The 65,204-nt window shown below is 44.1% G+C and overlaps 1 protein-coding gene across 2 annotated transcripts; it reads right to left on the bottom strand.

The window, feature by feature from the left end:
- Window positions 1-28,274: 28,274 nt before the first annotated feature.
- On the bottom strand, window positions 28,275-46,952 carry LOC126994446 (uncharacterized). 2 transcript variants are annotated; one of them, XM_050853764.1, is made up of 5 exons: window positions 46,419-46,952; window positions 45,673-45,836; window positions 44,434-44,661; window positions 38,299-38,466; window positions 28,275-28,337 (listed from the first exon to the last, which is right to left on the bottom strand). In XM_050853764.1, exons 3-5 carry the CDS (start codon window positions 44,606-44,608, stop codon window positions 28,327-28,329), a joined length of 354 nt encoding a protein of 117 aa, XP_050709721.1. In that variant the 5' UTR covers window positions 44,609-44,661; window positions 45,673-45,836; window positions 46,419-46,952; the 3' UTR covers window positions 28,275-28,326. The 2 variants fall into 2 exon arrangements, 1 of the variants encoding a protein (XP_050709721.1); XR_007749127.1 differs by lacking the exon at window positions 28,275-28,337 and adding an exon at window positions 38,810-38,921 and having other exon boundaries at window positions 38,136-38,466; window positions 46,419-46,948.
- Between the last annotated feature and the right edge of the window lie 18,252 nt (window positions 46,953-65,204).

The raw sequence follows: 65,204 nt of genomic DNA, 5'->3' as shown, positions 1-65,204 counted from the left end.
CTTGTCTTTATCTTCCTGTTTTCTCCGTATGGGATCAGAGAAAGAAGAAAACGTGATGACATGCTTTAGTTTCAGTCAGAAGGTTCAGTTCTCTCATTTTTTCGTATTTTCTTATTTTCTTTCTTATTTTATTTGTTTCTTATTTTTATTTATTTTTTCTTATTTTTTTCCTATTTTATTTTTCTTATTTTATTTTCTCTTATTTTTTTCTTATTTTATCTTATTTTATTTTATTTTATTTTATTATTATTTTTTTTTATTTATCTTATCTTATTTATTTGATTTCTTATTTTCTTTTCTTATTTTACGTTATTTTATTTTCCTCCATTCGTGTTTTAACTTTGCCTTCATTCTCCTCTTCTATCTCCATCTTCCTGTCTTCGTTTTTTAGTTTGGGTTCAAGGAAAGAAAACTTGGCATGCATCCATTTCAATCAGAAGGGTCACTATATTGTTTTTTTTATCCCCTTTCAAACACACCCTTCCCCTAGAAAACTCATTACTACCTCATCGTGTTTCTAATTAACCCTCCTAAGTAAAGACAAAACAATACCCTTTCCTCCCTCCTCCTCTCCCTCTTACCTCTCCCACCACACACACACTCATGTCAACAGGTGCAATTTACAATGTCTTTTTTCCCGTAAGTATAAAACAAACTACCCCCTTCATACATTCCTTTTTATCCCTTTGTTTTGTTATCAACCCCCAAAGCAGAAAGAAAACAATGCCATTTCCCCTTCTCGAATCACATTAAAGCTTGCAATGTAAACGCTCGTAGCCTACGTAACAAATTTGAAGACTTAGAAGTCCTCGCAGCTACAAATCATTATCACATCATCGGAGTCACAGAATCTTGGATAGACACTTCAAATAGAGATTTCATTGCGGAATATAGATTACCGGGTTATACCATCTTAGTCATGAAAGAGAGAACAGACAGGGTGGAGGCGTTATCTTTTATATCCACAACTCTCTCCATCCAGTATCCGTGAAAACAGATGTTATAACCAATGTAGACACGGTCTTCATTGAAATTAAAATAAATCTCGTAAAATAGTAATTGGACTTATCTACAGACCGCCAAGGCAGACTCTTGATATCGACCACGCATTAAGTGAATTATTATTAGAAACAAGTAGCAGTTGCGAGGCAGTAATTGTTGGGGACTTTAACTTGCCAGTGAAAAGATGGGGTGAACCGTTGAACTGTCATACAGGGCTCGACCTGTACACAAATTTACTAGAAAGTGATTTGCATCAACACGTTCAAGAACCGACTCAGGAAAATAATATACTTGACCTTATCTTTTCAACGACAGCTGATCTGGTTAACGAAGTAAATGTTGGTCCAATTTTAGCTCTATCGATCACCGAACAGTCACATTCAGCATCAATATGAAAGAAAGTAAAGTAACTCCTAGTAAAGAAAAGGTGCCTGATTATCAGAGAGCGAATTTCGTAAGACTCGATCAATTCTAAATAATTCTGACTGGACTGAAATCACGGCGGAAACAGATATTGATAAATCTTGGGGGGCCTTCACCACAATATTGAACAATGCCATAAGCATATGCGTACCCTATCGTAACAGACGTTCAGCTTCTAAGAAGAAACCCAAATGGTGGAATAACGAAATTCAAATTAGCCTATCTCTTAAAAAATGCGTATACAGTAGTTACATATCAACTCAGAGCGAGGCTGACAAACTAGAGTTGGACAGAATTCGCCGCGAAACCAAGAAATTAATAAAACGAAGCAAGAAAAATCTTGAAGAATATATAGCGGAAACAAGTAAATCTAATCCTAAAGAATTTTTCAGCTATGTAAATAATAAAAAGTCACTCACTTGTGGTATCGGACCGCTTGCTAATGAAAATGGTAACCACACGAACGATGAAAATGAAATGGCTACAATCCTAAATAACTTTTTCGCATCCGTATTTACCGACGAAGATTGTTTATCACCTCAACCGCCGGAGGTTAGAAGGACCGAAAAGATGTTAAGTGGCGTGCTCATCGTAGAAAGTGACATTTTACGCACAATTGAAAAGATTAAAGTAAGCAAAGCTCCTGGTCCAGACAAAATTACCCCTAGGGTCTTAAAAGAAATCAAACATCAAATTTGTAAACCGCTCTCCATCATATTCAATAAATCTTTAACAGCTGGAAAAGTTCCGTCGGATTGGAAACTTGCAAATGTCACACCAATTTTCAAAAAGGGGGACATGTCTCATCCAGGAAACTATCGACCAATTAGCCTGACATCTATTGTTTGTAAGTTAATGGAGACTATCATTCGCGACAATATGGTGAAATTCTTCGAAGAAAATAAGATAATAAATAATTCGCAACATGGCTTCCGTAGTAAACTTTCGTGTTTGACTAACTTACTTGATTTTTTTCACTATATTTTTGAGGTGTTCGATGAAAGCAGATCAGTAGATATCATATATCTGGATTTTCAAAAGGCATTTGATAAGGTCCCCCACCAACGATTGCTCAGCAAACTACTGGCGCACGGTATCTCGGGTAACATTCACAATTGGCTTGCGGACTGGCTCTCTGAGCGGAAACAGAGAGTAGTTCTAAACGGTGTTACATCTAACTGGCTCGATGTCAAAAGCGGCGTACCTCAAGGATTAGTGCTTGGCCCCATGCTCTTCTTAATTTATGTTAATGATATCGATGATGGGCTCACTTGCAAAGTATCAAAATTTGCTGATGACACAGAAATTGCTAGTAAAGTAACTGCGACACTCGACGAAGAAGCTTTACAATCAGATATAGATCGACTTGCACGTTGGGCCAATCAATGGCAAATGAAATTTAACGTTGACAAATGTAAAGTGTTGCACATCGGAAAAAATAACAATCGCGTTCGGTACGTAATGAATGGCAAACAACTTTCTGCAGTAAGTAAAGAAAAGGATCTTGGAAGCACTATATCAAGCGATTTAAAGCCCGGTCAGCATTGTTCAGAGGTAGTTAAAACTGCAAACAAATTGGTTGGCCTCATCGGACGAGTCTTTAATAATAAATCGGAAAAAGTAATATTAAAACTGTATAATTCGTTGGTTCGACCCCGTCTAGAGTACTGTGTACAATTTTGGTCTCCCTACTACAGAAAAGACATAGAAAAGTTGGAACGGGTCCAACGAAGAGTAACAAAGATGATTCCTAGGTTGAGAAATTTGTCATATGATCAAAGGCTTAAAGAAGTAAATTTATTCAGCCTATCAAAACGAAGAATGCGAGGCGATCTAATAGAAGTGTTTAAAATGTTCAAAGGATTCAGTGATATTAATGCGGAAGATTACTTTACAATTGATCGATCAAATAGAACAAGAAGAAATCACAATTTGAAGATAAGTGGTAATAGATTCTCGTCGCACGAAGCTAAACACTTCTTCTTCAATCGAGTTGTTAATGTTTGGAACTCTCTACCTTGTGATGTCGTGTTCAGTGTGGTGTGTTTGAGGAAGGGGAGAAAGGGAGGGGAAGGATGAATGAAAGGCAGGGGGAGGTAGTGTCGTCAATATGTAAATTAAGGTGGATGGGGAAAGGGTAGAGGGGTTAGCTTGAATTCTTTATTATTATTATTATTATTATTATTATTATTATTATTATTATTATTATTATTATTATTATTATTATTATTATTATTATTATTATTATTATTATTATTATTATTATTATTATTATTATTATTATTATTATTATTATTATTATTATTATTATTATTATTATTATTATTATTATTATTATTACTTTTATTATTGTTATCATTTTAGGTTTTCTTAGTGGATGTTAAAGTTAAAAATAATAAGATGCAGATTTTATTTCTATAGAAAGATTGGGTTGTGATTATTGTTATTTTATCGTTATTATAATATTGTTGACTTTTAAGTATTTTCTATTCCTGTTTTATTCTTTTTGTGTATGAATCTATCATAGAAAAGACTTGCTTGAAGAAAAATGATCGAGAAAATTTTAACATAATCATTTTCTTTATTTCCATTATTATTTACATCATTATTTTATGTTTCTGTGTGTCATGAGGGCGTGGGAAAACTGTTGACCCACGCCTCGCCAGGTGGTCATCAGTGAGTTACCTGGGACTTGTTTCTCTTGAGCTTCTGTAGCACCTTCCTTATCTTATCGTGTGTTACTTCTATGTTGTTTAAGCTCGGTGCCTCCCTCAGTGCAGCTGGTGGTGAGTCTCCTTCAGGTTCTTGGTAAAGACTCTGGCAAACTGTTCTGAGGGTACATCTGCCTTCTCCTTGTCCATTGTCACCTTCTCCGTATTATTTGCATCTTTGTATAAATCACTAATACGAGACTTGGTCCTTGTGGTTGACATTACGTACTCCCAGAACACTTTGGGATTCTCTGTCACTTGTTTTGCCACTTCTTTCTCATTAATTTTCACTAGGGATGTATCGGTATCGGTGATATCGGCACATTTTAAGAGTATTGATATCGGCTGGTTTTCTACCGATGCCGTTACCGATACTTGAAGGAGCTTTGTACGTCGCATGTCACTCGTTGGAAATAATTTTGTTCAACAGAAATTGGATTTTATAATTTGTTGAAAAAATATTAGAAAAAGTGTAATTATCATGAGACTACATAGTTTGGAGTTTCCGCGATTTAATTTTCATCACTTTAAACGATAAGATTTATATTACTTTGAATACAAGTACAGTACCCTCTCGAGTTTCGCGCTTGCTTCATTCCGAAGGTATGGCGAGGATCGCGAAACTCGAGGTATTGAAATACATGAAAAAGCGCTTATTGGTTCTGGCCCGTGGAAAAAAATTACTTTTTTTCGATGACTCCCTTGTTATCATAATTTTTTTCGACTTTACTTTCTTGTTATCTCAAAATACGTACCTTGGTAATAGGCAGAAAATGGGAAGTGAGAACAGGTCGTTTTGATGCCGCAGTTGAAGGCGGCTGCCTTACAATTGGCTGGCAGTTCTGAATATATGCTTGTGATCCACGTGGTGTCGTCTGCTTATGTAAAGGTGGTTGCTCGCGGTTATCCATGGTACAGTTGGACTAACCTATAGCTTCTAGTAGTTTTCTGTGTGTTATGGTATAATCTGCTAACTCCTGTTATATATCGTCAAGTCACTAACATCATGATTGACTTTTCAATACTTATTGAACGTAAACTGCTGCCGCAATCGCAAAATAGCTCGCAGAGAGGTTCAACTTGCTTACTGCTTCCATATTTCCCTCACCGCTCACAAATACCACAAGCGGACAAAAAAGAACAAATCCAGGCATATTAACACTTTTAATGCTGTGTATTCCCACAGTGCGCATGCGTGGTGGACAACAGAATGACTAATTTCAGCGGGAGATATTTCTCGCAACACCAGCCAGTGTATAGTGGACCTTCTTCTTCTTTTGACCTGTCATACTTTGTATCGCTTTTTAGGTCCTCTTTTGCCACACTTTTATACTTCACAACATGCACTTAGGGCCGCTTTCACCGTCATTTTGTTTGAATTGATCGTTATCAGTCGCGGGGATCGCCGCTCTAGTATTTCAAAGTGAAACTGGCCGATGGGTAGTGATGTGATGGTGTCGGAGGTATTGCCTTTACAAAGGCACCTCGTGGTGGCTGCGGGGTTAGCCTCGCCCCGCACCTTGCCATACACTCTCAACACCTGTCGCTTTCTCTGCAGCCACCACTACCCCCATAGACCAATTTCACGTGGAGAACTATAGCGTCGATCGCCGCCATTGGTAACGATCAAAACAAACAGTGACTGTGAAAGCGGCCCTTATTTACTTCACAGTGCGCACTTATACACTTGACCCTGAACTTAAGTGTTTTTATGTCCTTTTCTTTCCCTGATTTTGGTTTTTATGCCCTTTTGCTATTTTCCACTGTTGGTCCCTCTACAAGCAGATGAGGATGCTACATTTCAGGTGTTATGTTGCTGCGACAGATGCACTGAGGACATTCCTTAACATTAACTTTTAATATTGGAATTATGCCATCCAGAGACAGATGACTTATGGAGAGGACATACTCAACAATTACGCAGTGAAGCCAAAATTATTTCATTCTTACATACGTGAAAAAAAACATTGGCTGTCCCTCCGTTGGTCCCCTGGGTAGCATGGAAAACCTAATAAGTGACCCAAAGAGACGCCCCAGATGCTAGGTGCTACTTCTGTCTCAGTGTATACCAACCCTTCGGGTCGTCTCCAGTCTCCACATCAACCTTAAGACGTGCGGCTCCTTTCATCAGATACAGTTTTCAGTTAACGATGTTGCCAGTGTTCTAGGGAATCTCAATCCCCACTCAGCGATACAAAATATTCTTATTATCAGTCAACTCTGGAAAAAGTCCTTAATTGTGCCGATCTTAAGAAAGGGAAAGAAGCGACTCTCTAAACTATAGACCAATAAGTCTTACATCTGTCAGCTGTAAAGCCCTAGATAAAATTATTGTAATTAGACCGCAAGGTTATCTAGAATCCAATTCCGTACTCAGTGATTCCCAGTTTGGTTTCTGTCCAGGGAGGTCTGTGGAGGACCAGTTATTACTTATAATAATGTTACAAATTGGATAGACAAGGGCAACATGATGGACTTAATTCTCTTTACTTTTCAAAACCTTTTGATACAGTAAATCACCAGATATTGCTCATCAAATTATGTGGGATCGGTGTTGATGGCTCAGTCCTCTCAACGATCAAAACATTTTGGACAAACATAACTATGGAAGTAGTTGTGGGCAGACAGCATAGTTCCCTGTTCCCTGTGGCAAGTGGAGGACCCCAAGGTTCTGTTTTAGGTACTGTTGTCTGTTATGTTTCTTATATATATATATATATATATATATATATATATATATATATATATATATATATATATATATATATATATATATATATATATATATATATATATATATATATATATATATATATATATATATATATATATATATATATATATATATATATATATATATATATATATATATATATATATATATATATATATAAATTACATCGCCTCTACTCTACTATCAAACGTCAAATTATTTGTTGATGATTTAAAATTATACTTATTGATAAGACCCAGTAATCCATCCTCAGTATTACAGGACATAAGTGTAGTACAAAGAGACATAGATACTCTAATTGCAGTTGCTGAATCGTGGGATCTGGGAATCAGTGCTGACAAAACTAAGATTATGTCTTTTGGTACAAATCTCCGACTTTTTTTTTTTTACAAGAAAGGAGACAGCTTAAGGGTACAATAAAAGGAAACAATGATAAAAAAAAAAGCCCGATACTCGCTTCTTCCAAAAATAAAACAAAGAGGTGGTCTAAAGTTAGGTCAATTTCAGGGTGTCCAGATACCCTTCTCCTGAAAGAGTTCAAGTCGTAGGCAGGAGGAAATACAGATGAAGGAAGATTGTTCCAGAGTTTACCAGCATGAGGGATGAAAGAGTGAAGATGCTGATTAACTCTTGCATAAGGGGTTTGGACAGTATAGGGATGAGCATGAGTAGAAAATTGCGTGCAGCGGGGCCGCGGGAGGGGGGGAGGCATGCAGTTAGCAGGTTCAGAAGAGCAGTCATCGTGGAAATATCGATAGAAGATAGAAAGAGAGGCAACATTGCGGCGGAAATTAAGAGGTAGAAGACTATCAGTAAGAGGAGGAGAGCTGATGAGACGAAGAGCCTTAGACTCCACTCTGTCCAAGAGAGCAGTGTGAGTGGAGCCCCCCCACACGTGAGATGCACACTCCATGCGAGGGTGGACAAGCCCCCTGTATATGGATAGCAACTGTGCGGGGGAGAAGAACTGGCGGAGACGATACAGAACGCCCAACCTCAAGGAAGCTGATTTAGTGAGAGAGGAGATGTGAAGTTTCCAGTTAAGATTTTGAATTAAGGATAGACCGAGGATGTTTAGTGTTGAAGATGATGACAGCTGAGTGTTGTCGAAGAATAGGGGATAGGTGTTTGGAAGATTGTGTCGAGTTGATAGGTGGAGAAATTGGGTTTTTGAGGCATTGAAGGACACAAGGTTCCTTCTGCCCCAATCGGAAATGATAGTAAGGTCTGAGGTTAAGCTTTCTGCAGCCTCTAGCCAGGAGTTATGTAATTCCTGTTGAGAGGGTCTTCTGTTGAAAGAAGTTGAATAATGCAGAGTGGAATCATCAGCGTAATCTAATCTGTACATGATCTAGGCCTATTTTCAGTCAAAGGAAAACTTATTAGTTTCAGTTCAGAAGCCGTTGAATTAGGTATTACCATAGACCCAACATTTAGGTTCCATAATCATATTCGATCAATAGTTAGCAAGGCTGCAGGACTGTCTAACAACCTGCTGAAATCTACCTTGTGTCGGTCGGCAGGTTTTATAACTAAGTTTCTCACCACTCACATACGCCCCCTGGAGTGTGGATCATCAGTTTGGAGCACAGGCTATGTCGCTGACTTGTCACTCCTGGAATCTGTTCAACGAAGGTGGACTAAACAAATCTCGGGTCTTGACGATGTCTCTTACGAACAGCGGCTGAAGTTTCTTGATCTCTTTTCAGTCAAGGGAAGACTCTTGCGTGCTGATCTTATTACATGCTGGAAGATTTTTAATGGTGTGTCTGCTATATCTCTTTCTGATGCATGTATTTACTATGGCTCTAACATGGGTACAAGAGGACACTGTTGCAAGATATTTGTTCCCCAAAGCTCCTGTGAAGCCAGACGTAGATTCTTTTATGTCCGTGTGTTTCACTTTGGAATGCCCTTCCTACTCGTTTGGCAGAAGAACCCAACCTTGGTGCTTTAACAGTGGACTCCAGGATTTCCTGGGTGCTGCTGCTCTGTTTGACTACTGTTAATTGGTTGCCAATCTTGTCATCTTATTGCTTTGTACTTAGGATCATAGCAAACTTTCCAGTCTTTTCTTTGTTCATAAACAATGTTTCTGGCAGTGGTTTATAAAGACTGGTGTGCTAGCCATATGGGGCACCCCCAGTGGGAGCCCAACCAGGCAAGAACTCCTCTCAACCAAAATTGGCTGGGGGCCACTTGGTCTGGTGTTGAGTTTGTTGGTGCCCGGCCATTCCCAGTGTGGCCGGGCACTGGCGGCTCACCTGGCACTGCCCTCAGGAAAGTGTTGAGGCTTCCTTTGAACTTGTCCACTGGGCATTTCTTTACGTTTAATCTCCCTGGGCAGTGCATTGAAAATTTTGGGTCCATCATGTCCCTGGACCCTTTGTTCACCAGCAGTATTTCTTTAACAAACACATATTTACCTCAAGAAGTGTTATCAAAGTCACACTGCCCGTAATATTTGGCCCATGCTACACGTGTGTGGTAACAGTGCCTTATAAGGCTTGCTGAATAAACCACTATAGTCCATTGACTCTAACTTGAGCCCTGTGGCTTGGGCCAGAAACCTTCATTCTTTACAGATCTAGTGATGACCTGCGCATGGCGATCTGTCTCACTGTTAGTCTGTACGTTATCTATTTATAGATTATATAATATATACTCATAATACGACTGCATGGTGTCATGAATGGCTTGGGATTAGAGGGAAAGACAACGACTGAGTTGCGCCCAAGGGCTCAAGTTAAAATCGATAGACTATAGTGTTAATCTCTGCTTGAAATTATCATCAATTTACTCTGTTTTGAGGTATACATGTCAAAATATCAACATCAACGGCACAACACAAAGATCTGTCAGTCACACAGGAACAAGACTCAAACCTTGATGAACATGGAGGCAACAGAGAAATGAAGAGGAGGAGGAAGAAAAGAGGCAGGAGGAGGAGGAGGAGAGTTTAACCCAGGGCTGTGGAGTCAGCCCCTGCCCCTCCCCTCTACTGCATTTGTTTTTTGGGGGTGCTTCCTGTGGCGCCAGTAGACTTGCTTGACCATTTTTGACAGCAACAGCAGCACAAGCCACAACAGCCCTTGCTTTGGCAAATGGCACCATGTGGATACAAAGCCACTGGTTTGTTTATCTTCTGGATATGAGCAACTGACCTTGGTCGTTTGTGACGTACACCAAGAAAAGTTGGTGTTGCCGGTTGCGTCTTCCACCAGGGCGGTTGGAGGAAAAAGGTCAAGTGTGATTCCAGCTTGAGACCTTATTCCCATTGTTTTCTGCTCTGAGCACTCTCGTCTTGCGGCGAACAGTGGGAACCCACACTCACGTCTTCCACTCATACAAACTTGATGCTTGTACGCCAAGTCACTGCTCATACACCAAGGCATTTTAGTGATTTTCTTTTGCTCGTAAATTGAAACGCTTGTAAACTAAGGCACTTGTAAATCGAGGTATTACTGTATATAAAAAATCTTTCAAACAAGTAATTTGTGACGGACAAGAAAAACATCACCACAAAGAACCTCATCAAGCACACAGGTGTCTTTCACTGTGATACTGCGCACTTGTAAAATAATACCAATTTCTGTAGTCATGAATAATCACTGCACCCTTCACTGCACATAGAGGCCTTGTTGGAGGCTGTGTCTTATGCCTGTGCAGTAAAAGCATAACTGTCAAACTAACAGGAACACTGGTGCCTCCTTTCTGCAGGTTCTCTTGGTAAGCATAATTGCCAAACTAACAGGAACACTTTCAAACTCTCAAACTTTCCGCAGGTTCTCCTGGCCACCACCGGCAGGGACGTTGCCATGTAGCTGTGGTCAAGGAGGCCCAGGTCGTGCCGAAACTAGGTGCAGCTGTGCCTGGAGGGTTGCCATGATGGCACCACCTTTCACCGTGTCGTGCTGGGCTTCATCCACCCGACAGGAACGGACAGCAGCGGAGAAGCCGTCAAGGGGAAGCCCTTCAAGGTGAGGCCGCAGGTTTAGCTCTGTAGTCACTGTGCACTAAATCAAATGTAGTTTACAAATTCAATACGTAATCAGTTTAACAACCTGCCATGTTGCATCTCTTTCTATCTTCTACCGATGTTTTCATGCTGACTGCTCTTCTGAACTTGCTAGCTTCATGCCTCCCCCCTCCCGTGGCCCCGCAGCACTCAACTTTCTGCTCTTGCTCATCCCAATTCTATCCAAATTCCTTCTGAAAGAGTTCACCAGCACTTCATTCTTTCATCCATTCCGCTGGTAAAGTCTAGAACAGCCTTAAGTCCTTGGCCTGTCCTTCCCCCTGCCTACGACTTGAACTCCTTCACAGGGAGAGTGTGGTGACACCTCTCCATGTGAATTTGACCTGTCTTCTGGCCTCTGGTTCTGTTTTCTATTGTTGGAGCAGCGTCTGGCAGGCTTTTTTATTGCTGTTTTGTTTTTCCCCTTGAGCTGCCTCCCTCCCTCCCTGGCTGTAAGGAACAACCCGGTACACATTGTTGCATCTCAGCCACAGTGCATGTTGAGTGCCGTGACAGCTTAATGGGCCTTCAGGGACATGTTGGATTCGTCAATAATAAATTATGATAAATGGCCTGTGAGACTAAATTCATGTTAGTAGACAAATGCCTTAGTGCTACAGTGCTGTGTGGGTTTACTCCTCCCTGCCTTATAATGCCACTATAAGCAGATGCATAACACAGTGAGCCCTCAACACACTACTCTGACCCTCAGGAAGAGTTCCACACACAGCTGTGGCTCGGCCTGCTGGCAATGGCCCCAGCGACAATCGTTCTTTTTGGCGCTGGGCCAGACTCGTCACCTGCAGGCAAAACACACACACACACCGTCACGGCCAACACTCTCCACACGCCTGGAGGAGGGAGGCATTGGTAGCTACCATCCATTCTTGTTGGCTTTGCGCATGGTTATTTTCTGCCAGGTAGCCGAGGCCGGCAGCCGCTCAGGCCCGACCTCTTCACCTGTAGCTGTTATAAAGCTTCATTAGTCCGTCTGTACCGTCTCCGCCAGTTCTTCTCCCCCGCACAGTTGCTATCCATTTACAGGGGCCTTGTCCGCCCTCGTATGGAGTATGCATCTCATGTGTGGGGGGGCTCCACTCACACAGCTCTCCTTGACAGAGTGGAGTTAAAGTCTCTTCGTCTCATCAGCTCTCCTCCTCATACTGATAGTCTTTTACCTCTCAAATTCCGCTGCCATGTTGCCTCTCTTTCTATCTTCTATCGCTATTTTCATGCTGACTGCTCTTCTGAACTTGCTAACTGCATGCCTCCCCCCCTCCCGCGGCCCCGCTGCACACGACTTTCTACTCATGCTCATCCCTATACTGTCCAAACCCCTTATGCAAGGGTCAACCAGCATCTTCACTCCTTCATCCCTCACGCTGGTAAACTCTGGAACAATCTTCCTTCATCTGTATTTCCTCTTGCCTACGACTTGAACTCTTTCAAGAGGAGGGTATCAGGACACCTCTCCTCCCGAAATTGACCTCTCGTTTTGGACACTCCTTTGACCTCTGTTCGGGAGCAGTGAGTAGCGGGCTTTTTTTTTATTTACGCCCATGAACTGTCTTCCTAGCTTTTTGGTATCGGTACATCCCTAATAGAAAGTCTATTAATAAGGAAGCATATATGAATTTTCTGAGTCAAGATCTTCAGGTTTTGGTAGGTTAAGTTTAGGGTATTTTCAAACCCATGACAGCCAGCACCCTATGGTATAAATCAGCAAAAAGTGGCCTCACTTTGTTGTATAGAAAGTCTCATTAGTAAGGAAGTGTATATGAAATGGCTCACAACTCTTTTCTTCCACAGGTGAGGTGCCGGCCAGCAGCGGACAGTGACAGCGCCAGGAGTTCAGGAACCAAGACCTTACCAGCAGCAGCAAAGGCAGGATGACCCAGGACTCACTTTCCCCAGGACCAAGCATAGTAGTAGTAGTAGTAGTAGTAGTAGTTAGTAGTAGTAGTGGTAGTAGGTGGAGTAGTGTGCATGATTCCTACCATCAAAACTTCATCCTCTCTTCACATTTTCCTTCCCTTCATGTTTTCCCTTGTGTCTCCTCTCTGTCATCATCCTCCGGCCCTTCCTCCGCCCTTCATGTCTTCCCTTGTGTCCTCTCTGTCATCATCCTCCTTCATGTCTTCCCTTGTGTCTCCTCTCTGTCATCATCCTCCTGCCCTTCATCCTCCTTCATGTCTTCCCTTGTGTCTTCTCTCTGTCATCATCCTCCCTTCATGTCTTCCCTTGTGTCTCCTCTCTGTCATCATCCTCCTTCATGTCTTCCCTTGTGTCTCCTCTCTGTCATCATCCTCCTTCATGTCTTCCCTTGTCTCCTCTCTGTCATCATCCTCCTGCCCTTCATCCTCCCTTCATGTCTTCCCTTGTGTCTCCTCTCTGTCATCATCCTCCCTTCATGTCTTCCCTTGTGTCTCCTCTCTGTCATCATCCTCCTGCCCTTCATCCTCCCTTCATGTCTACCCTTGTCTCCTCTCTGTCATCATCCTCCTTCATGTCTTCCCTTGTGTCCTCTCTGTCATCATCCTCCTTCATGTCTTCCCTTGTGTCCTCTCTGTCATCATCCTCCTGCCCTTCATCCTCCCTTCATGTCTTCCCTTGTGTGTCCTCTCTGTCATCATCCTCCCTTCATGTCTTCCCTTGTGTCTCCTCTCTGTCATCATCCTACCTTCATGTCTTCCCTTGTGTCTCCTCTCTGTCATCATCCTCCTGCCCTTCATCCTCCCTTCATGTCTTCCCTTGTGTCTCCTCTCTGTCATCATCCTCCTTACCTTCATCCTCCATTCATGTCTTCCCTTGTGTGTCCTCTCTGTCATCATCCTCCTGCCCTTCATCCTCCCTTCATGTCTTCCCTTGTGTGTCCTCTCTGTCATCATCCTCCTGCCCTTCATGTCTTCCCTTGTGTCTCCTCTCTGTCATCATCCTCCCTTCATGTCTTCCCTTGTGTGTCCTCTCTGTCATCATCCTCCCTTCATGTCTTCCCTTGTGTCTCCTCTCTGTCATCATCCTCCCTTCATGTCTTCCCTTGTGTCTCCTCTCTGTCATCATCCTCCCTACATGAATACCCTTGTGTCCTCTCTGTCATCATCCTCCCTTCATGTCTTCCCTTGTGTCTCCTCTCTGTCATCATCCTCCTGCCCTTCATCCTCCCTTCATGTCTTCCCTTGTGTCTCCTCTCTGTCATCATCCTCCCTTCATGTCTTCCCTTGTGTCTCCTCTCTGTCATCATCCTCCCTTCATGTCTTCCCTTGTGTGTCCTCTCTGTCATCATCCTCCCTTCATGTCTTCCCTTGTGTCTCCTCTCTGTCATCATCCTCCTGCCCTTCATCCTCCCTTCATGTCTTCCCTTGTGTCTCCTCTCTGTCATCATCCTCCCTTCATGTCTTCCCTTGTGTCTCCTCTCTGTCATCATCCTCCTGCCCTTCATCCTCCCTTCATGTCTCCTCTCTGTCATCAGCATCCTTCTCTTCATCCTTTCTTTATATTTTCTTCTCTCCTTTGATCATGTTTTTCCTTCTCTCTAATATTCTTCCCTCTTGTCTCCTCTTTGTTATATAATTTCCTCTTCCTTTTATACTGTTTTTTTCCCAAATTCCTCCTTTCTAATATTTATCTTTTTTTCTCTCCTCCTCCTCTTCCCTTTCTACCCTTCCCTCTTTCTTCTTACTGTTCATTTCCCATTTCTCCTCTTCCTGTCAAATATTCTTCCATCACTTTCCTCCTCCTTCCTCTATTTCTCTTCCTTCTCTCTTTCCCATCTTAGTTTCCTTTCTTCTTCCTCCTCTATACATTAGATGTTGAAGGAAACTTTAATTTATGCATTTCATCTCTCTCTCTCTCTCTCTCTCTCTCTCTCTCTCTCTCTCTCTCTCTCTCTCTCTCTCTCTCTCTCTCTCTCTCTCTCTCTCTCTCTCTCTCTCTCTCTCTCTCTCTCTCTCTCTCTCTCTCTCTCTCTCTCTCTCTCTCTCTCTCTCTCTCTCTCTCAATATCTCTCTCTCTCTCTCTCTCTCTCTCTCTCTCTCTCTCTCTCTCTCTCTCTCTCTCTCTCTCTCTCTCTCTCTCTCTCTCTCTCTCTCTCTCTCTCTCTCTCTCTCTCTCTCTCTCAGGGGAAGATTTAAACAGTTATCTTTTGATTTCATTTATTTATTAACATATTTCTTGATACACTTTATTGTTCTTCTGATCAAAGTCCAGGGGTATGCTCTCTCCCTCACACACACACACACACTAACAGGGAGCATATGCCAAGGGTGGTGTCCTTCAGAGAGGAGAGAGTAAGGGGAAGGGGTCTTATGTATGTGTCTAGGGTGCATGTGTCTGTGGGGTTTGTAAACATACTGTGGGGGACATCCTGTGAGCTGTGGTGAGAGAGAGAGAGAGAGAGAGATAAACAGTCAATTTTCAAACCACTAAGCATATGGAACCCACATGTATGCAATATCAACAGCTTACTACTAAAGTGCAACCATTTAGCGAGTCCATTGGGGCGTTGGTTCATCAAGGGTCCTTTCCTCCCCTCTGCTCTGCCACACAGTCCCACCACCTAGGTTTTCCTCTCATGTGTTGCCTGTAGCGGACACATGAGAGGAAGGGACAGGTGCTGGGACTGGGTGGCAGAGAAAGACAGACAGGAAGCCAACGCCTCAACAGACTCGCTAAAATAATGGTTTCACTAACACTACTACAATTATTACTGCTATTTCTGCTGCTACTACTACTACTACTACTAATACTCTACTACTACTACTACTACTACTACTACTACAATTATTACTGCTATTTCTGCTACTACTACTACTACTACAATTATTACTGCTATTTTTGCTGCTGCTGCTACTACTACTACAACTACTACTACTACAATTATTACTGCTATTTCTGCTACTACTACTACTACTACAATTATTACTGCTATTTCTGCTACTACTACTATTACTTCTACTACTACTATATTACTGCTATTTCTGCTGCTGCTGCTATCACTACCACTTCAACTGCTACTTCTACTACTATGGTCACATATAAATAAATTGCCTCTCTTTCTATCTTCTGTCGATATACTCACGCTGACTGCTCTTCTGAACTTGCTAACTGCATGCCTCCCCCCCTCCTGCGGCCTCATCTCACACGACTTTCTAATCAAGCTCATCCCTATACTGTCCAAACCCCTTATGCAAGAGTCAACCAGCACCTTCACTCTTTCATCCCTCACGCTGGTAAACTCTGGAACAATCTTCCTTCATCTGAATTTCCTTCTGCCTACGATATGAACTCTTTCAAGAGGAGGGTATCGGGACACCTCTCCTCCCGAAATTGACCTCTCTTTTTGGCAGCTCCTATGTACTCCATTCAAGAGCAGTAAGTAGTGGGCTTTTTTTTCATTATTTTTTTTATGCCCTTTAACTGTCTCCTTTGCTGTAAAAAACAAAATAATAATAATAATTCATCTCTTCTCAGGTACACAAAAATACATCTGGCTCTGTAAGTAAAAATAAAAGTTATTTCTAATAATTTACTGTGATTTTTAGAACCTTTGCTTCTTGTGAAGAATTTCTATCAGGAAATGTTGAAGGCCATGAGGAGGAAAGAGAAGAATGAGGCAGAATGTGCAAGTGTGATGGAAGGGAGATCATGTTGCCCTCCCTGAAAGATGTAAAGCATTGTACTCGGTCACCAGCCACACACACACACACATGCAGGACTCTCCCAGATACAACCCTTACTTATTATGATGTGTTCTGACCCCTGTGCTGATCTAGACATCCACCCAGACACACACACACAAAAGACTGCAAAGGGGAGAATGCAGAAATATCGTAGTGGTGTATGTCCCTCCTAAAAACAATTCATTGACAGAAGAATTGTACAAGAAGAAGCTGGAAGATACATTGGATTGCTGGAGGAGAAAGATAAGATTCTGATAATGGGAGATTTTAATTGTAAGGAAGTGTCATGGGAAAACTGGTCAACGGAGGGAGTGAAGCTTCATGGGGGAATAAGGTTTTGGAATTGGTTATAGATAACGTCCTCACACAGTGGGTAGAAGAAAATATGAGATGCAGAGGAGACGAGCCATCTAAATTGGCCTTGATAATCACCAGGGAGCTGGATATCATAGAGGTGATGAACTATAAGAGCCCTATAGGGAAGAGCGATCACGTACTTATCAGTACATATTACGAGGAGGTAAAATAAACAGGAATGAGGACTGCAGGAAAGAATGGTTTAACTTTAATAAGGCAAATTTTTAACAACTTGGGAAACATTTTGAGGAAGCACAATGGGATACTTTTTTTGAGGCTGAAAATGTGGAGGAAAAATGGGCTATCTTTCTACGGATTTACAACGAAGGAGTGGAAAAGTGGGTACCAAGGATGAAAGAAGGCCAGACATCAAGAGAAGAGTGGTACAATAGAAAGTGTGTTGACGCCAAGCAGGATAAGGAGAAGGCATGGAACAAATGGAGAAAAAATAGGAGGATGGATCTATGGAATGAGTACAAGAGGAAGAGGAGTGCTTATGTCAAAGTAAGAAGAAAAGAAAAAAAGAATTTTGAGAAAAAATATTGTAGACCAGCCAAAACTGCTTTATGAGTTCATAAATGGAAAGTTGATAAAATAGAGATGAGATTCAGAAAGTTAAAGTTAGTGGTGAAACTTTTGATAGTATAAGTGAAATAGTAGAAGTGATGAATAATTGTTTGCAAACAGTGTTCACAAAGGAGAGTGAGTTTGAAGGTGTAGATGCAGTGCCGGGGAATAGAGTGCATGGGTCTGGAGAGAATACAAACATCAGCAGATGAAGTTATAAAATTATTGGAAGAATTGGATGCGAGGAAATCAGCAGGACCGGATGGTATATCAAATTGGGTGCTAAAAGAGTGTAACCAGCAAATAGCTGAAAAGTTGAGCAACTTGATTAATGTTTCACAAGCACAAGGGAAGGTACCGAGAGACTGGAAGAGGGCTAACATCGTCCCAATACATAAAGGAGGAAGTAAGGAAGACCCGTTGAACTATAGGCCAGTGTCATTAACAAGTGTAGTAGCAAAGATGTGTGTGAAAATTATAAAAAAACAGATGGGTGGAGTATTTAGAAGAAAACAGTACATTAACAAATAGCCAATTTGGATTCAGAGGAGAACGGTCTTGTGTAACTAATCTGATCAGCTTCTATTCAAGAGTAATTGATATAATACAGGAAAGGGACGGTTGGGCAGATTGTGTGTATCTGGACTTAAAGAAGGCATGTGATAAAGTACCACACAAGCGATTAATATGGAAACTTAATCATGTTGGAGGTGTGGGTGGTTCAATATTGGATTGGATTGTGGACTTTTTGACGAAGAGAGAAATGAGAACAGTAATTAGGAATAATAAATCAAGCTGGATGGAAGTGACCAGTGGAGTCCCCCAAGGATCGGTGTTGGCTCCGATTATGTTTGTAATATATATTAATGACATAACAGAAGGGGCGACAAGCTATATGAATATGTTTGCTGATGATGCTAAAATAATGAAGAAGACTGTGTAGCCCTGAGCCAAGATCTTGATATAATAAGCGAATGGTCATGCAAATGGGAAATGACATTCAATACAGAGAAGTGTAGCGTAATGGAGTTTGGTAAGAGCAGTAGATGAATATCGGGGAACTACTCTCTGAGTAATGAAAGAATCATGAAAAAAAACTGAAGAAAAGATTTGGGAGTGATCATAACAGACAAGTTATCCTTTGGAAAACTTATATAACTTTTAACTGTTGAAACATACAATCCTCTTAGAAACATAAAAGCAGCATTAATATATTTAGATGAAGAAATGGTAAAGAAACTAATAACATCGATGATACGTCCAAGACTGGAATATGCAGCATTAGTGTGGTCACCTATGTTGAAGACAGAAATTAGAAAGTTGGAAAGAGTACAAAGAGCAGCGACTAAATTACCGGAAACTCTGAGAGAACATACCTATGAAGAAAGACTGGAGAAATTGGGACTAACAAAACTAGAGAGAAGAAGAGAGAGGGACCTAATAGCATTGTACAGGATACAAGAGGATTGGAGAAATTGGACAGGGAAGACCTAGTGGTACGTGACAGAAGTGTGACAAGAGGCAGTGATAAGAAATGACAAGAAATACAGTTTTCCATACAGAAGTATAACAACATGGAACGGACTGACAAGGAGACTGTGTGTGCAAAAACGATTCATGAATTTAAAGCCAAACTGGATAATAAGCATTATGGAGATGGGACAGCACGAGCCTAGTACGGTATTTCACAACTAGGTAAATACACACACACACACACACACACACACACACACACACACACACACACACACACACACACACACACACACACACACACACACACACACACACACACACATGCAAGACACTTGGTCTGCTGCTTGATCTAGAGTACCCGCTGCAAAGAGGCCTGGAGGACAACACTGAAGTCTTCTCCCCTGTACAAGCAGCATGACTGGTGAAGCTTTTCTCACCAACCAAACTACTAATGGTGTCTCTCTTCTCCAAGGAGTCGTGGTAACTACATTTTCACCTTTCAGCTCACCCCTGCAGGAAGGTTTGCATAGATATGACACTTTCTCTTGAGCGTTCCCCTTGGCTGCTGAAGTGTTTTCAAAATCACACAAAGAAGTAAAGAGAGCACCTTGCTGGGATCCTGCTGAACCTGATCTCCATTCTGGCCAGCAGCAGTATTTTGTAGCCAGTTTTATGTAAAATGTCTCCTGGTGACTGTAGTGCTGCTTCCTGCCTGTGTGCATGCCTCACTGTTAAACATACCTCTTGGGAGATGGTGCAGGCTGCTCTCCTCACCCACAATATGAGGCACGGGTGAATACTCTTGTGGTCTCCAGCGAGCAAAACTTGCATCATCTACCAAGGTCTTTTCTGGTGAGTCTCCCGAGTTTGGCCGCCAAGAAACACCTCCTTCGTCCAGGGGTGAAGACCTGAGGCTTAAGGGTTCTGCTTCACCTGCTGTCTTGGCCCCAGCAGCCACTTCCCTCCTGGCTTGTGGTGGCTTGACATCCTCACACCTGCAACAATCCTCATCATCATCATCACCCCAAGCTTCACCCCCTGCCCAAGTGTTGCCTCTCACCGGCAGTCACTAACAAGGACTGGACCTTACAAAAGAGTCTGTTGGAGAAAATCCTGAGCTGACTTTGCTTTTTAGAGAATGCAAGAGGATTTTCAATATCAGTTTTGATTAAAAATATGCATCTTTAACCCCTTGACTGCAAATTTCCTACCAGAAGACCTCACCAAGCTACAGGAATGGAACAAAAAGTGGCTGCTACAATAATGAAAAAAAAATGGCAACAGGAATGGAACAAAAAGTAGCTGCTACAATAATGAAGAAAAATATAAAGTCCTGCACCTTGGGAGGGAATATCCAGCACACCAATACCACATGGGAAACACTCCACTATCCACCACAGAGCCAGAGAAAGACCTGGTAGTACATGTTTTCATGGTACCAATGAAACCAAATACATGCCCATCGCAGCGGACGGGTTAAAGATGCTTTATACCATAAGTTTTCCCAAGGATAATTTCCAAAAAAGCTCAAGGCTTCTCACCTGGACATTGAAGTGTTCCTCAGGATGCTCTCGGGCGACGGTGGCCTGCTGCTGTGCAGCCTTCATGGAGAGACTCATCGTCACTGCTGAGGGCGCTGTCCTGCTGCCCCGCGCTGACCTCTGTGAGTCTGCTCCCAGGCAGGCAACAACCTTGGAAACATTTATAAAGAATAAGAAGAGGCGACACTGGCCACACTTATAACTACCATGTCTGTTTTGTTTATATTCCCTGCCTGTTCCTTGTCAGTAATCTGTCAGCTGCAACACTTACCAGCATCTTGGTCCACCTGGGCACTCTGAGCCTGTGTCCGCACCACTGCACAGCCTTCAGACACCAGTACCAGCACAAGATCTTGTGTCAGCCAGTCTTTGGGTGTCTCAGGGAGGCCGCTTGCCTTCAGCCGGGGCACCAGGCCGCCCAGCACTCCCAGGAAGGCTCACGGCCAGCCTGCCGCTCACACAGCCTGAGAGTGAGGAAATAATCAGAATAAAAAAAAAATAACATGGAAACAAATACCTCACATACACAGTTTCTTACTAACTAAGAGTGAATGTTCATATTCTTGTCAAAACATTCAATCATTATACCTTAGGAACACTTTGGGGTTATCCAGATGATGCACAATGATACAACTAAATATTTACTGCAATATCAGAGTGAAACATCAACCAACATGAATCAATTAGGAGGTTATCAACGGAACATGACAATGACTCCATGCGCACCCTCATGGTTGAGGCCGACCGACTCAAACTCCACCTTGGCTGATTTCCCACTAATTGACCCAACAAGGCTTGCAGTGGCCGGGCCCAGCGCTGGATGGGCTCTGCAGAAGAAAGTTGAAAAACAGTGTTTGTAGAAAGAAGAAAAAAGATGCTGCAACAACCACAAGCTTCACCTCTTTGTGTCCATCAGTATACTGGAGACAAGAATGGAAACTAATTCAGTCTTGCTAAATAACTGTTGAGCAAGCCCTTCAGTTCGGCAAAGAATTGTAAAAAGAAAAAATACACTCCCAAACCCCAGTGCTTGGTCTGCTTGAGGATCCTGATCACTGTACTGCTGAACAACAACCAAACATGACTTTTCATTCCTCTCACACATGACAAATTTCACATTAGGGTTACACAGTATTAATGCACATCCCATGCAAGAAAATGGCATTACATTACTATGTTTAACCCTTGACTGTGGATTTCCTACCAGAAGACCTCACCAAGCTACAGGAGTGGAACAAAGTGTCTGCTATAATTCAATGAAGAAAAATGTAAAGTCCTGCACCTTGGGAGAGGATATCCAGCACACCAATACCACATGGGAAACACTCCACTATCCACCACAGAGGCAGAGAAAGACCTGGGAGTGTATGTTACCAGGTTACCAGCGAAGGACAAATCCCTGACAATCGCAGCGGACAGGTTAACCATCAACAGTCCACTACAGGATTATGGCCTTTCCTAGGATGCTCTAACTCTCCTGTCCTGTTAGTATACTCCTCCCTGTTCAGGCTAATGCAGGCTAATTCCATTTTTCCGCCTAGTTCTCTGTCTGGCGTTAGTGTGCTCCATCCTGCCCCGGCAAATGTTCTAATTCCACCTCCACCTGGTTCTCTGTTTGGTGTTAGTGTGCTCCATCCTGCCCCGGTAAAGGTTATAATTCCACTTCTCCACCTGGTTCTCTGTCTGGTGTTAGTCTACTCAATCCTGCCCCAACAAAGGTTCTAATTCCACCTCTCCACCTGCTGGTGAAGAGGTGGATTAGATCCTTTGTTGGGGCAGGATCACACTAACTCCAGACAGAGAACTCAAATGAAGTGAGATAAAAACTGCCGGCAGAACACACTAACACCAGACAGAGAACCAGGAAACAGTGAATTATAAACTGCTGGGGCAGGATGAAACACCTGCTGACAGAAGAACCAGGTGAAACAGTAGAATTAGAACCCTTTGTTGGGGCACGATGGAGCACACTAACACCAGACAGAGAACCAGGTGGAGAGGTAGAGTGCAGGCGAGATTGAGGAGGCGGGGTATAAGGACACCACTGCCTACAGTAACTTTCGGTAATGTACAATCAACTCGAAATAAAATAGATGAATTAGCAGCAAACTGTGAATATATAAGGAACTACCGAGAGAGTAGCTTCATAGCATTAACCGAAACCTGGCTTGAAGACAAGGATGTTGACGAAACAGTAAATATTGATGGTTTCTTGATAGTCAGGGGAGACATGAAGGACGTGGTGAAACAGAAGGGAGGAGGGGCGGCGGTGTACATAAATGAGAGATGGTGTACTCAGGTTAACATAAAGGAACATTTTTGTTGTGACGACCTGGAATATTTAGTAATATCATGTAGACCTTTTACCTACCACGTGAATTTAATAATGTGACGATTATAACTGTATACATCCCGACTGATGCCACTGAGGCAATAGCGAGTAAGTTATCACTAAATTGTGTTAGAAAATACGAAAATGAAAATCCTGAAGGAATTATGAAAGTGTTGGGGGATTTTAACCACTGTAATTTCCAACCATATGTACCTTTGTATCAGCAAACTGTAACTTGCCCCACTAGAGATAATAATATTTAAGATAAAATGTATTGTAATGTAAGGAACGGTTATCGTTCTTATCAAAAGCCTAAATTAGGTAAATCTGGCCACAATATGGTGTTTTGGCTCCCACATGTAAGCAAACTCTGAAATGTAAACTGTGCAAGAAAATTAAGGTGCAGGATTGGAATAATGAGCACATGGTGAGTCTTCAAGGCTGTTTTGATTGTACAGACTGGGATGTGTTGTATAGTGAGTCCAACTCTATTAGTGCAAATGTAGATGTTTTAAATTCATATATTGTACAGACTGGGATGTGTTGTATGATGAGTCCAACTCTATTAGTGCAAATGTAGATGTTTTAAATTCATATATTGTACAGACTGGGATGTGTTGTATGATGAGTCCAACTCTATTAGTGCAAATGTAGATGTTTTAAATTCATATATTGTACAGACTGGGATGTGTTGTATAATAAGTCCAACTCTATTAATGTAAATGTAGATGTTTTAAATTCATAAATTAACTTTTGTACCAACATGATTGTTCCAACTAAGGAAATTAGCATTTATCCAAATAACAAACCCTGGATAAATTCTGATATCAAAGCGTTATTGATTGAAAAGAAGAGAACTTTTATAAATGGTGACTGCATGCAAAGTAAAGTGATACAAAGCCAATTAAATAGGAAAATACTAGATGCTAAACAGTCAAATAAAGTTAAAATTGAAAACTTATTTAAGTCAAATAAGTCAAAAGATGCTTGGACAGGGGTAAACTACTGAGTGGCTCTAAAAAGAAAAGGTCATTAAAAGACCCACCAAACATGTAAATGATTTGAACTCCTTTTATGCAAGGTTTGATGTGCACCATTTTAATACTGAATGTGAAAATATTTTGTCAATGGTTAGGGGCATCAATGTAGAACGAATAATAATAACTCGTGATGATACGATGAACTCCATGAAACGTATACAATGTGGAAAAGCAAGTGGACCCGATAAAATTGGTTCTAAACTACTAAAATCCTGTGCCGAGCAACTTGCTGATCCACTGTGTAAACTTTTCCAAGCTTCACTTGATCAGAGTACAGTACCGGATGTGTGGAAAATGTCAGAGATTATTCCAGTACCCAAAACAACCACCCAAGGGAGTTTAATGATCTTCGACCCGTAGCCTTAACATCAATTATAATGAAATGTTTGGAGCACATTGTGAAGAGGTACATTTGTTCAAGCGTAGATCCCTTGAAAGATATTTTGCAATTTGCTTATTGTCAAGGTATGAGTGTTCAGGATGCTGGGTTAACCTTACTTCACCAAACTTACGAACATTTAGAAATCCGAAATTCACAGGTTAGAATTATATTTATAGATTTTAGCAGCGCTTTCATTACAATTCAGCCACATATTTTACTTAACAAATTACCAGAGATGAATATCAACAGTAATCTAATACTGTGGATCTATAGTTATCTTTTGCAAAGACCTCAATACACCAAATATTTTTTTTTTTTTTTTTTTTTTGTCGCGGCCTATTTCGCCGGTTGGCTTCTTCCAGTGGGGCCTGATGGTCAGCCAAGGCTTCTTCCAGTGGGGCCTGATGGTCAGCCCAGCCCGTTCTGGCGCAGGCGAGTGTTGATAGTGGCGCCATCTTGTGTTGGCCCATGCCTTTGGAACTCATCTTTCAGCCTCTCTTTGGAGAGGTTATCTAGAGCCCAGGTTGATGGGTGGTCTTCAGGCCAGCATGTGGGTAGTCTTAGGCCACTCGGCAGTGACTGAAAAACCTCAACTGTGCGGCACACTAACACCAGACAAGAGAACCAGGTGGAGAGGTGGAATTATAACCTTTGTTGGGGCAGGATGGAGCACACTAACACCAGACAAGAGAACCAGGTGGAGAGGTGGAATTATAACCTTTGTTGGGGCAGGATGGAGCACACTAACACCAGACAAGAGAACCAGGTGGAGAGGTGGAATTATAACCTTTGTTGGGGCAGGATGGAGCACACTAACACCAGACAAGAGAACCAGGTGGAGAGGTGGAATTATAACCTTTGTTGGGGCAGGATGGAGCACACTAACACCAGACAAGAGAACCAGGTGGAAGATGCTTGGACAGACCTTTATTTTGCAGTGGACTATTCATATCAGAAGACAATTTTTCTTTATACTCTTATCATCACGGCCATGGGTGGTGTGGTGCCAGGGTGTGTGTGGATGGCCATGGGTGGTGTGGTGCCAGGGTGTGTGTGGATGGCCATGGGTGGTGTGGTGCCAGGGTGGTGTGGATGACAGGGAAGATAGGGGCAGTAAGGTGTGCATGGGTGTGTGTGGATGGCCATGGGTGGTGTGGTGCCAGGGTGGTGTGGATGACAGGGAAGATAGGGGCAGTAAGGTGTGCATGGGTGTGTGTGGATGTGCCAGTGAATGGTAAGGGAAGGAAAGGCAGGAGTGTGCTGGCCACGCACCATGGAGTCCCCAACTAGGCGAGTCTCGAACTCATCCTCCATGGTGTCTGCCAGCACCTGGAACCTATTGAAGGTAGTGGGGGTCAGTAAATCCTTGGTTGCCTGCTTCAGTTTGGCTCCATTCCTTACAGGTTGGAACCCGACATCCTGTGAAGCAGGAAGAGAAGCGTTAAGTGGGGCAGGCTGGAAGTTGTCCTGTGGGGCAGGCTGGGAGTTAGCCTGTGAAGCAGGCTGGGGGTTAGCCTGTGAGGCAGGCTGGGGGTCAGCCTGTGAGGCAGGCTGGCGGTTGTCCTGTGAGGCAGGCTGGGGGTTAGCCTGTGAGGCAGGCTGGGGGTTAGCCTGTGAGGCAGGCTGGGGGTTAGCCTGTAAGGCAAGCTGGGGGTTAGCCTGTGAGGCAGGCTGGGGGTTAGCCTGTGAGGCAGGCTGGGAGTTAGCCTGTGAGGCAGGCTGGGAGTCAACCTGTGAGGCAGGTAACACGTCCTCCCGTGAAGCAGGAGGGTCGTCTGGAGAGGGCACAGTCTCGGTGGAGGGCCTCTCCACCATCGATGGTGGAGTCACTGCCACATTACTTAAAACAAATTCAGTCACAGCCTTCTGAAGTTGTAATCTTTGAACGCAGAGGCGGCAAGTTCTACTCAGCTGGAAGTACTGAGCTGCAAATCGTCCGGGACAGACGTCACACTTACGGAGGTTCGAAGGCATTGTTAGAAATTTAAGCGAGTTAACAGTTAGGGCAAATATTAAAAGCGCTTTCGAAATAACTTAAAGTGTGACCATAAATTGAATTGGATAAAAATTGTGCATGGAAATTAGATACTGATGTGTTAGATGCCTCCAACACTGGGAGTTCGCTCCCACTGGGTCTTGAAAATGCCTCAAAGACCAATCGCTTGTCCTGAGCCTCAGTCACGAGAGAGACTTTCACAACCCGGCACTTTTCAGCAATTGTCCTTGAAGTTTTGTCCCATAGAATGGGGCCGGTGTAGTCACACAGAGCAGAGCTGGCAAAGAAAGAAAAGGAATCAGCAATTCGTTCCCACTTTCCGAAACGTCTAACCCAACTCTGCGACCCTTTCGAGGCCTGGCCAGTGGCACCTGTCACCAGGTGTTCTCCACCAACTCTAGAGAGTATCAGACGCCCTTCCTGAGAGACAAAAAAGCTGAAATATTCCTTGAGTATAAGAAAAACCCTCAGAAACTCCACCTAGAAGCCGGGAGGTACAATCTCAAATGACCCACGGAAGACATCTCTTTCAGGAGAAAACAAGAACCAGCTGTTATGCAGAATAGGGATGGGAGTACCGTCGATAGAAGGGAGGGACGGGGAGCTCACACCGACAACTGGTTCCCAGGGAGGCTTTTTAGTGAAGAGGTCGCCACACTCCTCTACACCGCAGGCCTAAATAATTAGGCACGGTCCAGCTGACTAGGACCCTGGAACTCCAGCCATTGTCTCATAAAGAGATCCTCTGCCTGCAATCCAATCCACCACTGCTGCTGCCCAGAGGCTTCACCGTGACACTGGCACGGGAGACAGATCAGGTATTACACCTTGTCCAAGGGTGACCTGAGACTATGCAGGGCAGGGACGTCTAGTTCCTTGAGGTGAAAACACTTCACCCGCATACCCGGACCTTGAGGGACTGACTGACTGGTTCTTGTTGGTATAAGGACAGGGAGATCAGGGATGAGGGAGGGACAAAAGACGGGAACTGAATCCCGCAACATCCCTGACCCACACTTACTACACCACCAAAACAACGAGGGGAGTAAAGCCAAACCTTGAGGTATGCCTGGAGCACATTGATGGCCTTGTTAACCTTGGTGTGGAGTGTTTGGTGGGCCAACTCGTGGTAGAGGTGGATGGCCAAGGTGGAAAGGGCCAGCGATCTTGTCCGCCACCACCGTCACACTTTCCACTATTCAGCAGCATGTTGACCAAGTGATCCTGTGAATGCAGGTGAAAAAGGTGAATAGAGTCATGCTGTCCAGCTTTGTAATGCAAGAGTTAGCCTGCATCTTCACTCCCTGGCAGCATGTTGACCAAGTAATTATGAGTGAGGGTGAAAAATAGGAACAGAATCATGCTGTCCAGCTTTGTAACGCAAGAGTTAGCCTGCATCTTCACTCCCTGGCAGCAAGTTGACCAAGTAATCATATGTGAGGATAAAAAGGGGGAGTAGAGTCAAGCTGCCCAACTTTGTAATGCAAGAGTTAGCTGCATCTTCATTCCCTGGCATCACATTGAAGAAGTTATCATGTGAGAGTAGAATCATGCTGTCCACCTTAATAAACACATGTAGGTGCCTCCCTCTGTTTCCTGTGTAGGGGAGGTGCAGGCAATCAGGAGTACACAGCAGGAGGGGCTGCAAACACACACAATGCCTCTGTCCCTCCCCACCATGACATTACAGTAGTTTAAGGGACACACAGAGGAGGCTGAATCAAAACTATACCAGACATTATTATTATTATTATTATTATTATTATTATTATTATTATTATAGATCAATAAAAGGGGCATCAAGGGGAAGTAAAAACTGGTATAGACACAATCAAAGTCCCCATAATGAGCAGACACGAATATGAAAAATAAGAAATAGTTCTCAAAGACACTCAAGTGAAGAGGATAAGAAGAAAGGGACAGAAACAAACACTAACACCTCTACTCTCCTCACCTTCACGTCAGAGCAGTTCATGAGGTGAGGTCAGGGCTGAGGGCTGCAGCACGGGCAGGGGCAGGAGAGTGACCACAGCGGCAGCAGGGACCCAGGCAGACCCAAGGCTTCCATCTTAGGTGATTGCTGAGAAGGGGAGGAAGGAAGGTGCTGGAAAGTGTTATGAGGGGGAGTGCTGCCAGCCTCAACAGCACTAAAGGGTGTGGCTGCTGAGAAGGGAGGAAGGAAGGTGCTGGGAGGTGTTATGAGGGGAGTGCTGCCAGCCTCAACAGCACTAAAGGGTGTGGCTGCTGAGAAGGGAGGAAGGAAGGTGCTGGGAGGTGTTATGAGGGGAGTGCTGCCAGCCTCAACAGCACTAAAGGGTGTGGCTGCTGAGAAGGGGAAGGAAGGTGCTGGGAGGTGTTATGAGGGAGTGCTGCCAGCCTCAACAGCACTAAAGGGTGTGGCTGCTGAGAAGGGAAGGAAGGAAGGTGCTGGGAGGTGTTATGAGGGGGTGCTGCCAGCCTCAACAGCACTAAAGGTGTGGCTGCTGAGAAGGGAAGGAAGGAAGGTGCTGGGAGGTGTTATGAGGGGAGTGCTGCCAGCCTCAACAGCACTAAAGGGTGTGGCTGCTGAGAAGGAAGGAAGGAAGGTGCTGGGAGGTGTTATGAGGGGAGTGCTGCCAGCCTCAACAGCACTAAAGGGTGTGGCTGCTGAGAAGGGAAGGAAGGAAGGTGCTGGGAGGTGTTATGAGGAGTGCTAACATAAGAAGAACATAAGAACATAGGGAGACTGCAAGAGGCCGAGTGGCCTACACAGGGCAGCTCCCCCCCACTACTCACGATGGGTGAGGTGTAGTTTCAGCGGTTACAGGTAGGGGCTTTATCCTCGTTTACTTTCGGTACGGGCGTACGCTCCAGTACCCTGTCTCCTTACTGCACCCACACCTCACTGCCACCTGTCAGCCTCGTCCATGTAGCTATCCAGTCTACTCTAAAACAAGCTATCGTCCTTGCACTAACTATGTGATTGCTGAGTCTATTCCATTCCCCACCACCCTATTACTAAACCAATGCTTGATAATTCATTCATTCATTCATTTAATCGACGCCTGCTCCTAGGAGCTCCCACCAGGGGATGGCCACGGCAGAAGAGCTTCCATCTTCCTCTATCCAGACACTCCCTCCTTGCCTGCTCAAAGTTTCTCAAGGATCTTTCCCCCCTCTCCCTAATGTACTCTTGCACCCTATCCCTCCATTTCACTGGAGGTCGTCCTCAACATTCCCTCCTTCTATCTCGCTCACATACACCCTTCTGGTCATCTTACTCTCCTCCATTCACTCCATGTGGCCAAACCACTTTAAAGTCTGTCCTTCACTCCTTCCACCACTCCACACTTCTTCCCTTCACCCCTGTGACACATTCCAAAATGCTCGTACACACTTTCATTACTCATTCCATCCATTCTACTCACCACAAGCACTCCTCAAATAACTCATTTCCACTGCCTGCACTCTAGACCTCTGACTTTCATTCCAGGCCCACGTTTCACTTACATATGTGAGGTTGGTACTATTATTTCTCAAATCCTCTTTACCTCCATGCTCACACTTCTGCCATTCATGATTCGTCCCAAAGACCCTACCACCCTTCTTCCTTGCAATGCCCTTTCTCTTGTCTCTCCTCCGTACCACCATGCTTGCACATAACTGATCAAGATACTTAAACTCATTGACCTCCTCCATTTCTTCACCATTCAAAATATTTTGCATTCTTTTCACATTCAATTCCCACTCTCAGGGCATACAAAATCTACAACCTCACTTCTACTTTGCTCACAAACCATCATTTTACTTTTGTTGACATTTTCAGCTTTTTCCTGTTACAGACACTGTCAAAACACTGACCAAATTTTGTAGGCCAGTCTCACTTTCTGCAATGAGCACCGTGTCATCAGCAAACAGTACTGAATTCAGTACCCACTTCCTCCCTCATCGAACAGTCTTACTCCAACTTCTCCAACTTTGCCCTTCATTTCTCTAATGACACCATCCATATAAATATTGAATAACCATGGTGACACCCTTGTCTTAGGCCACTTTTATCTCTAAATGTTCACTTGTTTTTCCACTAATTTTGACACACAGATGCATCCTCATAGAACGACTTTATTGCTTTAAGCAGTTTTCTCCCACACCATATATCTTTAAAACATCCCACAATGCCATCCAATCGACTCTGTCATAAGCTTTTTCTGAATCCATGAAAGCAGTGTAAAGTTTCTTTCCTTTTGCTAATATTTTTTTTTTCTACTACCATCCTGAAGGCAAATATCTGATCCTTCCTGAAGCCTCCTTGTTCTTCACTGATTTTCTCTTCTGTAAGTCTTTGCACCCTTTCTATTATGACTTTTCCATATACCTTTCCGGGTATTATCAGGAGACGTATACCTCAATAGCTCCCACACTCCCCTCTCCTGCCCTTCCCCTTGTAAACTGTGACAATGATGGATTTTGTCCAGTCTGCTGCCCCCCTCCCATGCTACTTCACATATCTTGACCATCCATTTCACGACTTCATCTCCTCCACACTTCAACATTTCTGCTGTGATTCCATCAATTCCTGCTGCCTTTCCATTTTATAATCTTTTTATTGCCTGATTTACTTGTTCATATGTTATAGTTCTTTCTTTATATACTCCTCCTCTGCCTCTACTCAAAACTGCTGCTGTTACAGCTGCTGGACGTCCATCCTCAAAATTCATTAAGTTTTTGAAATATTCTCTCCATCTCTCTTTCACAGCTTCCCCGTCTTTCAACATCTTTCCATTCTCATCCATAACTTCATTTATTTTATTTGAGGAGATATTTTCTGCATTTCTTTCGTTTTTTACTTCTTTCCAACATGATTTCCTGTTCCCTTTATATTTTTCACTTAGTCTTTTTCCAGTCTTCATCAACTCTCTTCTTACTTTCTTTTATTGCTTGTTTTAATTTCATTTTGCATTCTCTATATTTCTTTTTCCTTTCCCTTTTTACTTGTTTAGCCACATTTCTTTCTTGAGTTTTCTTAAAAAGTTCCCTTTTCTCCTTTACTATCCTCCTTATCTCTTTTCTCCACCAGGAATTTCCTTTTCTTTTTCCATCTCTCACCACTTTCATCCCTAACACTTTTTTGTTGTATTTACCGTTATTTCTTAAAATGTTCCAAAACCTTTTTCAATATTTGTATTATCTTTTACACTTTCCCATTTTTCACTTAAGGCCTCTGCCATCTCATGGTTATACTCATCTTTTATTTATTTTTCCTGTAACTTTTCTATCTTCAATATTTCATTTTTTACTTCACCTTTCTTTTCAAACACCCACTTTTCTTTCAGCTTTAACTTTGCCAGCACTGCAAGATGGTCAGATCCATTGAACATTCCTCTTACTACCTTTGTGTCACAAATTTATTTTTTAAGCCTTTCATCTACTGCCACATAATCAATCAATCCTTTTTGCTCATTATCTTCTCCCCTCCTCCATGTGTATCGGTGGATATTCTCGTGCTGAAAGAAGGTGTTCGCTAGGAACATTCCCCTCTCAGCACAGACATCCACCAGGCACTCTCCATTATCCCCCATTTTCCCACCACATCCATCACACATTCATCACCCACTTTAGCATTCATATCTCCCATCATAAAAAGTTTCCTTTCTTTCTCAAAACTCTTCAAACATGCATTCACTTCCTCCCAAAAAGCTTCCCTTTCTCTCAGTCTTCTCCTTTCACCCACACAATTCCTGATCCCTTCCAACCATAATCAGTCACACCATTCCACACTCTTTCAGACATCACAATAGCACATCCTTCCTTACTCCTGCCTCCATACTTCTCATCTATCCCCGTCCATACAACCCCCCCAGGCACACCCTCCCACGTACCCTCTCTACCATCACTCACACCAGTTCCTCGAATATGTGTTTCACTCACTCCCAACACATCCACTCTAACATTAAAAAAATTTCAATCATCACTCTCCTCTTTTCCTCACCACCTAAACCATTCACATTAATAGACACCAGTCTCATACATTCCTTTCTCTTCTGCCGCCCTCTGGCCATCGCTCCTGCCTCTAAAAACTAGATAAAAGTATGCTTGCTAATTTCCCTCCTAAATCTATACTTTTCTAATTTAAATCCATTACTGCGAGTTCTATCCTGCTGGCTAATTCTCAGTAATTTACTTATATCGCCTTTATTGTAACCCTTGACCCATTTGAATACTTCTATCAGATCTCCCCGCACTCTTCATCTTTCTAGAGAATGTAAGTTTAGATGTTTCAGCCTATCTTGATATGAGAGGTTCCTCAGTCCCTGAATCATCTTGGTCATCCTCCTCTGAACTGATTCTAGCAAGTTGATGTCCATTCTGTAGTGTGGGCACCAAAACTGGACAGCATAATCTAAGTGTGGCCTAACTAACGCTAAATAGAGTCTGAGAATGACCTCTGCACTTTTGTTGGTTACCGTCCTGTTAATAAAACCCAATACCCTGTTAGCCCTATTCCTCGCACTAATACATTGCTTCCTTAGTTTTAGGTCAGAGATCACCAACACTCCCAGATCCCTTTCACACTTAGACCTGCCTATCGCTGTGGAGTCTGAACTATACCCGTGTAATGGGTTTTGTGTTCCTACACTTAGTACGCTACACTTGGTGATATTAAAACTCATCTGCCATTTCTCTGACCAAGCTGACAGTTTGTTAAGGTCCTCCTGCAGTGCTCTAACATCCTCCCTTGTCCTAATAGTGCGACCTATGTTTGTGTCATCTGCAAATTTACCTATGTCACTAGTTATCCCATTGTCTATGTCATTGAAATAGACAATGAATAAAAGCAGGCCTAAAACTGAACCTTGATGAACCCCACTGGTAACATTACCCCATTCGGATTTTTTACCGTTAATGGTGGAAGAGGAGTGCCAGGATGGGTTTGAGGAAGGGCTAAGGGACATGATTTTAGGATGGGTTCAAGGACAGGGTGCTAGGATGTGTTGAAGGACAGGATGGTAGGATGTGTTTTAGGATGTGTTGAAGGACAGGGTGCTAGGATGTGTTTTAGGATGTGTTGAAGGACAGGATGGTAGGATGTGTTTTAGGATGGGTTCAAGGACAGGATGGTAGGATGTGTTTTAGGACGTGCTTTAGGATGGGTTCAAGGACAGGGTGCTAGGATGTGTTTTGTTAGGAATTAGGTCAGTTAACCAGGGGATTAGACAAATTAACGATTTCCTTTATGGAACTAGTCTCGGGCCAAGAGTTCAAGCCAACTAAGAGTATCGTCTGAGCTCAAATAAGCCTTGGATGGTACTTACATACTTCGCTCATCGGCTCCCAGACCGAGACAGTATCATCGTATTCACTGCCTGAAGACTAAACACATTTACCATGAAAGGAATAACAATAGTTCAGTGTTTCCTTTCATGAAATAATAAATAATTGCCCTTGCGGCAAGGATAATTCAAAATACCCCTTCTGACCTACATGGTTGGCTTTCGGCCCACAACATCACCTGCTCTCAAGCTAACAACACCTCAGCGCTTTCGCCCCATATTAACTCGCGGCAGTGCTGATTTAAACTTAGTCTCGAGGACAACAGTACTCCTCCAGAACTTACTTCAAGAGACCACTTCTTTTGAAACCCTTCGAAAGATAAGTGCCTCCTACAGTGATTACAACTAGGTATTACTATCAGGCCTGTTAGGATTATCGTTGTAACGCTGGGAGGTGCTTGTAGGGAAAGCCAGGCACCCCTGCTGTATTAGTGGTAAGTGGTTTGTGTGTCTTTTTGGAGTTGTCTTGGTGTGGTTCATGTGTCTTGAGAAACATAAACGTTGGGTACGGTAAAGTCACTGTATCACAACAGTTTTAGGATGGGTTCAAGGACAGGGTGCTAGGATGTGTTTTAGGATGGGTTCAAGGACAGGGTGCTAGGATGTGTTTTAGGATGGGTTCAAGGACAGGGTGCTAGGATGTGTTTTAGGATGGGTTCAAGGACAGGGTGCTAGGATGTGTTTTAGGATGGGTTCAAGGACAGGGTGCTAGGATGTGTTTTAGGATGGGTTCAAGGGCAGAGTGCTAGGATGGGTTTTAGGATGGGTTCAAAGACAGGGTGCTAGGATGATTTTTAGGATTTTTTTTTTTTTACAGCTAAGGAGACAGTTCAAGGGCACAAGAAAAAAAAAAGCCCTCTACTCACTGCTCCTGAATAGAGGTCAAGGAGTGTCCAAAAGAGAGGTCAATTTCAGGAGGAGGTGTCCTGATACCCTCTTCTTGAAAGAGTTCAAGTCGTAGGCAGGAGGAAATACAGATGAAGGAAGATTGTTCCAGAGTTTACCAGCGCGAGGGATGAAAGAGTGAAGGAGCTGGTTGATTCTTGCATAAGGGGTTTGGACAGTCTAGGGATGAGCATGAGTAGAAAGTCGTGTGCAGCGGGGTTCAGGAGGAGGAGGCATGCAGTTAGCAAGTTCAGAAGAGCAGTCAGCATGAAAATGTCGATAGAAGATAGAAAGAGAGGCAACATGGCGGCGGAATTTGAGAGGTAGAAGACTATCAGTATGAGGAGGTGAGTTGATGAGATGAAGAGCCTTTGACTCCACTCTGTCAAGAAGACCTGTGTGAGTGGACCCCCCCCACACAAGATGCATACTCCATACGAGGGCGGACCAGGCCCCTGTATATGGACAGCAACTGTGCGGGGAAGAAGAAATGGCGGAGACGGTACAGAACGCCCAGCCTCGAGGAAGCTGAATTAGTAAGAGATGAGATATGAAGTTTCCAGTTGAGATTTTGAGTTAAGGATAGACCAGGGATGTTTAGTGTTGAAGAAGGTGATAGCTGAGTGTTGTCAAAGAATAGGGGATAGTTGTTTGGAAGATTGTGTTGAGTGGAGAAACTGTGTTTTTGAGGCGTTGAAGGACACCAGGTTCCTCTTGCCCTAAGCGTTCTGTTGCCTCCAGCCTTGAATCGTTAAGTTCCTGTGGAGTGGGTCTTCTATTAAAAGAAGTTGAGTAATGCAGAGTGGAGTCATCGGCATAAGAATGGATAGGACAGTTCGTTTTGGAAAGGAGATCATCAATGAAGAACGGAAAGAGAGTGGGAGATAGGACAGAGCCCTGCGGGACACCACTGTTAATAGATTTAGGGTGCAACCTTATACTGACGGCCTCTTGTGGTGCCAAGAGGTGGACTGACAAACATATCCTCGGTGGCACTAGCACAAAAACCGTGAAATATTTGCCAATACTTTACCATGTCATGTCGTAGCAGCCGACCATGGACAGAGTACAAGTCCAAAGCCTTCAGTCTCTGGGAATAACTTAGATACTGGCGATCAGATAGAAGGTTAGAAGTGGAAAGGTGCTTTTGAATCTTCCGGTTAAGGATTGATTCAAAAGCTTTAGATAGACAAGAAAGTAAAGCTATAGGGCGGTAGTTTGAAGGATTGGAACGGTCACCCTTCTGAGGCACAGGCTGTACAAAGGCATACTTCCAGCAGGAAGGAAAGGTAGATGTTGATAGGCAGAGACGAAAGAGTTTGACCAGGCAGGGTGTCAACACGGAAGCACAGTTTTTAAGGACAATAGGAGGCACTCCATCAGGTCCATAAGCCTTCTGAGAGTTGAGGCCAGAGAGGGCATAGAAAACATCATTTGGAAGAATTTTAATAGCAGGCATAAAGGAGTCAGAGGGGGGATGAGTAGGAGGAATATACCCAGAATCGTCCAGGGTGGAGTTCTTACAGAAAGTTTGAGCGAAGACTTCAGCCTTAGAGACAGATGAGACGGCAGTGCTGCCGTCAGGGTTAAGGAGAGGAGGAAGAGGAAGAAGTGAAACTGGAGGAGATATTTTTGGCTAGATGCCAGAAATCACGGGAAGAATTAGAAGAAGCAAGATGTTGACATTTTCTATTGATAAAAGAAGTTCTGGTAAGTCGGAGAATAGATTTGGCACGATTCTGGGCTGAAATGTAAAGGTCAAAGTTAGCGGGTGTTCGAAGGCTCTGGAACCTTTTGTGAGCTGCCTCTCTATCTTTTATAGCACGAGAACAAGCGTGATTAAACCAAGGCTTTTTAGCGTGAGGAGTAGAGAAAGAACGTGGAATGTATGCCTCCATTCCAGAGACAATCACCTCTGTGATGCGCTGAGGACACACAGAGGGGTCTCTATCCTGGAAGCAGTAATCATTCCACGGGAAATCGGAAAAGTACATCCTCAGGTCGTCCCACCGAGCTGAAGCAAAATGCCAGAAGCATTGCCTCTTCGGTGGGTCCAGAGGATGTACAGGAGCGATAGGACAGGATACAGAAATAAGGAGGAGGAGCCCAACGGAGAGAACAGTTTGACAGAGTATGCAGAAGGATTAGAGGTAAGGAAGAGGTCTTCTTAGTGTAGAATGTTAGGCCTGTCTCCAAGATGGTCAGGAATACGAGTAGGGTGCTGAACCAACTGCTCTAGGTCATTGAGGAGAGCAAAGTTGTAGGCTTGTTCACCTGGCTGGTCAGTGAAAGAGGATGAAAGCCAAAGCTGGTGGTGAACATTGAAATCTCCCAAGATGGAGATTTCAGCGAAGGGAGAGTGGGTCAAGATGTGCTCCACTTTTGAGTTCAAATAGTCAAAGAATTTTACATAGTTAGTAGAGTTAGGTGAGAGATAAACAGCACAGATGTATTTAGTAATAGAATGACAATGAAGTCTTAGCCAGATGGTAGAAAATTCTGGAGTGAAGGTCGTGGGCATGAGAGCAAGTGATGTCGTTGCGCACGTTGGCACAACATCCAGCTTTGAATTGAAATTTAGGATAGAGATAGTAGGAGGGAATAGAGTAGAGATAACTGTCAGTAGCCTCAGAAACCTGTGTTTCGGTGAGGAAGAGAAGGTGTGGTTTAAAGGAGAAATGGTGTTCCAAAGAATGAAAATTAGAACGAAGACTGCGAATGTTGCAGAAATTGATAAGGAGGAGGTTTTAGGAGTTATCAGGACGCCTCTCAAGTTGGCAGCCAGAAGGGAGTCCTCCTGGGGAATTTATGGTATCCCCCAGGCAGGGGACTCCCGAGGCTCTGTAAGTTTTCGCCATTTTAAATTTTGAATTTTGGGAAATGTGTGTGTGTTGTGTGAATGTTGTGTGGTGTAAAAAGAGAGAGGAACTGTCTTTAGAGAGCATGCTGAACTGCTCTCTGGTGTTGATGAGACAAAAGGAAAGGATGGGTTCAAGGACAGGGTGCTAGGATGTGTTTTAGGATGGGTTGAAGGACAGGGTGCTAGGATGTGTTTTAGGATGGGTTCAAGGACAGGGTGCTAGGATGTGTTTTAGGATGGGTTCAAGGACAGGGTGCTAGGATGTGTTTTAGGATGGGTTCAAGGACAGGGTGCTAGGATGTGTTTTAGGATGGGTTCAAGGACAGGGTGCTAGGATGTGTTTTAGGATGGGTTCAAGGACAGGGTGCTAGGATGTGTTTTAGGATGGGTTCAAGGACAGGGTGCTAGGATGTGTTTTAGGATGGGTTCAAGGACAGGGTGCTAGGATGTGTTTTAGGATGGGTTCAAGGACAGGGTGCTAGGATGGGTTCAAGGACAGGGTGCTAGGATGTGTTTTAGGATGGGTTCAAGGACAGGGTGCTAGGATGTGTTTTAGGATGGGATGAAGGACAGGATGGTAGGTAGGATGTCTCTTTGGGCAATCCTGCATCAGCTGACAACTTCCCACCTCAGTAAATTCAGGTTATAAAATTAAGATTCTTCAGAGCAATGGAATTTGTACTGACAGACTGTTACTGAATCACTACCAGCACTCTGGCACTTGTTACTTTATGAATTTCCTGCATTTCAGAATTTGGACAACTATATTTCAGCTTACAAAATCCCCGTTAGCAAAAATAAATTTTACTGGGATTTTCAGACCAATTCAGACTCCTGGACTTCCACGACACCAACAGCAACACTCAGGCACTCACATCCCTTACAAATCCCTGCACATCAGAATCCGGACGCCTAGATTTCAGTGTAATTTCCTCCTTAGTAAACTGAGGTAAACGTAGTGATTTCTAAGACCAATTCAGACTAACCGACTTCACTATCTGGGAGGCAACACTCAGCACTAACATCCAGGCCGGAGCGCTTGGTGAAGCCCCTCCTGACGAGTCGCCGTTCACCGACGCGCTCCAGCGGCAGACTGCTGAGGCCGAGGGCGTACACATGGCGGGCCAACACACAGGTCAGAGTGTGGAGGGTTTCTGCAGGGAGGAGGATAAAAGTGGCAGTTATGTTGGGCTGTTGGAGAGCTGCATCTTCACCAGCTACCTTCCTCTAACACTTCTGAGCTTTTATTTAATTCTTTATCATCAATGAACTCATCCCATGAGCCTAGAGAGAGGCATGAAAACAGCCTTCATTAAAAGCAGGCCAGCAATGCTGCATATCTAAATGATTCTTTACCTATCCAAGGGCAGACAAAGTACATCAATCAGTGACATAACAAAAGCACTGCATAAGGAGGAGTAGGAGCACTTTCTCCAGCACCCTCAGCCTGTTATCTCTTTGGCAGGAAGAGAGGCAACGTGAGGCCTGGCTCCTTACCGCCCACTCCTTGATAAGCTCATCCCTGTGGGTGAGGGAGGGCAGGGTGGTCCCAGAGCTCACCAGATATGCACACGTTAAGGTTGGCCTTAATCCACGGCACGCGGAGGGTCTGAAAGGTGCGCGCCACAGACTTACACATCATGCTGGACTTTTCATGTGAGGAGTTCTAGATCAGATAATCGTTTTAGGCTTGGTTACACATGATGTCGGACTTTCAACATGAGAAATTCAACCTAAGATAATCCTAGTGACTGGCAGAGCAAAAAATGTATATTGGTTACACACACACACACACACACACACACACACAAGTTAAGCAGTGACATCAGTAATAATCACCATCATTAGAGTACTCCAGTTCCCTTGGAGAGGATAGAGTTAAACCACAAACACTTGCAGCACATTCTGAGGGTGGCAAGACACTGTGAGGAATATTACCAACAGTCATGTAACACAAAGGGGGCAGCTATGTCTTTGGCCAGTCCATAATTATACTTGTCACAAACACTTGCAGTATATTCTGAGGGTGGCAAGACACTGTAAGGAATATTACCAACAGTCATGTAACACAAAGGGGGCAACTATGTCTTTGGCCAAGCCATAATTATACTTGTCACAAACACTTGCAGTATATTCTGAGGGTGGCAAAACAGTGACGGCCTGCCTGCATGCTTGCTGACAGCTAGTCACCACTGCTAACAAGGAGCATGTTTAAGGTGCGTCTCTTCACTCACCCGCTGACTGCACCCCATACGGTCAACTTGGGTAAGCCTCCATGTAGCTGCCCTTCCCATTCTAAGAGTTACATGAGTCGTGAGTTATGTGAGCGTCCCCGTGGCCATACAATACTTATGGTTGTGACTTTACTATATATATTCTCCATTTTTTGTATTCTATTATTTTCTATCAATATTAACCGGGCAAATAAGTTTACTCTCATTATTTAATGGTCTATTTTTTTTATTTACAGCACAGAGAGCAACTCAAGGGCAACAAAAGATGTAAAAAAAAAAAATAACTGTTCCGCTCATACAGCAATAAGTCTAGAGTGGCCAATAGAGAGGTCAATTTCGGGTGGAGAAGTGTCTTGATACTCTCTTCTTGAAAGAAGTCAAGTCATAGGCAGGAGGAAATACAGACGAAGGAAGGCTGTTCCAGAGTTTACCAGTGAAGGGATGAAAGAATGGAGATACTGGTTAACTCTTGCATAAAGGGTTTGGACAGTATAGGGACGAGCTTGAGTAGAAAGTCGTGTGCAGCGTGGCTGTGGGAGGGGGGGAGGCATGCAGTTAGCAAGTTTCGAAGAGCAGTCAGCATGAAAATTTCGATAGAAGATAGAAAGAGTTGAAACATGGCGGCGGAATTTAAGAGGTAAAGACTATCAACAAGAGGAGGAGAGCTGATGAGACGTAGATCCTTAGCCTCCCCTCTGTCCAGAAGAGCTGTGTGAGTGGAGCCCCCCCACACGTGAGATGCATACTCCATACGAGGGCGGACAAGACTCTTATATATGGAAAGCATCTGTGCGGGGAAGAAGAACTGGCGGAGACTGTACAGAACGCCCAACCTTGAGGAAGCTGATTTAGTGAGAGAGATGTGAAGTTTCGAGGGGAGATTTGTCGTGAAGGATAGACCGAGGATATTTAGTGTTGAAGAAGGTGACAGCTGAGTGTTATTGATGAATATGGGAGAGGTGTTTGGAAGATTGTGTCGAGTTGATAGGCGGAGAAATTGAGTTTTTGAGGCATTGAAGGACACAAGGTTCCTTTTATCCCAATCAGAAATGATAGCAAGGTCTGAGGTTAAGCGTTCTGCAGCCTCCAGCCTGGAGTCATGTAATTCCTGTTGAGAGGGTCTTCTGTTGAAAGAAGTTGAATAATGCAGAGTTGAGCCATCAGCGTATGAGTGGACAGGACAGTTTGTTATGGAAAGATCATTGATGAATAACAGGAACAGAGTGGGTGATAGGACAGAGCCCTGTGGAACACCACTGTTGATAGTTCTAGTAAGTAATGGCACCAGTCCTCTCTGCCAAGGATTAATTCTAGTTTTCCTGAAGGAGTCTCATTATGACACCCACCTCATGGCTGCCAGTTCTGTTCCACTCATCCATCATGCACTGGTAGTGAGGGCCGGCCACTGCAGGCACTCAAACATAATGAATGACCTTGATCAAGCCTATCGTTATGCTGTCCAGCTTTCTAATGCAGTGGGGTGTTGGGGGGTAGAGGAGAAGGAGTAGCTAGAATAATTTTCCAGGGTTGGTGATTTTTTTTTTTTTAAATCAAAGAAATCAAAAAATCATTGATTTTTTTTTTTTAATTTTCAGATTTTTTTATTATTATTATTTTTTTTTATAAATATATATCCTGCTGAGTGATTTGAAAGTCTCCATAGGTTACTTTAAGTTTAAGTTTAGGGCCTGTAAGTCTGAGCACAGTCAAGGATCCAGATACATACTTGTTCAATACTTGTTTGTAGTTGGTACAGGAGCAGGTTTAGGACAGATAGAGTTGCCTGAAGTTGTCATTTTCATGACAGAATATTATATTATTACCACAGAGAAGAATATCTACTTCTGTTACTGTTTGGTTGCTAACCTTGGTTATTATTATGATACATTGCCTGCCAAGTTAGTAAAGACTAAAGGAGGAGGATTTTGGGGGGAGCATCAATGTGTCAAAAACTGGTCCTGTCATTTCATCAAATCAGCAAAAAACTAAATCCATCAAATTTTCCAATGTTTCCATTTTGTCAAAAACAGCTTTTTACCCTTATCCCATCAGTGTAGCAACAAGTTCATATCATTTCAATGCATCAAAAATGAGAAGGCATCAATATATCAATAAATCCAGATGTTATCAAAGCATCAAATTGTTAAAAGTCATCTGAGCATAAAAAAAATCAAAGTTATCAAAGCATCAAAAGTCTAGTCCATGATGACACTATGGGTATTACGACTTTGACAATGGTACACCATCACAACTACCTGACAATGGTACACCATCACAACTACCTGACAATGGTACACCATCACAACTACCTGACAATGGTACACCATCACAACTACCTGACAATGGTACACCATCACAACTACCATTAATGCAAATGTTTCTACATCAACGAGTAAAGTGGTGTGACACAGTATGATCGAGACTAACTTGGGAACCAAATTCTCGAACTAACAAGTGATACTCTGTTCGGGGTCACGAGGCAATATCAATGAAAGCCTCAGTCATACCCTTGACAGATCAGAACGGGGTCTGTACCTTGTAGCACCAGGAGCACTTCAGCCTGAGGAATTAACAGAAATGTAAAGTGCCATCTATCAATAAGATGCCGGCCAACTACTCCATTATCCGGGGTAAGATCCACCATGGAAATGGACAGTATATTCATATGCAGTTTATCTCAGCTGTGGGCCACACGATGGACAGGCACCTTTAGTTTCTAGAGGCGGCCCACACTCGAGACAGATACGATTCAGATGATGCTGATGAAGCTGCTGTTGACTAAGAAAATCAACCTTCTCAGCAACAGAATCATTGTCCCTGCGCTGTGTGTCTGGCACCCCTAGAGAGAATGATCTGCTTCAGGCCTTGCAATAATGCACAGGTCTGTGTAGGCTGCAACAGCGTCACAGAAACCATGAGGTATCCATGTCCTATCTGCAGGGGCCAGGTGCAGGAGTGATTAGAAATATTCACTCAGCAAGATATGAAATACTGCTGCTTCATTTCTAGTTTTGAACGCTGCTGATTAATTGCAACCCCCAGTCTTCAGAGGGAAGAATGACACTCTCAATTTTATGGTTCTTAGGTTATTTATTGTAAAAAAAAGTCACTTGAAATAAAGACTGATATTGATATGTATCTTGTTGTGCTGCCTCGCGCTTCATCTGCTGGACCTGAACATAATGTGTCGATGTTTTGCTAAGATCTGAAGATGTTTTTGACATTTTGGAAATATATGAAGTTTTGGATGCATTGATTTGATTTTATCCATTTTTGATGCTTTGAAGCCATCTAGTGTTTTGATTATTTGAAAACATCCAGGCAGTGTAAGCTTTTTTATCACTTGATAAGATACAGCTGGGTGGATGCTGTGAAAAGATAGTCTTTTTGGCGTTTTGATAGGCCTGACACCCTTGGAATAGTTTTGATGCTTAGAAGGCGCCCGATTTTTTACCAAGTAAAAAACATATGGCAAGTTGGCAACATTAGAGCAAGAGGATATAACAATGTAGGATTATTTATTTATTTATTTTTTTTTTTTTTTGGGGGGGGGTATATACCTCGAAGAGAATAAATGAATCAATACATATGAATAGGTTGTTTTACTTTACCATCTTTGGAGCACATCATTTAACTTATGGAAGACTTTTAGTTAAAAAAAAAAAAATCATGATTTTTTAGTAAAAAAAATCAATGATTTAATCATTTGATTAAATCAATTTGATTTAATCATTGCCAACTCTGTAATTTTCCACTATATTTTTATACTTTTTTATCATGGTAAAAATGCATTTAAATATGCCTTTTGTCCTTGTTAAGCTTGGTGCTGGCTGACTGATTGATAATGGAGAGTAGTAAAACAGGAGGAGGAGGGGGAAGAGGAGGAATACATAGGAAGAACAGACACTAGAAGACCTATCGGTCTATGGCGAGGGTGTCAGTTTACTACCGCTACTACTAGTAATCTACGTGTGGTAGAACAGGACAGAAAAGATGAAGGCTCCTTCCCACCCACCTCTCCCTCCGGCAACGTGCAGGAAATAGTTAGAAGAGAACACCATGTACCTTTAAGGAAGAAAGGGACATGGAAATTTTATAGTAAAGAGAGAAATAAGAGGAAATTACTACCCTTAACTTACACTACTGGTAACCTAAGCTGTGGGGGAAAATGACTTCATTACATAAGAACATAAGAACATAGAAACACAGGCAGACTTGAAGAGGCCAAGTGGCCTACACAGGACAGCCCAGAATCCCCCCTAATACTCACGATGGGTGAGGTGGAGGCTTGATCCTCGTTTTACCGGAGGTACTATGCAAGCACCAGTAACCTGTCACCGTACTGCACCCCAACATCACTCCATCTGTCATGCGGACATTAACTGTTACTTTACTCTTTTGTTAACTTACGCTACTTGCAATCTAGGTTGTGGGAGAGAATAATATGGATTTAGGTTGAGGTCTTGCTGCAATCTGTCTGAAAACATGCGAAGAAGGGTCAGTATAATCTTATATCCCTGAAGTACTTATCCAATGAAGACTTGAAGCTATTGATACTCTGTGCGCTAACTACTGACGGTGGGAGTCTATTCCAGTGATCGACGACTCTATTATTGAAAAACTTTTGCGCACCAATGTGTTACATCAGTTTCCTTCAACTTCATACCGTTGCTGCGTGTTATTGTGTTGGTGTCTCTCTGAAATAGACTATCTAAAGGAGGAGGAGGAGGAGAAAGGGAATAAAAAGCATTGGTGTGTTCCTATATCCTAACAAATGCTGGCAGCAGGGTGGGTGAACATAAATTACTGGAGTCTGAGGCAGAGTTGCATTGCCAGGTGACATGAAGGCAAGGGTGGGTGAGGCATGGGGCACGTTACTGCACTCACCATCCAAGGACTGCAGGCTGGAGGGCATACTTGGCACATCCTTGTAGTGGGGCAGCAGGAGGAACCAGTGGGAGGTGTAGGGGTGGAGGCCGACCACCTGGCAGGACATCTTGGCAGGGCTCAGCGTGTGGCCTATGAACCTTGAGTTGGAGCAGCGTTGGAACACTCTCCTCATCGTCCTCTGTCCCTGTGGTGGTGCTGGCCTGGCTCTTCCTCTGGGCTGAGTCTCTGAAATGGGAAAGCAGCATTCATCAAGGCATTACTATAGGAGACAATGCACGTACAGAGGGAAGAGTGCAGTCGCTACAAGCTTCTTTCAACAGCAAGGGAGGCAGCTTAATGGACAAAAATCACATTAGCAGCGACAAAAAAGCCTGCTGGACGCTGCTCTCACCAAGGAAAAGAGAATGAGCACACACCAATGTTTCAGGGCCAACATTTAGGACAGAATGGTTTTGAAGGACTGGCTCGCACTACAAACACCCTCCCCCTCTTCCTCTTCCTACATCTCTTTCTCTTCCTATCCCCTGCTCCTCCTTCTCTTCCTGCCCCCTCCTACTTCTTCTCCTTCTCTTTCTATCTATATCTCCACCTCAAACTCCTTACCTAATATATATGCTTTGAAGAGGAAGAAAAGGAGGAAGAGAAGGGATAGGAAGAAAAGAGGAGGAGGGAAAGGAAGAGAAAGAGGAGGAAAGGAAAGGAGAAGGGAGACAGGAAGAGAAAGAGAAGAGAGAGAGGAGGAGGGAAAAGGAATAGTGAATGCATCAACATAAAAGCCTGCTGGACGCTGCTCTGACAACGGTAAGAAGAATGAGAGGCTGGAAGATAGGCTGGCTGTTAATTTCCTCGTTTTTCAATATTTTCCAGAGTTTTATCATCTATTTTTGTTTTTTTACAGTTGAGCACAGTTGTTCATGGGCCAAATATTTGTATACATTTTTATTCTTCATTGTTCATTTCAGCTAAATCATTCGTATTCATAATCTACACAGATGGATTGCAATGTGTGTGTGTGTGTGTGTGTGTGTGTGTGTGTGTGTGGGAGGATACCCAGAGACACACAGTGGTGGTTCCTTGCAGACTCCTAATGTTCTTATGACGAGAAGTATTTACAGGGACAGAAGGAATTTACTTCAGGGCACACAGGGACAGGATGAGAACACACAATGATATACAAGGACAAGGAAAATGGACATATGCACAAAAATAGGATACGTTTAAAAACATGTCCCTTACTTGGTTGGCGGTCATGCACGCCCACAGCCCTTAGTGCATGGCGGGCGGTGACGTGCAGGCTGTAGGCGTGGTCCACCCTGGCGGCTCCCTCCTCCACGCCGCTCGATGAGTTGCTGCCACCACCCACGGCTGCTCCCTCGCCAGACGGTAAATGTCATCGCCAACTGCAGACGTAATTTCATGCAGTATATACGTACATAAATTCTTGGGCTATATTATGTCATATGTTATATAAAGATTTCATGAGATATAATGTCATGTATTATTTGAACATTTAAACTTAAAAGCCTGCAAGATGTCAGTCAGTCTACACATCAGCAAATATTGTGGCCCAGTTGTGGCGTGGGTTGTGAGAGGAACACCAAGTAATTGACCACAACTTTGCAGAGGTTTGAATGTACTATTTATAGTAAACATATAGTGGTAAAACAAATGGTTTAGTTTAGTTTGATTTCCAAGAGCTGAAGCAAAAAGTGTTACAAGCCAACTTGAGCTCCCCTTCCTCCTCCTTTTCCTTCTTATTACAGTTATTATTATGAGAGACAAATCAGGCAGAAAGGGAGGAAGGCTGACACTGTGAGCTTCCACTCCAGCAGCCAACACACTGCAGACCACAAGAAGGAAAGCTAAAGCAATGAGAAAACTAGAAAGAAGCTGAGATACTGTAGAAGATCATACAAGTGGAGGGACAGAGAGACAAGGCAACAGATATCCCAAAATACACCTCTCCTCCTCCTCCCCCTTACATTCCTCCTGGCCTGGCACTGCCGCCTCCCCCGCTGTGCTGCCTGCCACCCGAGGTTCTCCTTGGCCCAGAATGACGGGCGTGGGCATGGCCGTGATGGGGCAGCTGATTTGATGCAATGCAGGGCCGCACGCCGCCCTCTGCCCTCTGCTACTCTGTGGGGAGGCCTGTGTTAGCATCCCTAGCATTGCTGTGATGCGTTACAGTTGGAAACTCTTCTGCCGTGGCCGTCCCCTGGTGGCAGCTCCTAGGAGCAGGCGTCTATGAAATGATGATGATGTTCCAGCACAATGATCCTCACCAATCTGGCTTTTGTCTGAAGTCTTGTTCCTTTATTTGAGACCTATCAAGCAGACAGTACAAGTGAATGTTACAATTTTTGATGGGAAAGACAAGTGGAGTACCCCAGGGCAATGTTTTAGTCTCATTATTTGTGGTATATATTTATGATCTTACTGAATATAGTGCAGTTTTTGACTGGACAGATGTTATGAGTGGTGCAGCCCAGGGTAATGTTCTAGAGGCAGTATTACTTATGGTATCGTATATATAGTGTGTGTGTGTGTGTGTGTGTGTATATATATATATTTATATATATATATATATATATATATATATATATATATATATATATATATATATATATATATATATATATATATATATATATATATATATATATTACTGAGTATAGAAGAATGGTGTAGTTTTTGACTGGACAGATGTTATGAGTGGTGTAGCCCAGGGCAATGTTCTGGAGGTGGTTTCATTATTGTGGTTTCTTACCTACATTTCTTACCTAGATGGGGAGAACCCCATCTAGAATCAGGTGACGCCTACAACCAAGACAGCAAGTAGATTGTCCTTTAGATGATCTGATGGTTGGCTAATGTGGCATCACCAAGACCACACAAACCACTGCCATAACACTCTTGAGCAAGTGGCAAGACAATGCAGTCAGGTTGGCAATCCCGAGTGGAGACACAGCACAGCACAGGACACAATTTTACAATTCAAAGTCATACTCAACAACCCAAAGTCAATGAAAATCACACAAAATTTGACCAAAAGAAGTGTCGAGATGCTGTTTAAAAGCATTAATAGAATTCACCAAGACAACTGATTCTGGTAAATTATTCCAAATGCTAATGACCCGCACTGAGAAGACATGAGCTCGAACATCAGTGTTGTAACGAGGCACAAAAAGCTTGTCTGTTGTGATTTTTAGCAAAGAGGTGACCTAGATTAGGACAAAACCCTTTCAGAATGTTGAACACCATAATAGGATCAGCTCTGATCAACCTTCCTTTAATGGAGTCAAGACTCAATCTAGCGAGACGTTCACTATATGGTAGATCGTGAAACCGGCAATTTTCTTGGTCCATCTCCTCTGAACATTTTCTAAAAGCCTGGGTCATGTCACCTGTATAAACAGTGAACCAAACCACAGAGGCAAAGTCCAAGATAGGGTGAATATGAGAGATGAAAACTGCCTTCATGAAATCAGCAAAGGGTACCCTTTAAAATACAGTAACCAATGCCTCCAGCCTTGCCAGTGATTTCTCTCACATGCAAGTGAAACCTGAGGGATGAATACCACCTGACCCCAAGATATTTATAGTTATCTCGTACATCTTGAATGGCTTGGTTTCCTATACAGTATGGTAGAGGAACAGGAGCATCAAGGAGATTCCTACAACAGTTCGTTCTGGCACATTTACCAACTGAGAAAGATAAACCCGTGAACACATACTCACTTCTTCCTCTGGCACTCTCCTCTACACTAAGCATACTGCACTACTCCCTGCCGCCTGACAGCCGCTGGTGATCCTCAGCTTCCGTGTTGCAGAGCGGCGCCCCGTGCTGTGTTTACCTTCCTGCAGATGATGACGATGATGTACGTGGGTTGGCGCCCTTGCAGCGGGAGCACAATCCCGTGACATTCCTGTCTCGTTTCCGTTACAGTTTGCGTTTGCTTGTTCAGTATCAGTAATATTTTTTTTCTATCATTTCCGGCTGCTGGTTCTGCTCAAAGGGTTGTTTGTACGATACAACGTGGGGACTTGTTATTCGTCTCGTACTGCACCAAGGACGTCCGTCCAGTGGGAACATATGGCCCGAGGACGTGGTGGTCGAGGAGGCCGGGGGGCGGGAGCTCCAATAGTAAGACCAACGCTCATAAGATTGTTTCCAGTGCCTCTGCCGCAGCAAGTATTAATGCTGACGGTAGTGACGACCATAGATGGGCACGATAACAGAAAATTAACCTTATTCCCGATACCCGATAACTGATAATGGAAAACCTTATCGGTGATAACCGATATTCGTTAACTGCAGACACAAATATAAGCGATAACCGATAACCGATATAAATCCATTATTCCGATACTAGCTAAAGTCCGGCAAATCTTAAGTGGCGGCTCTGACGTAGACAGCCCGCTAGACACTGGTGCTATGTCTCCAACTGACCTCGCGTACCGTGCCTCTCACACCCTTCTCTCTCTCTCTCTCCCCGTGTCTCTCTCTTTCACTCTCACTCTAGTATAAAAACAGATATGTTTTTTATGATTGATTCTCTATCTGTGAGTGAATACAAAGAAATTTGTACAACACTTGGCCACCGCGGCGTTGTCATGCTCTTCTCAACCCAACATAGTGTGCTGGCTTAGGGGAAACACCGTTACAGGCTGGACAAAAGCATGAAATTTTGCATGGGGTCTTTTATGGGTCTTCTCAAAAAAATTAGAAGGGGTGCCCCAATGGCAAGCTTCAGGGAGCTCAGAAATTCAAGATGGCGTCCAAGATGGCTGCCAGAACCCGTTTTTGCCCATATTTCAGCCATTTGTGGTGATGTAATGTTGTGCAACAACTCTTTTTCATGGTTTTGATGGTCAAGGATTTCAAAAATGATTATACCAAGCTTATATGATAGCACTGCTAAATAACTTACTTTGATTTACAAATTACACAATTCCATGCCTCAGACTGCCGAGCGATGGTCACTCAAGTCTGCCCGTCTAACCCTATTTCTCAGTGCCTAAAGCAGAGTTCTTGCATAATGATGCTATTTGTATCTCACACATGACCGCTGGACACAACCAGATTCTGGTTGTCGGAATGTATTGTAGGCCTACAATACATCATTTCCATGTGGTGACGTCAGGTATATTTCAAACATGTGAAAATGCGACAACAGTGATGCAATGGGTCAGATTATTGCGGGCAACAGTTTTACCACAGCCACGCAAAAATGAAAGAGACATAGTTAGGGAGGAACAAGAGCTGCATCTGTCAGTGCCAAGTATCATCAACTGGAATTCTTGTAGAAATTTTTGTTTTCACATCAACAAAATGTTCTTTAGCTTGTGCTTGTATTGTTTGTTTTTTGGTTGCTGTTGTGGTGGCCTGGTGGTGTTGGTGTCTTGGATTGTACCAATTGAATTTTTTTTCAAGAAACCCTAAAACCATTAAAATGTCCAATGAACAGTTTAGCAGGAACTCCTGCTGAGAAAAGGAAACCTATGAAACCTTTTTGAGCACTGTGGAGGAGTTTCGCACACTAGATGCATTACCGGTGAAACTACTATTTGAAAGTGACATAAGCGCTGAAGTTCTCATTGAAAACAAAGCATCATGGCACAAAGCTTGTCATCTGAAATTTGCCAGTTCCAAGCTCAGCAAAGCCAAGAAACGAAAAGAAACAGCCTCTGTAGAAGTCCCCCAGAGAGTATGCAAGCGAGCATCTCTAGACAAACAAGTTTGCTTGTTCTGCACAAAGGGAAATGAAACTGAACAACTACACAGTTTCTGCACCTTTGATGCTGATTCTAATGTTCGGACCATGGTCACTGAACTGCAGGACACTGAACTTCTGTCGCGGATGGCCAGTGGAGATCTTATTGCCATTGAGGCTAAGTATCACTTGAAGTGTTTGACTTCTCTCCGCAACAGGTACAGAGCACATGTGAGAAAATGTAATCCTCAAGAAGAAAACATAAGTGAAAAGATGAAAGAAGGTGTTGCATTCATTGAACTTGTCAACTATATTGAAAAGTGTGTTGACAATGGCACTCTCCTTTTCAAACTTTCTGAATTGCACAGTATGTACGTAGGGCACTTGGGAAGTTTGGGAATTCACAAAGCCATCAACAAAACAAGGCTGAAAGAACAACTTTTGAAGAGATTTCCAGAAGCTCAGGCACAGTCTGATGGACGAAATGTCATTGTTGTATTTGAAAGTGGGATGAGAAGCATGCTTAGAGATGCCCTGAAAAAACGTGACTACACAGAGGATGCCTTCACGCTTGCAAAAGCGTGAAACACTAGAAATTTGCATCATAACTAGCCGATCTGTGGATGAAATAGGTTCCGGCGGCCATCTTGGACGCCATCTTGAATTTAGCACCCTTGGATGACCTGAATTTTTGGGCACCCCTTCCAGAATTATTCTTCATATGGTAGAGAAGACATATGCCAAATTTGGTGCTTTTGTCCGCCCGGTAACGGTATGGCCCAGGGTTGACCTTAAGCCAGCACACTACATCCTCCTCCTCCCCCTTCACCCCTTTCCTCTCTTTTTTTTCCCTTACCTTTAAATTCCTTTCATTTTTTTCCCTCTTCTATTCACAGTCATCCGCTCCCTCCTCTTCTCTCTCACCCATAACCCCATAATATTCCTCTCCCATGTTTTCCCCCTTCCTTCCTTCCCTTTCCTCACCCCGAAGTCTTTAATTTCTCTCTCTTTTCCCTATTTTATCCTCGTCTGTACACTCTCCCTTTCTCTTGCCCAAAACACACCCTGATACTCTTTTCCCTTTTTCTCCCTCTTCATCTTTTTTTTATCTTTCTCCCCTTTCCTCCTCTTCCCTTTAAGTTCTCCGCATATTCTCCCTTCATTCCACATCTATCATCTCCCTCCCATTCTCTTCCACCCATCACTTTAATACTCCTCTCTTCTCATTTTCCCTCTCCTCCTTTCCCTCTATCTCTCCCCTCACCCATAATTTCCTTTCATTTTTCCCTCTTCCATCATTATCTATCCACTTCTTCCACTTCTCTTCTACCTCCTCTCCTCCCCCTCTCCACCTTTTATATACTCCTCCCTCCCTTCCTCCTCCTCCTCCTCCTCCTCCTCCTCCTCCTCCTCCTCCTCCTCCTCCTCACCTGGAAGCCGCTCAGACCTAAATATTACCTTCCTAATTAAGGCTTCGGACGGAGGAAAAGGAAAGTCTGTATGAGATGAAGTATGGAGGAAAGGAGGAAAAATGGCGGTATTGGTTAGAGAGAGAGAGAGAGAGAGAGAGAGAGAGAGAGAGAGAGAGAGAGAGAGAGAGAGAGAGAGAGAGAGAGAGAGAGAGAGAGAGAGAGAGAGAGAGAGAGAGAGAGAGAGAGATTTACATAGATTTACATAGAAAATCAGACCACACAGACCCCATGGTCCAGACTTGGTGGTCTGTCCTTAAACCTAAGTGATTTTACATTAATCAGAAGACTCCAAAACGTTGCATTTCTACTCTAGTTGATATTAAGTTGAAGGAAGTGACGGTCGAGCTTATTTTTGAAGGAGTCAATCGTGTTACACTGGACCACTGACGGTGGAAGCTTATTCCATTCTCGCACTACAACGTTGGTGAAGAAAAATTTGGTGCAGTCTGAATTTACTTGTCTACATCTGAGTTTTACGCCATTGTTCCTCGTGCGCAAAGTGTCATCGATCATAAACAATGTTGATCTGTCTACATTCGTGAAACCATTAAGTATTTTAAAACATTCGATCAGTTTTCCTCGGAGGCGACGTTTCCCAAGAGAGAACATGTTAAGGGTAGAAAGCCTTTCTTCGTAGGATTTGTTGCGCAAGGAAGGGATCATTTTCGTTGCCCGACGCTGAACACCTTCTAATTTAGCAATATCCTTTGCATGGTGGGGAGACCAAAACTGTACCACATATTCCAAGTGGGGTCTGACTAAACTGTTGTAGAGCGGGAGTATTACATCTTTATTCTTGAATACAAAGTTTCTTTTAATGAAGCCCATCATTCTGTTCGCTTTATTTGCTGCATCGATGCATTGCTGTGAGAATTTGAGGTTTGACGCGATTTTGACCCCCAAGTCTTTGACGCATTGAACGCTTTTGAGTTTAACGCCGCGCATTTCGTATTCGAACTTCTTATTCCTCGTTCCAACTTGAAGGACCTGGCACTTGTCTACGTTAAAGGGCATCTCCCATCTATCCGACCAAGTTGAAATTTTGTGCAAATCCTCTTGGAGGCTTTGCCTGTCTTCGTCAGTGAGAACCGAGTTGCCAATCTTTGTGTCGTCTGCAAATTTACTAATGCGGTTATTGAGTCCAACATCCACGTCGTTGATGTAAATAATGAAGAGCACTGGGCCAAGGACCGAGCCCTGAGGGACGCCACTAGTGACAGGCGCCCACTCTGAGTTAAATCCGTCAATCACTACTCTTTGTTGTCTGTTGCTCAACCAATTCGCGATCCATTGGTTTACTTGACCGTCAATACCTATTTGCTTTAATTTGTAAAGTAATTTATGATGCGGGACTTTATCAAACGCTTTCTGAAATCAAGATAGACTACGTCCAGTGATTTGGTTACGTCATAAACAGTGAAGAGGTCGTTATAAAAGGTTAATAGGTTTGATAGGCAGGATCTTTTGTTTCGGAAGCCATGTTGTGAGTCCCCAATCAATGAGTGGCTTTCAAGGTAATTCACAATTTTGTCTCTAATTATGCCCTCAAGTAGCTTACCTACAACCGAAGTTAGACTAATGGGCCTGTAATTACCTGGTACTTTTTGTCTCCTTTCTTGAAAATCGGTGTCACGTTAGCCTTTTTCCAATCTGAAGGACGATGCCTTGTCGCAAGGACATATTGAATACGGTTGTGAGGGAGGAGAGTATTTCGCTCTTTGTTTCTTTCAGCAGAGTTGGATATACTTTGTCAGGTCCAGGACTTTTATTTGTTTTAAGTGAATGGAGAGCTTTAAGGACTTCATCGGTTGTTATTTCAAAATTAGGCAATGCATGCTCGAGATTTACAATAGTACTGGTGTTGGTGGTAGCGAGAGGAAGACTGTTAGTATTAAACACCGAGGAAAACTAATTGTTTAAGAGGTTTGCAATGTGTTGGCTGTCAGTCACTAGTGCACCGTCGCTGTTTGTTAAAGGTCCAATACCACTTTTGATCGCCTTTCTGTTGTTTATGTAACTGAAGAAAGATTTCGGATTATTTTTACAGTTGGCTGCAATATTTTCTTCGTATCTACGCTTTGCCTGACCTACTAGTCTTTTTACTCGTCGCCTGGCATCATTATAAAGTCTAATGTTTTCGGGCGTGCTTTGTTCTTTCTTTAACCTGTAAAACAATTTTCTCATTGACTGATTGTTTAATTTCGCTATTAAACCACGGTGGGCTTTATTAGTGTTAATTCGCTTCTCGCACAAGGGGACGAATGTGTTCTGCTGAGTGAGTAAGTGATTTTAAGGCTTAGCCAGGCTTCCTCTACGTTGCCGTCATCTGATAGTTGTATTTCTGTTAGTTTTGTCGGATTTCTACGAAGTTAGCTCTTTTGAAATTGGGCACCTTTACTTTATTATCAGTCACTGATGATTGAGCTTTAATGTCGACGCGCACTAATTTATGATCGCAAGAACCGAGGTGTTCTCCTACCGTGACACTGACTGATTAGGTTATCTTGGGTCGTTATAAAGGTCGAGAGAGAGAGAGAGGGGAGGGGAGGGAGTGTATGTGTGTGTGTGTGTGTGTGTGTGTGTTAAAGAGGAAAACACACAGCATACGTCCCAGCCTCACTTTACCCTGCCTGCGCGCACACACACACACACACACACACACACACACACACACACACACACACACACACACACACACACACACACACGGAAAATAAACTACAAACAAACAAATAAATAAGCAAAGAAATAGGCCTTTATCTCTCTGGGGAAGAATACATTGTTTCTATTTTTGTCTTTCTCATTTTCTTGTTTCAGTTCTCAGGAGGAGGAGGAGGAGGAGGATGGAGAAGAAGAGGAGGAGAAAAATGAGGAAGGAGAGAGACAGACAGAGAGACAGACAGACAGACAGAGACAGACAGACAGACAGGCAGACAGACACACACACACACACACACACACACACACACACACACACACACACACACACACACACACACACACACACACACACACACACACATGCACTCACATTTTTATGCAAAATTTAATAACCAAGAATATCTGCTCTGTTCCCTCCTCCTCCACCTCGTATTCCACCTCCTCCTCCTCCTCCTCCTCCTCTTCGTATTCTTCCTTCTTATTTCACTTCAACTTTTACTCCTCTCCTCGTTTTCCCTAGCCTCCTCCTCCTTCTTCTCCTCCTCTCCCCCCGTCCTCCTCCTCCTCCTCCTTCTTCTCCTCCTCTCCCCCCGTCCTCCTCCTCCTCCTCCTTCTTCTCCTCCTCTCCCCCCGTCCTCCTCCTCCTCCTCCTTCTTCTCCTCCTCTCCCCCCGTCCTCCTCCTCCTCCTCCTTCTTCTCCTCCTCTCCCCCCGTCCTCCTCCTCCTCCTCCTTCTTCTCCTCCTCTCCCCCCGTCCTCCTCCTCCTCCTCCTTCTTCTCCTCTCCCCCGTCCTCCCTCCTCCTCCTCCTTCTTCTCCTCCTCTCCCCCCGTCCTCCCCCTCCTCCTCCTTCTTCTCCTCCTCTCCCCCCGTCCTCCTCCTCCTCCTCCTTCTTCTCCTCTTCTCCCCCCGTCCTCCTCCTCCTCCTCCTCCTTCTTCTCCTCCTCTGTCCTCCTCCTCCTCCTCCTTCTTCTCCTCCTCTCCCCGTCCTCCTCCTCCTCCTCCTTCTTCTCCTCTCCCCCCGTCCTCCTCCACCTCCTCCTTCTTCTCCTCCCGTCCTCCTCCTCCTCCTCCTTCTCCTCCTCTCCCCGTCCTCCTCCTCCTCCTTCTTAACCTCCTCTCCCCCGTCCTCCTCCTCCTCCTCCTTCTTCTCCTCCTCTCCCCTGTCCTCCTCCTCCTCCTTCTTCTCCTCCTCTCCCCCCGTCTTCCTCCTCCTCCTCTTCTCCTCCTGCTCTTCCTCCTCCTCTTCCTCCTCCTCCTCGTCCTGCTTATGAAGAGAGCTAATTGAATACAAAACAGGTTGGTGTCCTTGTTTCTCTGTCGTGTGTGTGTGTGTGTGTGTGTGTGTGTGTGTGTGTGTGTGTGTGAATTCCGTCTATAAGTCTTTCCGTCCATCTATTTTTTTTTACCTCTTTCTATTTGTCTGTCTGTCTGTCTGTATGCATGCATGTATGTTTGTCTCTCTGCCTTTCTGCTATACAAATAAGTTTACTGTTTTACGTGTACCTAAATCATTTATCGTTTCACTGACTGACCGACTGACTGACTGACTTTTACTAACGGAACTGACTGACTAATTGATTGACTGACTGACTGAATAACTGACTGACTGAACGAGTGACTGATGGAGATGGGGAGCAGACGTAATGGTAAGAAATGATGCTAAATTATCTCTCTTCCTTTTGTATATACCTATCTCTATCTATCTATCTATCTATCTATCTATCTATCTATCTATCTATCTTTCTGCCTGTATTCCTGTAACTGTATTTCCCACGCCGTGTCCACCTGTGTCGATCAATATATATGTGTTACCAAATCCACAGACTTTGATGTATTTTTCTATGCAAATCTATAGCTATCAATCATTTCTCTCTCTCTCTCTCTCTCCATCCTTTCCTAGCTAGAAAGGATGAAGAAAGGGAAGAAGGAAGAAGGAAAAGGAGAAAAAAAAGAACAGAAAGAGTGCAAAGGAAAGATGGAAGGAAGAACAGGGAAGAAAGAAGGAAGGATGAGAGAAAGAAAAGAAGAAAGGAATTAAGGAAAGTTTGCAATATATATGAGAAAGAAATGGCAAAAAAAAACAAGATGAGCGGAAAAAATACATATACAAGAATGAAAGAAAATTAAAACAAAACAGAAAAGGAGTGAAAGGAATAAACACACACACACACACACACACACACACACACACACACACACACACACACACACTTTGCTAATCACCAGTTTTAATAATATTACCATCTGGTTTTGACGCCTTGGCTCCTCCCCCCTCCCCCCCTCTCCCCTTTCTCCCTTTCTCCTTTCTCCCTCCATTCCTCTAATTCTCTCTCTAAACAAAGCTACCCTCCGTTCTGCCGTAATGAGCTATGGAGAGAGAGAGAGAGAGAGAGAGAGAGAGAGAGAGAGAGAGAGAGAGAGAGAGAGAGAGAGAGAGAGAGAGAGAGAGAGAGAGAGAGAGAGAGAGAGAGAGAGAGAGAGAAGTGAAATGGGGAAAAGGAGGAAGGTAGGGAAGGAAAGTGTACCTCTCCTCCATTTGGCGCATGTCCTGATGGAACCTTTCTCCCTGCTCGTCGCTCATCGCCCCAAGGTTTTCAGGAAACTTCTCCATGTGTGAGAATAGGAAGTGCATCTTTATACTCATCAAACACCCGAGTTTCTGAAAAGCCTCTATCATGCTGCTGATGAGTCTGGCGTGGTTTGCTGCCTTCGTGTTCCCCAGGAAGTTGTTCACCACCTCCACAAACGATTTCCAGGCGGCGCACTCTAGCGTGTTCATGGAGTTTTGGAACTCTGTGTCGTTGATGAGCTGCCGTATCTGTGGGCCATCGAAAATGCCGGCCTTCAGCTTCTCAATGGTCAGTCGAGGAAAGGCTCGGCACAGGTAGTTGAAGCACCTCCCATCCTTGTCCAAAGCGCGCGTGAACTGTTTCATTAACCCAAGCTTCATGTGCAGCGGTGGGATCAATATCTTCTCCCGGTCAACAAGAGGTTCGTTTATGATGTTTCGCCCCAGGTACTAACTGCTCTCGCGCCGGCCACTCTTTCTTTACATAGTGCTGGGCTCTGTCTCGACTGTCCCACATACATATAAAGCATGGGTACTTTGTGAACCAGGACTGCTGACCAAGTAGAAAGTTCACCATCTTGAGGTCGACGCAGATGATCCATTGGTGCTGCTCATATTGGATTTTGTCGAGCACGTAATTCAATGTTTCATAGTTCTCTTCGAGAGTTGTGGAGTGCGCAAGAGGGATTGAGGCGAACTGGTTCCTGTTGTGGAGGAGCACACACTTCAAAGAGCGCTTGCAGCTGTCAATGAAGAGTCGCCAATCTCGGATCGTATTGAGAAGCGCCGAGTTTAACAAAAGACTGGCGACATCTCGGCAGTACACGAGGTCTTCCTCCTGGCAGAAGTAGCCCATGTAGTCCTCATGCCTTCTACGAAAGAAAGTGATACGCGCGTCCTCGCCAAGTAGATTTTTCTTTGAGTCTAGAGGCCAACAGCTCGGAGGAAGTCTTCGACAAGCTGAGATCTCGAACCAGATCATTAAGCTCACCTTGTGAAAAGGGCTGCGGACCATACTCCTCTTCTGTATCTCCTCCCTCGTCTGTAGTGGTGGCCTCGTCGTCGCTGTCAGGAAGCTCTCTGAACGCTGGTACAGGAATTTCTTCGCAGTGAGCAACTGGACGGCGGGCAGATGGAAGGTCGGGGTACTGGAGGCTGTGCCGATTCTTCCGGTTGATGCCAGTAGTATTGATGGCGCAGAAGTAACAATCCGATGCATGGTCAAACGGCTTCCTCCAAACCATCGGAATCCCAAACTTCAGTGAAGTTTTCGCGCCCTTCGTCCACCGCCGGAGGTATTCCACGCACGTCTTGCACACCGTGTGCGGTGCCCAGGACTTATCTTGGTCACCCAGCTTGACTTCAAAGTAAGCCTGGTAGGCGCGCTTCACAAATCCTGTGATGTTCTTCCTGTCCACTGACAGCGTGTATTCTCCGCAGATGTAGCAGAAAACGTCAGGATTATTCCTGCATGACCGTCGCGCCGAAGCCATATCAATGACCTGAAAAATATTAAAAAATATATATATGTAATATGTAATAGCAGGATGCAGCTGACTGTCAGCAGGATGACTGACTGACACGTATGCAGCTAATTTAGAGAAGTAAGTTAGTTTTGTAATTCGATATATTCTTCAAGAAAAATATGATTGAACTCAAAACCCCTGATATTAGCATATGTATAGCTCGTCAGGTAGGCCTATGGCTGTATCTCAAAAAGTTGACCTGATAGAGCAAAATCAGTGTGATATTCGGACTCAGAACACCAAAATTAGTCAGAATCAGCTGAGAAACCCTGACGATTTTTTGGTTGTTACCCTGTGTTATTATCCTTACTTCCTTTCTCTTTCCTCTTCTTTCTCTCTCCATATTCCTTTCCTCTCTCATCTGTTTTCCTCTACTTTATCATTATTTCCCTCCTCCTCCTCAACCCTTCTCTCCCCTTTATTCTCTTGTATTATCTCTACCTCCATCCTTTTCTCTCCTCTCTCTCTCATTTCCTTTTCAATTCTCCCTCCCATTCTCTCTAGTTCGTCTCTCCTCCCCTTCCCTCCCTTCTACCCTCCTCTTCCCTTGTGTTTCCTATCTCCCTCCGTTATTCCTCCCTTCTCCCTTCTTTCCTCGTATTACTCTCTTCCCTTCCATCCTTTCCTTCTTTCTTCCTTCCTTCTTCTCATTCTTTTCCTTCACTCCTTTTCTGCTATTCCAATCATCTTTCCATTTCCCCTTTTTCCTTCTTTCTACCTCACTTTCCCTCTCCTCTCCTCTCCTTCCTTTCTTCCTTCAGTGCCTCTCTCCACTTCTATGGATCCCTCCTCTCTCTCTCTCTCTCTCTCTCTCCTCTCTCTCTCTCTCTCTCTCTCTCTCTCTCTGTACAATCACTACAATTCTCTTTATCGCATTAGAAGTCAACATAGAGAAAAGGGGAGAGAAGGAGGGAGAGAGCGAGGGAGGGAGGGAGAAAGGGAAGGGAAGGAAAACGAGAGAGGAGGGAGGAATAAGGAGAGGGGAGGAAAAGGGGAAGGTAAGGAGGGCGGGAGGAAGTGAGGGGAGAGAGGGAGAGTTGGAGAGTGTAAAACGAGGGTTGGTGGAGAGAGAGAGAGAGAGAGAGAGAGAGAGAGAGAGAGAGAGAGAGAGAGAGAGAGAGAGAGAGAGAGAGAGAGAGAGAGAGAGAAGGGTTGTGAGGAGTGTGAAAGAGGGTGTAAGAGAGACATTGGAGAGAGGGACAGATTGGAAGGATGGGAAGGGAAGGAAGGGAAGGAAAAGAAGGGATGGAAGAGAAGGAAGAATAAGAGCAGGAAGGAAAGAGGCAAAGAGAGGGATAAATAAAATAAAAGAAAGAAGGAAAAGGAGAAAGTGTAGCAAGAAAGGATGAAGAAAGGGAGGAAGGAAGAAGGAAAAGGAGAAAAAAAGAACAGAAAGAGTGCTAAGGAAAGATGGAAGGAAGAACAGGGAAGAAAGAAGGAAGGATGAGAGAAAGAAAAGAAGAAAGGAATTAAGGAAAGTTTGCAATATATATGAGAAAGAAATGGCAAAAAAAAAAGATGAGCGGAAAAAATACATATACAAGAATGAAAGAAAAATTAAAACAAAAACAGAAAAAGGAGCGAAAGGAATAAACACACACACACACACACACACACACACACACACACACACACACACACACACACACACACACACACACACACACACACACACACACACACACTTTGCTAATCACCAGTTTTAATAATATTACCATCTGGTTTTGACGCCTTGGCTCCCCTCCCCCCCTCCCTCCCCCCCTTCTCTCCTTTCTCTCCTCCATTCCTCTAATTCTCCTCTCTCCTCTCTCTCTCTCTCTAAACAAAGCTACCCTCCGTTCTGCCAATGAGCTATGGAGAGAGAGAGAGAGAGAGAGAGAGAGAGAGAGAGAGAGAGAGAGAGAGAGAGAGAGAGAGAGAGAGACGGTCGAGCTTATTTTGAGAGAGAGAGAGAGTGTTACACTGGACCACTGATGATGGGAGCTTATTCCATTCTCGCACTACAACGTTGGTGAAGAAAAATTTGGTGCAGTCTGAATTTACTTGTCTACATCTGGGTTTTACGCCATTGTTCCTCGTGCGCAAAGTGTCATCGATCAGAGAGAGAGAGAGAGAGAGAGAGAGAGAGAGAGAGAGAGAGAGAGAGAGAAAATAAGTTTGGAGTACCTTTAGAAAGACCCTTTGCTCGATTTTATCTCGCCTCTTTGCGTTTTTAAATTCGCCCCTTTTAAATTTATCACCTCCTCCTCCTCCTCCTCCTCCTCTTCACACCTCGTCTTAATTGCAGTACTCTCACGCCACGCCTCATCACATCCTCCTCCTCCTCCTCCTCCTCTTCATCCTCCTCTTCACACCTCGTCTTAATTGCAGTACTCTCACGCCACGCCTCATCACATCCTCCTCCTCCTCCTCTCCGTCTTCATCTCCATTCTCCTCTTCCCTTTTAGTCTATCTTTTTCATTATTTCCTTTTTATCATTTTTCTTTTTCATCATCTTTCTAAAGCATATTTCCATTTCTAGGAAGAGGAGAAAGAGGAGAAGGGGAGGAGGAGGAGGAGGAGGAGAGAATATCGATCATTCAATTTTTCCCCTATTACCTCTTTCTTCCATTCCTATCCTTACTTCCTCTCTCTTTCCTCTTCTTTCTCTCTCCATATTCCTTTCCTCTTTCATTTGTTTTCCTCTACTTTATCATTATTTCCCTCCTCCTCCTCAACCCTTCTCTCCCCTTTATTCTCTTTTATTATCTCTACCTCCATCCTTTTCTCTCCTCTCTCTCTCATTTCCTTTTCAATTCTCCCTCCCATTCTCTCTAGTTCGTCTCTCCGCCCTTCCTCCCTTCGACCCTCCTCTTCCCTTGTGTTTCCTATCTCCCTCTGTTATTCCTCCCTTCTCCCTTCTTTCCTCGTAATACTCTCTTCCCTGTTCCTCCATTCTCTCTCCCTCTCCCTCCCTTTCTCTCTCTCACTTCACGCATCAAATTCTAACCCTCCTATATAATTTTTCACTTTTTTACTCACCTCTTTCCTCCCCTCTCTGTCCCTCGCGCCACAAAATTACTCGCCTTTACACTCGACATCCTCCTCCTCCTCCTCCTCCTCCTCCTCGTCGTCAGCAAGCAAACACTCAGCGTCCCCTTCTCCTCCTCCTCCTCCTCCTCCTCCTGCCCCCGTGTTTCCTCTCCAACACGCTACTCTCTCTCGCTCTCTCTCTCTCTCTCTCTCTCTCTCTCTCTCTCTCTCTCTCTCTCTCTCTCTCTCTCTCTCCTGCTCTTTCTTCTTCATCATCCTCGCTTTCTGCTTCTTCCTTATGCTACTTTTACTTCTGTTGGTATTTTCTCTATTTTCTTTTCTTTTTCTTCGTTTCCTTCATGTCTACGTTTTGTTCTATTTCTTATTGTTTATCGGTTTCCTCCCTCTCTTTATTTTATTTTTTTTCCCCATCTTTACGTCTTCTTCACTTCCTATGTATACTCCTTTCTTGTCTTCTCCTTCTTGTTCTGTTCAATCCCTTTCTCTTTTTATACTTTTTTTCTTAATTTATAGTCTTTCTCCCACTTTTCTCTCCCATCTTCTTCTTTTTCTTCTTCTTCTTCTTCTTCTTCTTCTTCTTTTTCATCTTCTTGTTAATATTTTACTTCTTCGCCTTCTTTCTCTTCTTCAAATTCTTCCTTCTTTTTTATTATAAACATCTTCCTTTCATCGTCTACCTCGTTTCTCTTTTTTTTTTCATAATCTACATATTCTTCATCAACTTTAACATAACTCCCTCCTCCTCCTCCTCCTCCTCCTCCTCTTGCTCCGGACGTAAAGAAAAGCCTCTGCGTCGTTTCTATATTTCATTGTGTTTACCATTGTTTTTTTTTACCGCGAGTGTGTTTGGGGAGCACTCATAATTTATGGCTTATTTGTATGTAGAATCACGCCCTCCCCCCCCCCTCTCTCTCTCTCTCTCTCTCTCTCTCTCTCTCTCTCTCTCTCTCTCTCTCTCTCTCTCTCTCTCTCTCTCTCTCTCTCTCTCTCTCTCTCTCTCTCTCTCTCTCTCTCTCTCACACACACACACACACACAAACACACAATGCAGGAAACTGAGCCTTGGCAGCAGTGGGGCAGGCTCTGCCGGGCAAGGGGCGGCGGCCGCCACCAGCTTATTTTGTTGTAACTGCCGCCTCGTTCACCATGACTTTGTCAAACATTTACAATACAAATGAAGACAAAATTAGTGAGCAGAATGTTCCCTAAAACCTGCAGCAAGCACAACATCCGACGCACCGTGCTCGGCACCTGCGTCGTGCTGGCCGCCGACGGCGGCGCCAGCGGCGGGGCGCGGCCCCACAAGGTGACCATCACCCTTTGCCGGCGTCGGGGGTGCTGGCGAGCCCTCAGCTCGCGGAAGGTGGCCGCCTTCGCCTTCCCGGAGGCGTCCGGCCCCACCTCCGTCACTGCCCCGCTGGACCTGGAGTACCTCTTCAGGTGCAGCGGGAAACCAGACGCCGAGGCCACGCAGATCAAGATCTGTGTGGCGTACCGCCGCGGTGCAACTCGCAAGGCCCGCGTTAGCCTGGAGGAGTTCCTGGAGGCGCTGCTGGATGGAGGGCGACCTGGCAGCTTCTACTTGTACATCTATGAAGACAAAGTCGGCCTCCAGCAAGCCAGTCAGCAGTTCCAGGCCCTTCCCACAACATGGCCACTGGAACAGAAACCCGACAAGGGAAAGAAGGCCATGTATACTGAAGGAAACGCCGCCAATGATGAAGACACCTACAACGAATGGAAAGTTTACCTAGAAAAGGTGTTTGCGGTGGACGATCATGACGATGACACTTACAATGACGATGACACTTACAATGACGATGACACCTACAATGACGATGACACCTACAATGACGATGACACCTACAATGATGAAGACACCTACAACGAATGGAAAGTTTACCTAGAAAAGGTGTTTGCGGTGGAAGATCATGACGAGGACACTTACAATGACGATGACACCTACAATGATGAAGACACCTACAACGAATGGAAAGTTTACCTAGAAAAGGTGTTTGCGGTGGACGATCATGACGATGACACTTACAATGACGAGGACACTTACAATGACGATGACACTTACAATGAACGGAAGGATCTCCCGGAAAGGGTGCTTACGGTGAAAGATAAGGACTTTGGCGAGGCGGCGCACGAGGTTGTGGAAGCCTCTGATGTCGATGCAACAGAAGAGGAGGAAGCCTCAAATGTTCCTGCCGCGAAAGAGGAAGAAGAAGAAGCCTCTGATGCTGGTGACGCAGAAGAGAAAGAAGCCTCTGATGCTCCTGCCGCAGAGGATGAAGAAGCCTCTGATGTCGGTGCCGCAGAGGATGAAGATGCCTCTGATGTCGGTGCCGAAGGAGAGGAGAAAGTCTCTGATGTTACCGCCGCAGAGGAAGAAGAAACCTCTGATGTTCCTGCCGCTGAAGCGGAAGAAGCCTCTGATGTTACCGCCGCAGAGGAAGAAGAAACCTCTGATGTTCCTGCCGCTGAAGAGGAAGAAGCCTCTGATGTTACCGCCGCAGAGGAGGAAGAAACCTCTGATGTCGGTGCCGCTGAAAAGGAAGAAGCCTCTGATGTTACCGCCGTAGAAAAGGAAGAAGCCTCTGATGTCGGTGCCGCTGAAGAGGAAGAAGCCTCTGATGTTACCGCCGCAGAGGAGGAAGAAACCTCTGATGTCGGTGCCGCTGAAGAGGAAGAAGCCTCTGATGTTACCGCAGAGGAGGAAGAAACCTCTGATGTCGGTGCCGCTGAAGAGGAAGAAGCCTCTGATGTTACCGCCGTAGAAAAGGAAGAAACCTCTGATGTCGGTGCCGCTGAAGAGGAAGAAGCCTCTGATGTTACCGCCGCAGAGGAGGAAGAAACCTCTGATGTCGGTGCCGCTGAAGAGGAAGAAGCCTCTGATGTTCCTGCCGTAGAAAAGGAAGAAGCCTCTGATGTTCCTGCCGCAGAGGAGGAAAAAGCCACTGATGTCGGTGCCACAAGAGAGGAGGAAGCCTCTGATGTCGGTGCCGCAGAAGAGGAGGCACCCCTGCACGGAGAAGCCTCTCGGGGCGAAGTCCATTCACCAGTGACCGTCCCTGCCGCCCCCGCCACAGCTTCCCTCGCCTACCGCAGCCTCACCGTGGCGCAGAGATTCATCTCCCGCCTCGCAGGACCCTGTGACCGCCAGCTGGAGGACCTGCGGCGGAGCCACGGCGTCAGCATCGTGCGGGTCAGGCGAACCCTGCACATCAAGGGCAACAGGGACGCCGTACTGCGATGCCACAGACACATACGCGACGAGATCGCCGAGTGGCGGAGGCGCGAGGCCGCTGAGGCTCAGTAAGCGAGCCACAGACATGCCTGTGACCCGTGACGGCCGCCTTAGCACCATGTTTCTTAGCATTTCTTATCATTTCTTGTCTTTCTTATCAATCTAGATATTCTGTTGTTGTTGTTGTTGTTGTTGTTGTTGTGTTCATAGCCACCTCCCCTGCAAGATCACAACAGATCACTCGGTTCTGTTTGAGTGCTTTCGTTGTGTCCTCACAAGTGAAGTATTTTTCAAACAACCATAAAAATACACGTCGTAAAAGTTTCTCTTGATGGTCATCCTTATAGTACACTATTTACTGTGAAACTGGCAGATAGACTGTGATGTTGATTGACGGACTGTGAGGTTGACAGCCGTGCACTGTGTGGTTGACAGACGGACTGTGAGGCTAATTGGCACTGTAATGTTGACAGACACTGGGAGATTGACACCGAGATTGATTGGCACTGTAAGATTGACATTGTGAGAATGGTTGGCAC

This window comes from Eriocheir sinensis, unplaced genomic scaffold (assembly GCF_024679095.1).
Source record: "Eriocheir sinensis breed Jianghai 21 unplaced genomic scaffold, ASM2467909v1 Scaffold8, whole genome shotgun sequence".
NCBI lineage: Eukaryota > Metazoa > Arthropoda > Malacostraca > Decapoda > Varunidae > Eriocheir > Eriocheir sinensis.
The sequence above is the reverse complement of the archived record's forward strand: the minus strand, read 5'-3'. Positions and strand labels throughout refer to the sequence as shown.

Coding starts and splice junctions, on each gene's coding strand:
- LOC126994446 (XM_050853764.1), bottom strand. CDS start 44,608: ATGAGGAGAGTGTTCCAACGCTGCTCCAACTCAAGGTTCATAGGCCAC. Junction 38,467..44,433: donor CAGCCTGCAGTCCTTGGATG/GTGAGTGCAGTA, acceptor TCCTCCCTGCAG/AAACCCTCCACACTCTGACC.